The sequence below is a fragment of the Aethalodelphis obliquidens genome, unplaced genomic scaffold, assembly GCF_003676395.1.
Source record: "Aethalodelphis obliquidens isolate GAN/ISIS:26980383/991018 unplaced genomic scaffold, ASM367639v1 scaffold53, whole genome shotgun sequence".
NCBI lineage: Eukaryota > Metazoa > Chordata > Mammalia > Artiodactyla > Delphinidae > Aethalodelphis > Aethalodelphis obliquidens.
Window position 1 is genome coordinate 11,650,430 of NW_020837997.1, and position 68,810 is coordinate 11,719,239.

At 54.6% G+C, this 68,810-nt stretch overlaps 2 protein-coding genes across 4 annotated transcripts; both read left to right on the forward strand.

Annotated features, from left to right (window-relative positions):
• The first annotated feature begins 3,356 nt into the window (after positions 1-3,356).
• Positions 3,357-46,785, forward strand: ZFR2 (zinc finger RNA binding protein 2). The gene is made up of 19 exons (XM_027085513.1): positions 3,357-3,463; positions 22,807-23,038; positions 23,996-24,116; positions 24,585-24,788; positions 24,917-25,191; positions 27,943-28,125; positions 29,940-30,150; positions 31,303-31,463; positions 32,252-32,371; positions 33,700-33,839; positions 33,993-34,128; positions 34,611-34,801; positions 37,597-37,768; positions 40,868-41,006; positions 42,478-42,575; positions 42,983-43,078; positions 44,513-44,624; positions 45,392-45,489; positions 46,228-46,785. The coding sequence occupies exons 1-19, from the start codon at positions 3,411-3,413 to the stop codon at positions 46,438-46,440; spliced, it is 2,955 nt and encodes a 984-aa protein (XP_026941314.1). The 5' UTR covers positions 3,357-3,410; the 3' UTR covers positions 46,441-46,785.
• Positions 46,786-60,505: 13,720 nt separating this feature from the next.
• On the forward strand, positions 60,506-67,648 carry MATK (megakaryocyte-associated tyrosine kinase). Of its 3 annotated transcripts, XM_027085515.1 has the most exons (14): positions 60,649-60,754; positions 61,226-61,313; positions 61,975-62,034; positions 62,395-62,508; positions 62,595-62,710; positions 62,797-63,016; positions 63,496-63,589; positions 64,917-64,982; positions 65,892-65,991; positions 66,067-66,151; positions 66,237-66,310; positions 66,425-66,620; positions 67,000-67,086; positions 67,182-67,648. In XM_027085515.1, exons 2-14 carry the CDS (start codon positions 61,308-61,310, stop codon positions 67,419-67,421), a joined length of 1,458 nt encoding a protein of 485 aa, XP_026941316.1. In that variant the 5' UTR covers positions 60,649-60,754; positions 61,226-61,307; the 3' UTR covers positions 67,422-67,648. The 3 variants fall into 3 exon arrangements, with proteins under 3 accessions (XP_026941317.1, XP_026941316.1, XP_026941315.1); XM_027085516.1 differs by lacking the exon at positions 61,226-61,313 and having other exon boundaries at positions 60,506-60,754; XM_027085514.1 differs by lacking the exon at positions 60,649-60,754 and having other exon boundaries at positions 61,189-62,034.
• Positions 67,649-68,810: the final 1,162 nt, after the last annotated feature.

The window sequence follows — 68,810 nt, forward strand, 5'->3', positions numbered from 1 at the left end:
CTGGGAGCTGTCCGTGGTGCTGCAGCCCGCCACCGAGCCGCTGCGTGAACCAAGATTGGCTGTCGTCTGGTTTATCGTTAATGGTGGTTATATATATTAATATATATGCATAACATAAAGTTTGCCATTCTAATAATTTTTAAATGTAAAGTTCAGTGGCATTAATTCCATTCACAATGTGTAACCATCCCCACCATCCATCTCCAGAACTTTCTCATCTTCCCAAACCAAAGCTCTGTCCCCATGAAACACTAACTCCCCAGCCCCATTCCCCGAGAATGTAAGTTTCTTGAGATCAGAGATGTTTCATTTTGTCATTGCTATATCTTTAATCCCTAGACCAGTGGTTTTCACCTGTGGGCGATTTTACCCCCCCATGGGACATCTGGTTATGTCTGGGGACATTTTTGGTTATCATGACTTGGGGGATGGAGGTGATTCTGGCATCGAGTGGGTAAAGACCAGAGATGCTGCTCAACACTCTACAGTGCACAGGACAGCCCCTTCCCCAAGAGAATTATCTAGTCTGAAATATCAATGGTGCGGTCGTTGAGAAACCCTGCCCTAGAAGAATACCTGAAACGAAGTTAGTTCTCAGGGGAGTTTGTTGAGGCAATGAAATTACTAAACCTCCTTTTCCTGATTTGCAAAGGGGATTCATACAAATACATTTGATCCTCATTATTCACAGTATTTGTAAATTTGCCTACTGGCTGAAATTTATTTGTAACCCCCAAAATCAATACTCATGGTTCTTCCAGGGTCATTTGTAGACAACACAGAGAAGTGAAAAAATCTGAGTGCTGATTGTGCATGTGCTGTCAGCTGAGGTTGAACCAGATGATGTTTATTCCAGCCTAGGCTGTAAACAGCTGTCCTTTTTTGGGTCTATTTAGTGCCGTGCTTTTAACATTTTTGTGCTTTTATCTTTTTGGTGATTTGGCTATTTATAATGGCCCCCACACATGGTGCTGAAGTGCTGTCTAGTGTTTGTTAGCACAAGAAGGCTGTGCTGTGCCCTTATGGAGAAAATAAGCATGTTAGATAAGCTTCACTGATGTGTGAGTTATAGTGCTCTGGAATGTGAGTTCAATGTTAAGGAATCTACAATGTATATTAAATAAGAAGCCTTTAAACAAACAAACAAAAAAACACACAACACGAGGTTATGTATTGATCAGTTGATGAAAATGTTGTGACCAGAGGCTCGCAGGAACCTAACCCTGTATTTCCCCTAGGAGCAATGGGTCAGTATTTTGCTATTTCAGTGTTTGCAGCAACTTTATAGAACAGAACTGCTGCCAATAACGAGAATCAACTATACCTACTTCTGTGGGCTATTGTGAGGACTAGATAAGATTATGCATGTAAAGCATTTAGCACAATGCTTATAGCAAATAACAGGAAAGAAAAGATATTATGCAACCAGAGAAAACATCAAAACAGACCTGCTTTTGTAAAAGGCATGCAGCCTGGGTTATCTAGTTAGAGCTGCAGGAAATTGGAGGGAGGCCATGTGTAATTACCACGCTGGCCTTTAGCCAGGGCATGGCAGGAGAGCTGCGTTTGCCAGACGCACTAGATTGTTTCTTGTGGCCACACATGGTCATTAAGACACAAATGGAAGAATGCCATCCACTAAATCACCCATACGGCTTTCCTTGGCACCCTGGGCTTGCCATGGTTTCCATCCAAGAATTAACTAGCCCTGTGCCTGCTTAAAAGGGTGGCAAAAGAACACCACCCCACCATGGTTGGTAAATGTACTCTTTTTTTTTGCCTTTAAAAAATTAATATAAAAACTTGAAATAATTGTAGATTCACATGGGGTTGTAAAAAATCACACAGAGAGATCCCATGTACCCTTTTCCACCATGTTACCCAATGGTAACATCTTGCAAAATTATAGTATAATGCAGTAGCACTATTGCTTTTGATATAGTCAAGATACGGAACATTTCAATCACCACAGGATCTCTCATGTTGCCCTTTTATAGCTACCCCCAGTCCCCATTACCCCCTCCCCATGTCCTTAACCCCTAGAAATCACAAATATGTTCTCCATTTCTATGATTTTTGACCTTTCAAGAATTTTATGTAAATGGAACTTTTCCCACGCAGCATAATTCTCTAGAGCTTTATCCAAGTTGTGATGTGTATCAAGAGTTTATGCCTTTTTATTGCTGACTGATATTCCATTTATAGGAAATGTCCAGAACTGGCAAATCCATAGAGACAGAAAGCAAACTAATGGTGGCCAGGGACTGGGGTGGGGTTGGGGAAGTGATTGTTAAGAGTTCATGGTTTATTCTTGGGTGATGAAAATGTTCTGGAATTAGTCGTGATGGTTGCACAACTTTGTGAATATACTAAAAACCATTGAATTGCACACCTTAGTTGGGCGAATTGTATGGTACATGAATTATATCTCAATAAATCTGTTCTTAACCAAAGACTACCTTAATTGTAATAGTTTGGTTATGATCTGCTTCCCTGAATCTAAGTTCTTGAGGACTGGTGCCATGCAGCTTACTGTTGCACTCCCCCCCCCAAGATGGCCCTGCCTATAGTAAGTGGGTCAAGAAATAGCCCTCAAAATGAATTACCCTTAGAATAGGGTTTCTCCACCTTGGCACTGCTGATGTTGGTGCCAGGTCATTCTCTGTCGTGGGGGCCCTCCTGGGAACTGTGGGGCATTGAGCAGCATCCCTGGTCCCCATCCACTTGATGCCAGGAGCACCCCCAGTCGTGACAACCACAGATGTCCCCAGACACTGCTCACTCTCCTCTGGGGGCAAAACACTCCAGTTGAGAAGCACTAATTTAGAGCCACTGAATTTTAGGTACTGGAGCCTTAGAAGGCTCCACGAAAAGACTGGCACCCAGGGGGCTGCTGAAGGGACAAGCAGGACTTGGCCGTATCAGTAGGGCCACATTTACCCAGCCAGAAACGGTCAGCGGGGCAACCAAATCCACCCAAGGGCACAAAAAGGAAAATCACTTCCAGCCTAGAAACCCCCAAGCTGAGAGGTTAAAGGGAAGGAGGGGAATCCGATAAGGGGCGGGGCTTGCGGCGAGGGGCGGGGCTTGAACGGAAACAGAGAGGGCCGGATCTGGGGCTTGGCGGGAAGGAGGGGGTGGAGCCAAAGACCCCGGATACTGGGCGCTCACAGGGAAGGTGGGGGCTCCAAGCAAGGGGCGAGGCTTGCGGCGGGGCGGGCTCGAGGCAAAGACACGCCCCCAGGCGCAGACTAGGAAGAAGGCGCAAGCTTCGCGTGGGGGGCGGGGCCTGGGGCGCGTGGCGGGGCGCAAGCGGCACGAGGCCTGGGCGCGGGCCGGATGACGTCACGCGCCTGCGTCCCCGCCCCTTCGCGTCTCCGGGTCAGCGGGCGCACTGTGGAGAAGCCAAGATGGCGGCGAGTAATTATTACGGCTTCGCGCAGGGCGCCGGCTCGCAGTACAGGTAATGGCCCCGCGCCGCCCGCGCTGCCCCGGCCCCGGGGAGGCCGCGGCCCCGAGTTGTAACTGTCGGGGAGAGCAGAGGGGCTCCTGACGTGGTAGAGGGTTCTGGGCTTGTCGCGGGGATGGACCTGAGGGGGCGCCGAGATCTGACGAGGGGTGGGGCAGCCTGGGAGGGTACCTGGCCGGACTGGGGGAGGGGCAAGGGCCGAGGACGGAGGGCGGGGAGGTCAAGCTTCCTGACTTGGGGTGGGGGTGGGGAGAAGACAGAAATCTGGGAGTGCACCTGGCGGGGCAGAGGGTGGAGCAGAGACCTTGGCGAGGGAGAGCGGAGTGGAGGTGGGAGGGAAGACAGCCCTGGAGGGGTTCCTGGCCAGGCAGGGGGCTGTGGGGTTTGGAGGTAAGAACCCTGATGGGGGGAGGGGGTGTTAGAGAACACGGAGACCTGGGAGGGTGACGGGGGGAGAGGCAGAGGCATGGGGGAGGGGGATAGAGGCCTGACTGGAGGGGCGGGCAGAGACTTGATGGCATAGCGGTCTTGACCTGAGCGAAGTCCTGAGACCCTATAGGAGAGTGGGCACCTGGGGCTTCCTGGGGAGGGAGAACAGTAAGGAAGGGTAGAGGGACCTGGAAACTCAGTGGAGGAGGCGACTGGATGTTTTAAGATCTACTGGCAGACAGGGGCCGAGGGAAGAGCCAGGGATGGGGGTGGACAGGGATGGGAAGCAGCCTGGGGAAGGAGGGCTCTGTGGGTAGAGACACATGGGGTGTGTCTGTACCCCAAATGTACACACGCACATCATTCTCCAGGGCTTCTCCTTGGAGCCTGTCTGTGGTCTCAGTCCTTTAACCTGGCACACCAGACCAGGTCCCAGGCGGGGATGCAGGCAGAGCGGGCATCCCTGGGGGAAAGTGCTCCCCTACCCACTTTCCTTTGTTGCCCTGGTGTCACTTGCCAACTGGTAGCCTGGCAGAACCTCCTCCTGGGCCAGTTTCTCACAGACTGGATTCAAACTGCCCCTTAGATAACTGAGCGAGAGGTGCCTGCTGCACCACGGGCCTGTTAGGATTGTTTCATGCTCTCATTCAGCACGTTGAAAATAGGTAAGACTAGTGGAAAGTTAGTGTCCACCCCTCCCTCAACCCAGTTGTTGTGGTGCTGCTGTGTTCTTTCCTGTGGAATCAGGAGGAGTTCGGTCAGGCCTTGGAACCAGGGGTTGTGGAATTTGAGAGAGCTCTTCCTGCTTTCTGTATCCAGAGTGGTCTGAAAGGTGTAGTGTTGGCTGGTCAGGGAAAGAATGGCTACAGAGTGTTACATTTTTATGTTATCCTTCCCTGTTTCCGTCATCCTTGGTGGTAGAGCATTCTTATTGCCAGTGCTTAGTTACAGCAGCAGGACTAGGCTAGGCTGTCAGGGACCACACCCTTTTGGAAATGTTCTGCCCCTCTGCCTGCTTGCTGCCAATGCTTTCTTTCCTTTCTCTCTCCTTTCTCTTTCTCTTTTTTTCTCTCTTTCTCCAGTGCATTATTTAGTGAGATGTGGAGAATCACTTGAATGTTAGGTTTTCTATTAAGATTACCTTCCAGAGGAGAAGTTTGAGCACTTAACTCGTAAAACAGGTAATTGCGGGCCTTCAGCAGATGTTTTTGTCATTTACCTGAATTAAGGTATTTAAACACTTTGGCACAGCTCTTGTCTGGATTCTGATGACTTAGGTGATACAGTAAACAGACATGTGACTAAGGATGTTAAACTACCACGAACTGAATGTCAAATTAGTCAGTGTCTTTAGAATTGTCCCCAAGGGTGTGTGTTATTCCTTGAGAAAAGAGTAGATTTAACTAAATCAAAAACATAGGAATCGGGCTTCCCTGGTGGCGCAGTGGTTGAGAGTCCGTCTGCCGATGCAGGGGACACGGGTTCGTGCTCCGGTTCGGGAAGACCCCACATGCCGCGAAGCGGCTGGGCCCGTGAGCCATGGCCGCTGAGCCTGCGCGTCCGGAGCCTGTGCTCCGCAACGGGAGAGGCCACAGCAGTGAGAGGCCCACGTACCGCAAAAACAAAAACAAAAAAAATCCATAGGAATCATAGCAAAATCAATTTTAGTCTCAGAAAACCTTGAAACAAGATAATCTGCATTGTCTGAATAGTTTTAAGTTAACTAGACATTCTCTTTTGGGGGAAACAACTTTTGCTTGAAACCTTCAGCTGCTTTTAAAGTATATATTTCTTACATAATGTGCCATGGAAAAACTGATGAGGTAACAGATTTTGTGAGTACCAACTTTATGGACAAATACTGGACAATAGTATTTACAAAGCCCATTTCATGGATTGCCAAAGCAAAGACGACAGTTTATTTCTTAGAGGAATTTTGCATAGGTTTTTTTGGCTTTTAAAATTGGTAACCATAGCCCTGGATAGTAATATTCCTTACATTGTCATCCATAAATAGGGTTGGAATTGGAACTGTTCTTAAATTGTTGTTCAGTAAGAATCGGATGCACACTTACTCATGAAGTTATAAGAAAAGTTTGTAATTACTTGTAAATAATGATGATTTTCATTTATTTTACTTTAGGTGGTCTTTTAAATCTCATAAAGCTTTTTTAGACTTAGTGCTGCACGTGTTCAGAATTAAGGATTAATCCCATGTGGAAAATTGAATCTGACAGTGTGTTTAATTAGCACTGAATGCAGTTTTCAGGTGTGAGGCTGAGAGCTGCTCAAGAAATCCAGCAGAGTTCTGTGTGAGTTAAGTCGAGTTGGTAATGAAAGCATTGAGAGCTCAGAGCTGTACGGTAGATGTCCCCAGGGGTGGAATGTGACAGGCGGGCCAGATCTACTGTAATATTTCCCTTTTCTAGCAGTTTTGTCAAAATACCACCCATCTAGTGTAGCTGGCTACCTCTACCTTTGCATCCTTGTTAAACCTAAATAAGACAGCTACTGGGTTTTGGTGTAATACTTGATTTCCCATCAGGAGAAGTTCTATTTTAATAAGCTTTTGGCATAAATGTTAATAGCCGAATTCCTTCATCTGGAGAATATCAGGAAGTTGGAAGCCTGATTGGAACCCCATCGAACTCTGTTAGTGGTGGATAACAATATGAAGTGCTGGTTACTGATTCTCTGTATTGAATAAGTCCCAAGCACTTGATATCTCGTCCAGTCCTCACAGTAATCCCGTGAGCTAGGTATTAATGATACCCATTTTGCTGATAAGGAAACGAAGCTCGGGTGCAGTAACTGGTGTAGGATCCCCAGGGTGGTGAGTGGTGGTGTCTGGCTAGGAATGAGGGCTGCCTGGCTCCCAGGCCGTGCCTTTGCCCCATGGTAGGGCATGCCCGAGCCTGGGGAGGTGCTCATGGTGGCAGACCTAGCCTGATGCAGCCGCTCAGCAGTGGGGCCTGCTGGCGGAGACTGGGTTCCGCCATTCTTTACGCTGTCACCTGGATCCTGCCCCTTTCGTTTGGGTCCTAGTCAGATTGTGGTTTAGGGCCGCATTCTTCAGACCTTGCAAAATTACTTGCTCTGGAGTGGGGAGGCCGAGGAAGTATCTGGTCCAGTGTCATGGGGATGGTAATGATAACCCAACCCATGTCTCTCGATAATCTCTTCCAGAGGCAACAGATAGCTTGGGAAAGGCAACAGAGCCCACGTCAGCCATGGGGGGCAGCATAGGCAGCCCCAGTGCTGCCAGATGAAAAATCACCCATTAACACCACCCAGGTAGGAGACCGCTGCCCTGTCAGGTATGGCTATGACCAGATTCAGAATGGTCCTGGTCATACCCAGGCCAGCCTCTGTTGCCTGCACCCCATCTCTGACCCCCTGGTCTCCAGGCCCTTCCAGAGTGAACGTTACCCTCCAAGGCCTGTCTGTCCCCTGAGCTTAGGTCCCAGAAACACAAGCTGCCAAAGAGAATCTGGTGTCATTGCCTCAGGGACTGGGTGCACCTGCCACCACACCCAAAAGCAGGAGAGTGGGGCTCGTGGGAACCTGTAGTTGAGTTTGAAGCAGTCCTGACAATGATTGCACCTCGGCAGCACTTCCCGCGTACTCCCCGATGGGATTGACTGGAGGTGGACCCTGGGAAAGCAAGGCACAGGAGTTCTCCTTTTACAGTGTGCCTGCTGTTGTTTTCTTAAAGACCCATCTCAGGAAGGCTCTCAACTGCAGGCGAGACCTGATTTCAGCATATTTTAAGGAAAACCTTTCAAATGACAGAACTATACTATCTGTGTTCCAACCACACGTACATTAGGTACATTTAAAATTTTTGAAGTGTGGACTTTGAATTTTCATTTTATCCATTTTAGAGCTAAAAGTCAACTCACCAACATCAGAGCATAAGTTAATTCCGAATAGAGATTTTTTTCCTCAACATATTCTGTTTCTGAATTTTTAAAAGTTTTACTTTATATTTTGTCTTTTGTCTGGATCTACCAATGTGTGTATTTAGAATGATCAGAACAAATACATCAAATTTAAAAGCATTTTCAAATGATCCTTTAAAATTCTTTTTTCATGTGAGTGTAATTGGTGTTTTCTTATGTGGTTTTGGAGGTAAGGAGACAAAGACCATTGATCTGGATGAATAACTGAGCAGTCCTAAAAAGTAAGGGAAACGTGTAGAAAGGGTATTTATAAACCTCGTATTCATTCCTTATTTTATAGTCTATATTATATATTCATTATTTTATATTCATTCTTTATTCGTTCTTTATTAGTAGATCAAAAATTTGTGAACCTTCAGATCAGGAATTGCAGATGGTCTTGTAAGGAGCAGACACATACATGTGTGAATACCGTCTAAGATAGAGGATAGAGGGTCTGTCAGGGGAGGATCAAAACAGCCTGCGCACCCCACCCTCCCACCTGTCATTGACACGTGGCACTGAACCCAGAGTGGCAAGTCTTCCCAGTTTCCCAGAGAACCCACAATTCCCTGTCCTACGTGAAATCCCCCAAATTTTAAATACCAGAACCAAAGTCAGACTGTGAGCCAAATGACACCTGTTTCCACTTTATGACCTTGCTTTCTGTTCTTAAAAGTTTAATCACAGAAGGATAATGTAGAAGACATTATAGATACATTTGATAATTAAAAGTAATAGTATGTATTCCAGCTAGAAGGAGGAGCCCTCCTTTTTGACTGGTTTTAGTCGATTAAGAAGCTCGTGGGGTTTTGCGTGTATGTTAAGAAGATACTACCAGTTTTTGTCTTCATCACGGCTCTGAGCTGTTCAGATAGCTTATTCATCTAAGGTGAGAAACGCTGTCTAATTCAAAACAAAATTAGGAAGCTTTGACAAAACACAGGGATTTTTTGCTTGTTTCTTCTGTTTTTTTGTATGTCTGTGACACCTTAAATCTGAAGTGTGCTCTTTACTCATAGGGTATTCTAGAATCTTGGTAGGAAAAGCTTTTGGTACCACCCAAGGTCTAACTGGTGGGTAATTGTTCCCTTGTTCTGTCCCTTGTACTGTGATATCCGTACACCAGCTGGGAACTGACATTCTCTGCCTGTCCTTTTCTCTTATACTTGCGTTAGAGGGTAATTCTAAGCTTGCCAGACTTTTCTAGCTAGAAACTTCATTTGTTAATATTTGGGGGAACGGGACTTTTTTTTTTTGGTACATATTGTGCTTTGGGCAGGTTTTCTTTCCCCCCAGAGGTAAGTTGCATTTGCAGCACATCACTGTCCGCTTGCATATTTAAATTAACTGTTGACTAAGAATTGAGAATTACTTCACTTTGGTTCTGTAGCACTTTGTAGTTTGGAAACTCACTTTTGTTGACTGAGGTTAACTCCTTGTGAGTTTTGCTCTCTGGGAACAGAAAGAACTATAATGTCTAAGACTCTTGGAATGAATGTTTTTAAAATAGATTTTATTTATTTATTTATTGGCTGCGTTGTGTCTTCCATGGCTGTACGCGGGCTTTCTCTAGTTGCTGAGGGCTTCTCATTGCGGTGGCTTCTCTTGTTGGAGAGCACAGGCTCCAGGCACGCAGGCTTCAGTAGTTGTGTCACACGGGCTCAGTAGTTGTGGTGCACGGGCTTAATTGCTCCGCGGCATGTGGGATCTTCCCAGACCAGGGCTGGAACCCATGTCCCCTGCATTAGCAGGCGGATGCTTAACCACTGCGCCACCAGGGAAGCCCGGAATGAATGTTTTTTAAAAAGCCAGTGGCTTCTTTTAAATTTTGAATGTCATTGCTTGAATCAGGGTTGGTGGTTCGACGTCTGTTGTACTTGCTTATGAGAAACTCACACTGGCTGTCTAGTCCCACCTCCCTCTGTTGACACGAGAGGCCCATGCGCTAGACCAGCATAGATGTTGCTGTGGAGGTTTTTCTGCCCCTTAAAGCAGCAGGAGAGGGCTGGAACCACGGATGAGCCCTCTCTGTGCCCAGAACAGCATTTCACCTATTTGGTTCATGGCAGCAAAAAGGCACGGCCGTATTGATCCTGGTTGGGCGTCCTCTCACTTGCACTGCTCCTGGGGAGGGCGAGTGTACATAATGCTTTCTCTTTAGCTTAACCAGCATGTATCAACAAGATGGCATTCTTAAGCATCTGACCAGCGGGGCTAACTATGCAGCCACCTTCCATGTGAGCACCACGTTCCTTTTCAGAAGGACAGAAGAGAATTCTGGGAGTTCCACTGCCAAACAGAACATGGCTCACCCTCAACACTCAGGAAACTCCCATCACGAGTCTCTGGAATCCCTGCCTCGGGAACACCAAGCAGCCCAGTGGCTCTGTCTTGAGGAGCTAGGCTGGCCCTGACTGGGAGCTGGAGACTCCTGACTACATTTTAAAGAAGGCTGCAGATGGGCGTAAGAGAATGAAATTCTCCATCATCTTCCCAAGAGCCCAAGGATTTAGTTCACCAGATCCCTTTCCAGGATGTCTTCCGGGAGTACCTGGGTCTGAAATGGATATTTAACATGGAGAGTGCATATAAGACTTTCGTGGAAAAAAAAAACTTCTGTTAGAAAAATCAGAATTGTTATGGGAATGAATGTATGGTATGCTGTATGTTTTGAATATAAAACCCTTGTGGGGGGCTTCCCTGGTGGCTCAGTGGTTGAGAGTCCTCCTACCGATGCAGGGGACACGGGTTTGTGCCCCGGTCCGGGAAGATCCCACATGCCGCGGAGCGGCTAGGCCCGTGAGCCATAGCCGCTGAGCCTGCGCGTCCGGAGCCTGTGCTCCACAACGGGAGAGGCCACAACAGTGAGAGGCCCGTGTACCGCAAAAAATAAAAATAAAATAATAAAACCCTTGTGGGGCTTCCCTGGTGGCGCAGTGGTTGAGAGTCCGCCTGCCGATGCAGGGGACACGGGTTCGTGCCCCGGTCCGGGAAGATCCCACATGCTGCGGAGCGGCTGGGCCCGTGAGCCATGGCCGCTGAGCCTGCGCGTCCGGAGCCTGTGCTCCGCCAGCGGGAGAGGCCACAACAGTGAGAGGCCCGCGTGCCGCAAAAAAAAAAAAAAAAAACCCTTGTGAACTGAAGTGCCAAATGAAGTCATCTCTCTGGGTGTATATGTATGCGTGTACCCACAAAATAACAAATGTGATCTTACTGCCAATAAAACTGGTTTGAAAATATCCTCCCTGATGAATGTCTTGAGTGCGCATGTTAGCCTTGGGTATCACCCTTCACAGTGCACCGTCTAAGCTCCGAACGTTCCTCAACCCTGTGAGTAGTCACAGACGCACCTGGGAAACTGAGCTAGATCAGGATGCCGGAGCCGAGGTTTTCTCCCCATAGCACTGCAAAGTAGGTGATCGTTGAGGTTGCGATTTCCAAGTGCTAGGCACTCAGGTTTAACCCCTCCTTCTGGTTTAGTTTCTGCCATTGGGGTGGGGGTGGGGGTCCTTAGGAGGAGGGTTGATAGATAAGTGGGTGAAGAGCTATGCCCTGGAAGGAAGAGTCCATGATTTAAAAAGAAAGCACTATGTAAGGTTTCTCAGCACTGTGATTCCACAAAAATCTTTCTTGCACTTGATTTTTTTTTCTCATACTCTAAATGTTTTGATTGTGTTTGTGTGCTCACTGAATGATTCTTTGAAAGCAGTCTGCAACAGAGATCATTGTTACAGCAAACCCAGAATGACTTGTCTTTCCTCCTGACCATCCCTGTGACATTTCATCACCTGCCTGTAGATTCCTCAGATGCGCCCTTCTGAAGTGAGGTCTACACTCAAGGTGCAATGTGTCCTTACGATTGGCCTTTTAGGAGCAAGCAGAGCGTGTACCAGAGAGTTTCCTGGGTCGGGGAATGTGGCCTCCCCAGACGCGTCCCTTCCATCTCCGGGCCTCCGTGTCCCCATCAGTTAGGTGACTCACTGAACAAGCTCATATCCATGGGTCTTGCCAGCCTTGCATTCTCAAATCTTATCTAGACGATGCACCCAAAGAAGCCTGACTCTCCAAAACAAAATTCAGACCAAAAATCCTGCGACCCAAAGACAAGGATGGCAGCCAGGACTTGTGAATCTGCGTCACACAGATGTGCTTCAGTCCCACTCTTCCTGAGCCAACAGGTGCCGGTGCTTTCTCCCCAGCTTCCCGCCTCAGCTCTTCTCCCTGCCAGGCAGGCGGCACTCACCGGGCCCTTGTTGTCATGGGGACAGCGGCCCTGGGCCTTGTGGTGCAGCGGCACCCTCTCCCTGTGAGCAGCACGTGACTTCAGACAGCAACAGCACAAGCTTAGGCCCCTTGCTTGAGGGGAGGCTTCACTGAGAGTAAATGTGTGACTCTGTTCTTCAACAACTACTCCCAACTCCTTGCTCTTGGTTGGGGCTGAGAATTGGTAGCCTGCAGACCATGTTTGATTATCACACCAGCTCTCTTCGGCCCGTGCAGTGGGTTTTTTACTTGCTATATTTGAGTTAGGTGCCAGTATTTTAAAATTGGGAGACTTTCCAAAGATTTCTGGTATCGTTTAAAATGGGAAGATCTGGCCACTCTGGGCTGCGTTGTGAGCTCCTGTGCGAGGCACTGTGGCACATGAGTTCTTGTTTGTCACGACATCCCGAGAGGTAGGTGTTCCCATTTTACAGGTGAGTAAACTGAGACGAGGAAAGAAGAAGTGACTTGCTCAAGGCCCCGCGGTGAGCCAGAGCCAAGATTGGGAGCCAGGTGGTGTGGCTCCTGTTCCCATGCCAGCTGCTGGACTGTGGCTCTCCTCCCAGTTCCTAAGCTTGAAACCCCTGTGAGCTCTTCCTTGATCTTGATCTTGGTCCTCATGCAGAACCCTCGCGTCCTCAACATCTTCTCTTAACCTTGCTCTAAGGGAGTGTCTCATTTGTGCCTGCAGGATTTTCATGCATGGAGGTGACTGACGACAGGGGCCGTCTTGCCATTGAATGAGGATTTATTACATTTTCCGAGAGAAGGGAACACGCCACGCCACACAGGGGCACGTAAACTTTGCTTTAGTCTCAGCAAATGCTTTTTGCTCTCCCATTCAAGGAGAGATTCTTAAGCTGGGGCCTGTGAGGCCCCAGGTGATTACCGGCAAAGCCGTGCCATTTCCGGGGAGTCACAGAGGGCCGGAAGTCACAGCTTTCATCTCATTCGTAAAAGGACCCAGAAAAAGGCTATTAGAAATTGACCTCTTACCAAAGGGAACCGGAGAAGAGGTGTGGGGACTCTCCCTTCAGACTTGGGGCAGGGAGCCTGGGCGGGAGTGACAGCCTCTGCTGCTGACTCACCTTCCTGCCCCCTACCTTTAAATGTTAGGCTCTAATCCCTGATCCCCAACCCTGGGCACCCAGACCTTGCAGGTCTGAGTTTCTCAGATTGTTCTCTGTGAGGCCGTCCTGGGCGCTATGGGGTGTGGAGCAGCATCCCTGGCCCCCACCTACTCGATGCCAGGAGCCCCCCAAAGTGACAACCACAGATGTCCTCAATATCACCCCCTTTCCCCTGGGGGCAGGATCACCCCAGGTGAGAACCCCTGCTCTAGATTACCTAGGCTTTGACAACCATATGGGCCATGCCTGAGGAGTCGCTCCCATGAGCTATTTTTTGGCTAGCTCAGCTCCTAAAACCTCGATGTGGTAGATTGTTTGCCAAAACACCCCTGTCCTTTATGTTGTTCCTTCTTATATCCACGCCCTTTCCACTGTGACCATGCAGCTCTTCCCATCTAGAAATTATCAATACATCCATTTCCCTGGCCCTCAAGCCTGGGCTTCCTTGTGCTCCTCCTTGGCCCGTAGATTGCAGCGGAAGAGATACTGCCATAGACTGAAGGTTTATACACCCCCCACCCCCCATTCGTATGTTGAAACCTAACCCCCAAGTTGATGGCATTAGGAGGTGGGGCCTTTTGGAGGTGATTAGTTCATGAGGGTGGGTCCCTCGTGAATGGGATTAGTACCCTTTGAAAGGGACCTCAGAGAGCTCCCTTACCCCTTGTGCCATTTGAGGACACAGCGAGAAGATGGCTATCTATGAACCGGGACGCAGGCTCTCACCAGATACTGGTCTGCTGGTTCCTTCATCTTGGACTTCCCAGTCTCCAGAACTGAGAAATTTCTGTTGTTTATAAGCCACCCAATCTATGGTATTCTGGTGTAACATCTGTTCGAGCTGCCAATCCTGTTCATGCCTGTTCTAAGCGTAGACCTCCAGAGCCTTTGCACACGTCCTCTCCATCTTGGGGGACCCTGCCACATGAAGGGCCCCCAGCTGGACCACTGGAGGAGAAGATACTACAGGGAGGAGGGCTTCAGTGCCCGTTGGACAGCCAGCTGCCCTCCAGAAGTGGAGCTGCCTGCTGCTGACCTCAGATGCAGCCCAGCCCAGCCTACAGAGTTAGGAACAAAATAAACCATGGCTGTTTTAAGCTGGGGATCAGCAAGCCTTTTCCTAAAAGGTCAGAGAGTAAATATTTTCCATTCCAGGGGTGTCTTAGTTCAGGCTGCTGTGAGAAAGTACCACAGACTGGGTGGCTTGTAAGCAACAGGAGTTTATTCCTCTGGAGGTCTGCGATCAGGGTGCAGGCAGGGTTGGGTTCTGGTGAGAACCCTCTTTGGGTTGCAAATGGTGACTTCTCACTGTGTCCTCACCTGGAGGAGAGCGGAGTGGGGAGGCAAGCTCTCCTGTGACTTTTATAAGGGTACTCATCCCATCACGGGGGGCCCCACCCTCATGACCTCATCTAATCCTAGTTACCTCCCAAAGACCCCACCTCCTAACACCATCACATTGAGGGGTAGGGGTTCAACATAACAATTTTGGGGAGACACAAACATTCAGTCCACAACAGCGGGCTACACTGGGTCTGTTGCAGCTACAGAGCTCGGCCACTATAGGGCAAAAGTGGCTGAAAGCAATACATAAACAGGTGGGCATGGCTGTGTGCCATCAAAACTTTATATTTTGACACTGAAATGTGAGTTTTGTATAATTTTCACGTGTCATGAAATAGTACTCTCTTAACTTTCTCCAACCACTTAAAAATGCAAAATTCATTTTTTGCTCATGGGCTGTGCAAAAAACAGGCAGTGGGCAGATGTGGCCATACTTGGCCTAGCCTTCTTTTAAATCCCTTCCATTTCTCCCTTTATCCCTTCCGTCTGGGCTCCACTGTGCTGAGCCCTCTCCTGAGAAGGGCACGAGTCCCATGGCACGTGCACCCTCCCCAGCTTGAGGGCATCCATGCTCCACTTCCGCAGAGCTTGCTTAGCTAAATGAAAGCCAGGCAACACGTCATCCTCCCGGACCACAAACAGCTTTGTGCTGCCCTGAGCAGTTACTCAGGTGGGCCTACTGTTCCCTTTGGGGTCACAGCTACCACTTTGACCATAGTCATGAAACGTTTACTTGACTGCTTTGCAAGCCCCGTTTTGGGTGTCTGCAAAGCCCTCGACCACCGGGAGCTGACCTGGCTGAAATTTGCATAGGTGACCTGAAGTGGCCTCTGTGTGTCTCCTATCAGCTTTGCCCTCAGCTTCTCCCCTCTACAGCCATCACCACCTGTCTAGTCTGCTCGAGCTGCCATAACAAAACACCACAGACTGAGTGGCCTAAACAATGCACGTATTCGTCACAGTCTGGAAGCAGGTTCAAGATCCAGGTGCTGGCAGGGTTAGTTTCTCCTGAGGCCTCTCTCCTTGGCCTGCAGATGGCTGCCTTCTTCCTGTGTCCCTGTGTGGTCTTCCCTCTGTGTGGGCATCCCTGGTGTCTCTTCTCATAAGGATACGAGTCCTATAGGATTAGGACCCCACCCTTATGGCCTCATTTAATTCTTTAAAGGCTCTATCTCCAAACACAGTCTTATTGGGGTTAGGGCTTCATGTGAATTTGAGGGGGGGCGGGTACAACTCAGTCCACAGCACCACCTCAGCATCCTAAAACAGGACAGATCTTGTCCTGAGATACTGTGGTGACTCCGGATTGCTTACTGGATAAAACTCGGATTCTGCCTGGCATCCCAGAGTCCCGAGCCCACCATCCAGCCTCCTGTCACCCACCCCTCCTCTGTCCCTCAGCACACAGGGCCATTCCCCTGTCAGCCCCTGTGCTCTTCTCCCTTTCCCACGTGTGTGCCAGGCCCTTCTCTCAGCCCAGGGGGCTGCATCTGAGCCCTCTCTGGAATCCCAGTATTCTTCATAGGTGAGGCCTTTTCAGGCTCTGGGTTGGAGGGGGAGGCTCCTGCTGCCTGCTGGGCTGTCAGCACATCCATACTTCTTCCAGACGGTGTGTCTCTATCTCCCCCGCCCCTCCCCCAGCGTCTCAGCTGTTTGCACAGGAGAGGTGCTTCATCCTGTCATCTGAGTAGAAGGGGGCAGGGGTGACCTCCGGTTAGATCAAGGGCGTTTCAGCATCCCACATAAAACTCAAAGCTGATATCTACCCTGACCCTGTACGCTTCACAGCCAATCAGTCTGCTCACAGCTGTGACGTTTGCAGGCCCTCGTAATAAAACTGACAGGAGTCACCCTGCAGGGCACGGGAACACCTGAGATCTCCCACCACTGAGTTACATCAAGATCAAACGGCTTGGACGCCCAGCCATCTGTGAGCAGACTCTCCTTTTGTCCTTGACTTTGATCTAGCTCAGTGGTCTTCAAACCTCAGGGTGCATAAGCATCACTACTCAGGGTCGTATACAACCAAAACATGTCCTGAATTCTTAGTTTACGCCCGCAAACGTGCTGTCTCGAGCCTGATCCCGAGTCACAGGGTAGCCCGCAGTGTCCCGGTGATCCTTCTGGAGTAGGGTCTGGACCAGCTGTAAACCAACACATGACGTTGCCCATCTGCAGCTGGGGACTCAGAGCTGGTGCCCTGGGATTGGGCTTGTCCTAGACCAGTGGTTCTCACCCGGACAGTGTCTGGGGAAATCTGTGGTTGTTTGAACTGGGGACACCTCTGGCATTGGGCGAGTGGAGGCCACGGATGCTGTTCCACAGCCCAAAGTGCCCAGGATGGTCCCCTACAGAGAGTGATCGGGCTGCAATGTCAGCATTGCCAGGATCGAGAAACCCTGCCCTAGACAGAACAGGCTGTTTGATCTCCTGGCCTGGAACAAGGTCAACAACTGGCCGCCTCACTGGTTCCCTAGGTGGGCCCCCCACCAGATGGAGACACAACTTTTGACCTGAGCTGGGTCACTGCGGGAGCAGGTGAAGAAAGCCCCAAGCTTATCTCTACTCCCTCAGGCCCTCAGCTAAAGGACAAGACTTGCCCTCCACCGCAGGAGACACTTTGCCTCAGCACCCTCAGTTGGCACCACTTGGTGCGCTGGGTCTTCAGGACTGGGGGCAGATACCCTTCTGGAGGTGGAGGCCATTGGCACGCTGGGAAGCCAGGCAAGAAGGAAAGCATCACTGCAGTGCTGATGGCCTCTTACCCAGCAGAGGCAGCAGGGCTCAGTCCAGAGAGTTCCAGGTCTGCGCTCACACTTGGACTCCAGCACTCCCGCCCTTGCAGCTTGGGCAGCTCAGACCCCTTTGTCGAGCCTTCTGAGTGGCTTCAATGGCATGGCTTTTTATCGTCCTCCCAAAGCCCATCCTATCCGTTTTCCTTGCCAGTTTGGGTTGGTCCACACCTCTCCCATGTGACTCAGGAGAAGGTGGCCCCAGCTCTAGGTTAAATCCTTATGGATCTGAGGCAGCCATCCTCACCCCATTCTCCTCAGCTGTGCCCTGTTTGGAGCAGGTCGTGTGGGACCCAGGCTGGACAAGAAGCCATGAGGGGAAGCTGGCACAAGAAAGCATATACAGAACATACGTAGAACATGTGTAACAGTAGAAAATGGGGAATAGCATGTGGTGGTTTAAAAATATTGCCATAAATTCTCATATTCAGTATTCATTAAGAGAATTCATATTCCATATTCCCATAAATAAATTCACTCCTCCCTTCAAAAGATGGTGCTTAATCCTCTCCCCTTGAGGGTGGGGTGTATTTAGTGGTTCACTTCTAAGGCAGAATGTGGCAGAAGTTATGCCATGTGATGTCTGAGGCTCATAACAAGGATAGCTTCCACCTGGTCCTTCCTCTCTCTCTCTCTCTGGCATCTCTCATTCTGGGGGAAGCTGGTCGCCATGTTGTAAGAACACTCAAGCAGCATTGGGAAAGCACCAACCATGTTAAGGAGCCATCCTGGAAGCAGATCTCACTACCCTCACTACGCCAGTCGAGCCTTCAGATGATGCTGTCCTAGCCAACTACTTCTTCTTTTTTTTTTTTTTGCCGTGCCGTGCAGCATGGGGAACCTTAGTTCCCTGACCAGGGACTGAATTCGTGCCCTGCATTGGGGGCATGGAGTCTTAACCACTGGACTGCCAGGGAATTCCCCTAGTCGACTTCTTATTGGCAACGTCTTAAAGACTCTGAGTCAGAGCCCATCCACGCCACTCTCAAATTCTGACCGACAGAATCTGTGAAGATGGTAAATATTTATTATTGTTTGCAGCCACATCGTTGGGGGTAATTTTTTAAATTGAAGTATAATCACTTACAACATTCTGTTAATTTCAGGTATGTAACATAGTGATTTGATATTTTTATACATTACAAAATGATCACCATGATAAGTCCAGTTATCATCTGCTACCATGCAAATTTATTGCAATATTATTGACTATATTCCCCGTGCTGTATATTACATTCCTCAGACTTACTTACTTAAGGACTGGAAGTTTGTACCTCTTAATATCCCTCACCTATTTAACTCATCCTCCCAACCCCCTCCCTTCTGGCTACCACCAGTTTATTCTCTGTATCTATGAGTCTGTTTCTGTTTTGTTATGTTTACTCATTTGTTTTATTTTTTAGATTCTTCACATAAGTGGGATCATGTGGTATTTGTCTTTCTCTGTCTGACCTATTTCACTCGGCATAATACTCTGTAGATCTATCCATGTCACAAATGGCAAGATATCATTCTTTTTTTTTTACAGCTGAGTAATATTCTATCGTGCACGAGTACACGTGCATGCACACATATGTGTGTGTGTGTGTGTGTGTGTACCTAAGTATCCGTCGTTAGACAAATGGATATATATCTCCTTTATCCATCTTCTTTATCCATTCATCTATCAATGGACACTAAGGTTGATTCCATATCTTGGCTTTTGTAAATAATGCTGCAGTGAACATAGGGGTGCATAATCTTTTTGAATTAGTGTTTTTGTTTTCTTCAGAAAAATCCCCAGAAGTGGAATTGCTGGATCATATGCTAGTTCTATTTTTAATTTTTTGAGGAAGCTTCATATTGTTTTCCATAGTGGCTGTACCAATTGACATTTATTGGACCCCCTGCTGTGCGGCTCAGTTCCTAACAGCCCCCAGACCAGTACTGGGCTGTGGCCCGGGGGTTGGGGACCCCTGCCCTACAGGGTTTGCGGGAACTTCCTTCTTTTAAAAATTGAAGTAGAGTTGATATACAATATTGTATTAGTTTCAGGTGTACAGCAAAGTGATTCAGTATTTTCTTTAAAGATCTTTTCCGTTATAGGTTATTATAAGATACTAAATATGGTTCCCTGTGCTCTACAGTAGGCCCTTGTTTATCTGTTTTCCATATAGTAGTGTGTACCTGTTAATCCCATATTCCTAATTTATTCCTCCCTCCCCTCCCCTTTGGTAACCATAAGTAATTTTTAACTCTGCAATAGAAACTGATATATAATATAACTACTTACCAATAGTAAAATAGGCAAATGAAATACAGCCAAACAAATGAATAACCTTCACAGTTTGAGAGGCCCAGGGCAAAAGTACAAATGGAAGCCAGCATGCCATGTCTAAATATTTCAACATTATAGACCAAACTGGCAAAAGTTAAATACAGTATGTTCTGTCCCACCTACCTTAACAAATATACCTTTCTAATGACCAAGAAGAAAAAAAAGAGTGATGCTAGGTTTGCAGTTGTCAGAACATCAAAGGTTATCATTACTGTGCGTGTCTGGGCATTCTGGTGATGGGCTGATGATGTTTGGGTGTCTTAAATAAAATAAAAACATACTAATTCATAAATGATTATGTATTCTGTAAAATGTATTCTAGGTGCTTTCAGTTCAGCATGAATGATGTTTGTGTAATCAAGATTTTCATGTCATTTGAGTTTTGTTACAATAATGACCCTGTCATGGGCTGACTTGTGTCCTCCTAAAATTCATATTTGGGTGTTAGGTATTGGGGATTAGGGCTTCATTGCTAACTAAAGAATGTGACTGTAGGAGATGGGGTCTTTAAAGAGATAATTAAGGTAAAATGAGGTATTAGGGCGGCCCTGATTCAATATGACAGGTGTCCTTATAAGAAGAAGAGATTAGGACATAGACACACATAGAGGGAGACCATGTGAAGATGCGAGGAGAAGATCCCTGGGACCCCGGCGGGCCAGGACCCCACCTGTGATTGGGCTGCTCCCACCCACCATTTCCCAAATGCCTGACTGTAGGCCATACTAATATTTCCTGAGCACCTGCTATGTGCCAGGTGCCGCTGTCGTGCCGGCAAATAGCTTGGGACCCACCTCAGTTCCTGTGGCTTCGTGTTGGTGGAAGGATTGCGTCAGGCGGTGCTGGGAGGGAAAATCAAGCAGATTGAGGGGCAGGATGACGGGTTACAGGGCCCTGCTGCTCTCCAACAGGGGCTCAGGAAGGGCTGCAGAAGGAGGTGAGGAAGGGAGCGAGCAGGTGTGGGAGGGGATGGAGGCGGAGGGCCTTGGGAGGGTTCTGAGCAGGAGGCAGAGGTGGTCAGGTCTGTGCTTTGAGCAGACCCCTCTGGCTGCCAGGAGGACGAAGAGATGCTGGCTAGGAGATGGGCAGGGCCGATGCAGCGGGCTCTGCTTGACCCTCAGCAGTACGCTTCTGTCTCCCTGGCGGGTCCCTCAGCCCCCAGGATGGCCTGGATAACACCCCCCCCAAGTTGTCCCCATTTCTCCATGGCCCTCCCCACTGGGCAGTGAGCCACTTTGGGGGGCAGGAATGACACTGCAAGCATCACATGTGAGTCTAGCATCGGCCCAGAATGTGTGCGAAGGTGCCAGTGGACAAGTGCTGCCAGCCGTCGTCCCTCTATACTCAGGTCTGCCTGCCTCTGAGCTGCGCACATGCCTTGCCTCATCCCCTGCGGCGGTGGTCCCCAACCTTTTTTGGCACCAGGGATCGGTTTCGTGGAAGACAGATTTCCCATGGCCAGAGTGGAGGGGATGGTTCAGGCAATAATGCAAGTGACGGGGAGTAGCAGATGAAGCTTCACTCGCTCTCCTGCCCGCTGTGCACCCCCTGCTGTGCGGCTCAGTTCCTAACAGCCCGCAGACCAGTACTGGGCTGTGGCCCGGGGGTTGGGGACCCCTGCCCTACAGGGTTTGCGGGAACTTCCTTCTTTTAAAAATTGAAGTAGAGTTGATATACAATATTGTATTAGTTTCAGGTGTACAGCAAAGTGATTCAGTATTTTCTTTAAAGATCTTTTCCGTTATAGGTTATTATAAGATACTAAATGTGGTTCCCTGTGCTCTACAGTAGGCCCTTGTTTATCTGTTTTCCATATAGTAGTGTGTACCTGTTAATCCCATATTCCTAATTTATTCCTCCCTCCCCTCCCCTTTGGTAACCATAAGATTGTTTACTATGTCTGTGTGTCTCTTTCTGTTTTGTAAATAAGTTCATTTGTATTATTTTCAGATTTGACATATAAGTGATATAATATTTGTCTTTAACTCACTTCACTTAGTATGAGAATCTCTAGGTCCATCCACGTTGCTGCAAGTGGCAATATTTCATTCTATTTTATGGCTGAGTAATATTCCATTGTATATATGTACCACATCTTCTTTATCCATTCCTCTGTCGATGGGTGCTTAGGTTGCTTCCATGTCTTGGTTATTGTAAATAGTGCTGCAGTGAACATTGGGGTGCATACATCTTTCTGAATTAGAGTTTTCATCTTTTCTGGATATGTATCCAGGATTGGGATTGCTGGATCGTACGGTTGCTCTATTTTATTTATTTATTTTAATTTTTGAAGTTTTTGGCCGTTCCATGCAGCTTGTGGGATCTTAGTTCCCCGACCAAGGGTTGAACCCTGGCCCTCGGCAGTGAAAGTGCTGAGTCCTAACCACTTGACCACCAGGGAATTCCCACCTATTTTTATTTTTTAAGGAACTTCCATACTGTTTTCCATAGTGGCTACACCAATGTACATTCCCAACAACAGCGTAGGAGGGTTGTAGGAACTTTCTTATATGATTCTTACTGGTACTGGGCTAAACTCTTTGCCGATACCCTTCCGCGACAGACGGGCTTTTACATTTGAGGACTGTCTACTGGGTGACTGATATTTAGCGGAGTGAGGAGTGCGGGGATCAGAAAGATCTGGGTCTGAATCCGGCACTTGTCACTTGTCCTCAGAGTTTCATCCTCCAGACAGTGGGGACAGACCAACAGATGGACATACAGGCAGCTGGCAGTGCCTTCTCTAAGGGCAGGAAGGTAGGGATGACGTGAGGCAGACAAAAGGCCTCAGCTCTGGGCTTCCTGCAGAACGAACCACAAGCAAGAGCTGGTTCTTATAGGTAAAGAGTTCTTAGTTTAGCGTTAATCGACCTTCCATGATTTTTCTCAACTGTGAAAATGAAGACCAGGCTGGCTCCGAGCACTCAGGGTTGCTGTGAGATTGTGTTAATTCATGAAAAGCGCTTCCAATGGCGCCTGCGCTCACAGAAGAAAGGTCTTGGACTGGAGGCATCCAAGTGGCTGATGTCTAGTGTCAGATGGCATTTTTGTGCTCAGTGCAGGTTCTCGAATGCCAGGGTCTAACGCTGCTGGGTTGTCTGTTTATCTGTGGTTCTAGCGCCCAGCCTCCGATGACTTTTCCCGTCCCAGCTGCTGGAACCAGCTTGGCCGTGCAGCCTGCTCCTGGACTGGGCCCTGCCTTGATCCCGTTTCCCGAGGCCGCCCAGCCACCCAGGCCCATCACTCCAGCGAGGTACGGCGGGTACCAGCCCCACCCCGGCCAGGACCTCGGTTACGGTGGCCAGCCACAGGAGCCTGTGCCGGCGGCCACCACGGCTCCCTCCTACCAGGTATCAGCCCGACTTTTCTCTGCCCAGCACCAGTCCTTCCTTGAAAACGCAATCCAGACGGGCCATCACCCTCCTGATGCTCCCATCCCTGCCCTTAGAGGGGATGGAACTTTCCCCTCTTTCCCAGGCCTTTCCGGTGCTGACGATGCCCCCTTCCTGACCCCAAGCTCTAGGACCGCAGATCTGGCAGCTGTGTTTCCACGTGGAATCGCCAAGGCGTCCCACGCTCCATGTGGCCCAACCCCCTGAGCCTCTGTCACCCACAGTTTGTTCCTGATTTGCTCGGCCAAGCCATACCCACTTGGCTCCGTCCCCTCCCTCCTTTACTCCCCTTTGCTTCCCCAGGACCTCTGGGACTTCTCCCAACCTCCCATCCTGAGTTCCTGTCCTGCTCCCAGGGCCTCCTCCTGGCCTCTTGGTTCCGTCCTCACCTCCATGCAGTTAGTCCCTGGTCCACGTAACAGCTCATATCTCCCTGTGAACCAGAATCCAGCCGTGCTCCCTGTTGCCCCAGCCCCTCCCGGCGCCCCCGGCCCCGCCTGCCCCCGCAACCCCTTCCCTGGTGCTCGCAGTCCTCTGCTCCAAACAGCTTCCGGGCCTCCTGCGAGCCCACCCGTTGACCCCCACCAGGGCCTCTGCTCCCTGCCAACCTGGCCAGGAGCCTTGTCCCCAGTCTCCACATGCTTGCCTCCTCCTCCGAGCCATCCCTGGCAGCCCTTGTCCCGTTGCATGTTCCTCAGAGCACTTTTTCTCTCAGACATTAGCATCAGTTTTGAGGGAGCAGGCCACATCCCTCTCCCTGGTCGCTGCGTCCCCAGGTCCCAAAACAGAGGCTGGTACAGAGCAGGAGCTCGGGAACCACATGGATGCAGGCCTTGCAGGGGGCAAGGAGGGGGCTTTGCCCCACCCTGAGCACCTTTCTCCTGCTCTGTGTTCCCCATGGAAACCCTCTTGCAGGACAGTTACAGCTATGGACCATCTACAGCCGCTGGTGGCTACGAGAACAAACGGGACCCGCCACCTGCTGCTGGCCAGCCTCAGCTCCCAGCCATGGCCACGGCCACGCTCTGCCCACCAGGTGGGTGGGTCTCTGCAGGGTCTGGGCGGGGGCAAACGGGCCTCGCTTACATGGGAGGGACCCCAGGAAAGTCAGGTTTCAAGCACGTCAGGTTCACAGGAGGTGCAGCGGTAGCGTGGGTCTCAGGGCTGTCCCCTCAGATACGCCCCGAAGTCTCCACTAGTCAATGGGCCTGTGTGTGCGAGAGAGAGGGGCGGGGAGACCCAGACAGAGAGATGGGGGAGAGATGAAGGTGGGGCTGGAAGTGTTTTCCAAGGAGGTGGGTTCTGCTGAAGACTTGGAGTTTAGAGATTGGGAGAGCCCGGGGCTCCGGCCTCCAGCGCGGCTCAGACACCCGGGCTTCACAGCCAGTTGCGCCCAGGCCGTGCCAGCTCCTGGCAGCTGGGCCATCGTGTTGGTCACACTTTCTCTGCTCCCTGGGCCCGGTGTCACAGGAGTGGCTCTGCAGAGGCTGTGCTTGCTCTCCAGGGCCCCAAGGAGCCTACGGTGGCATTGGGTACAACCAAGCTCAGCCCCTGCCGCAGGTGCCCACCGCCGAGGCGGGGAAGCTGGCCAGCACTTCGCCCTCCACCTCCACCTACCCCCCTGCGAGCAGCACCCTGCCCGCGGCCTCCTCCCTCTCCACGCTGCCTTCCTCATCCTCGTTCGGCCCGGCCTCCGCCCCGTACACTGGTAAGATGGTGGTTTCCCCCGCAGGCGTGCAAGTGCAGGCTGTTCCTTTTATTTGCAGCCGAAATAAATGTGGTCCTTTCCTCAAAACCAACCCATCTCCCCCTCTCATTTTTCTCTCCGCTTCTTAGGACCAAGCTGCCCAGGCTATGACACATCCCCGTACTCAGCAGTCAGTCCTTACTACCCCCCGCTGCTCCTCCCACAGATGCGGCCGCCCCCGCTCCCAAAGCCCGTGGACTCGTCCCTGTGGGGCGGCTCGGGAAGCAGTCCCAGTGCCCATTGCACCGACAGCTTTGCCAAGAAGCTACCAGTTGCCACCAAGCTGCCGAAACCCAGGGGTGGCCCCAAGCAGCTCCCGCTTCACTATTGTGACATCTGCAAGATCAGCTGTGCTGGTCCCCAGGTCAGCCGCCCCCGCCCCACGCTGGGCAGGCCCCAGACCTTCCTGCCCCAACAGGTGGGAGAGCCCTCCCTTGCCCCCTATGACCGGCCAGAGGTCAGGGTTGTTGCCTGCTCAAAAGAGATCTGTTATTAATTTGCAATGCCAAGTGCGCATCAGCATAACCTTAAAACTGCCTGGTGTTCTTGTGAAAGACACGAGAGCGGGCCCAGCGCTGGTTGTTGGCCGCAGAAGCGTGGCCTTGCACCCTGAGGCCATCTGCAGCAGGGAGGCCCTCAGCGCACCCTCCTGGACACGAGGGCCGGTAGGCGCGGCTGGTCACAGTGCACCTTTGCTGCAGGGCCGTGTAGGCAGAGCCGTGCAGGCAGGGCCGTGTAGGCAGAGCCGTGCAGACAGGACCGTGCAGGCAGAGCCGTGCAGACAGGGCCGTGCAGGCAGGGCCATGCAGACAGGGCCGTGTAGGCAGGGCCGTGCAGACAGGGCCGTGTAGGCAGGGCCGCAGGCGGGTAAAAGCAGCATGTTCGTGTGCGTGTGCGGGCGAGTGGACTGCTGTCTAAGCAAAGGACCTCCCCAACGACGCTCGCAAGTGACCCACCTCGCTCCCTGCAAAGATCATCAGACGCTAGGGCTGGTCCTCACAAAACACCCCGTGTGGACTTTGTCTTGTTCTTAGTACTCTGAGAGAAAGCTGGCACCGTGGAGGCATGCAGAAACTCCAAATCGCAGGCTATAGAGGTGTGGGAGGAGCCCAGAACCCTCATTCAGCCCAGACTTCCCTGGCAGAGGGACAAGGGCCGGGCGGCCCGCACTCAGGGCTGCATCGTGAGGATTCTTGGTTCCTCTCACTAGTCCAATACAAGGTCTGCTCCTGTGATTCTAGACTCTTCGTGGCATCACGTTGAGCAAGGGTGTGATGCTCCCCATGGCCGTGGGGTGTGACGGAGCGTGGGCACGTGAGCATCACCCGAGTGGGTGTCGAGGCCTCTCTGAGCCTCGTCTCCCTGTGGGACTGGGTTTCCCCAAGCGTGTCACCACTCGGCATAGCATCTGGCACGCAGACATGTCAGCTCCAGTTGTTCCCAGCTTTTTGTAATGTTAACAGCGCTTGTTCGTTGGACTTTTCATTGAGGTAGTGGTGGTTTCACAGGTGGTTGTAAGAAACACCGCGGAGAGGCCCACGTGCCCTCACCCAGCACCCCGAGTGCTGACGTTTTGCCAAACTACAGTCACTATCACAGCTGGCATGTTGGCCTTGAACCCGTCCACTGAGTCAGAGGTCCCAGGTTTTACTGGTCTCACTTGCACCTGTGTATGCCTGTGTGCACGTATGTGTGCATGCGTGTGGTCTGCTCCGTGCGAGCTCATCACCTGCCCAGGCTCGCACATCCGCCTCCACCACCGAGATGCCAGGTGCTTCTGCGGAGTCCCCGTGCTGCCCTTTCCTGCTCACCCCTCCCGCGCCCACCCAGCGCCACTTGAGACACGGTTAACGTGGAAGCAGCCACACACGGCCTCCATCTGCATCGGAAGGACTTGGTTGGTGTGGCCTCCTCGCAGCGGGGGCAGCACTTCTGCCTCTTTTCCGGGCACCTGTCTTTGAGTCCAGGACGGCACAGTTGGCGGTGCGGTCTCCGTCCCGGCCAAGCGAGGGGCCGCCAGGGCAGCTGTGGGCTTCAGGAGCCGCGGGGCGCCCAGCAGGCCTCCTTCTAATGCTCCTCTGGGTTTTTTCTCATTCCACATCCGGTCCGTGTCTGTGATGGAGAGTCAGGCATTGGGATGGCATAAACTGCGAACATTTGTTCTTTCTACGGGCTCAGACTCTGCGAAGTGTGTTCTGAAGTAGTTTACTGTTGGCACCTTGGTGTATATCCTTCCAGGCTTGTCTCCGGCCCACAGGCTTTTACGTCATGTCCGTGCGTGCGTGCGTGTGTGTGTGTGTGTTCTGTGGCTTAGGTAAAAACACAGATTCCTGGGACTTCCCTGGCGGTCCAGTGGTTAAGACTCTGCGCTGCCACTGCAGGGGGCATGGGTTCAATCCCTGGTCAGGGAACTAAGATCCCACATGCCACGAGGCACAGCCAAAAAAAAAAACCCCACAGATTTCTACATTCCGAGAGCACCCTTCCCACTCCTGTCCCTGCCCCCAGAGCCAGCCAACGTCACCAGTGCCTTTGGTATTTTCCAGAGGCATTTCTATTGCGCGGAATGTTGACTTTTGGCATGGTTAGAGGGCATTGGGTTAGCAGCCCCACTTTGCCTCATCTTAAGGCTTCCCAGAGACAAGTCAGGGCTGCCCCGTGAGAGCTCAGTCGTGTGCCAGACGCTGTCAGACATCTCGGGCACGCGGTGCGGGAAGCGTGGGTCTGTGCCTCGTGGCCACCTCCCCCAGGTGGACCCCGCGGTTTGGGAGCAGTGCTCTAACAGTGAAGTGTGTCCCCCATCGTTCCGGTAGCACGCATCCTTGCTTGGCTTCTGAGGTCAGATTCTAAAAAGCAGCCCCTGAAACTAAATGTGTGCTCCTTTGAGGATGCTTGCTGAAGAAACTCATTGATTTTTAGAAAAAACAAAAGAGAAGGCAACCTTATGTCTTTCAGTCCAAGCTTCTGAGTCTTCTCTCTGTTGACTGGGCTTTAAAAGGAGGCCGTGAACAGAGGGGTGGGGACATCAGGCCTCCCGTGAACTGCGGCGACGGGGAAGGCGCGGTGCCAGGTGGGCACACACCCCCCTCAGGCCGCCCTCGCTCTCTGCCGGCAGACCTACCGCGAGCACCTGGAAGGGCAGAAGCACAAAAAGAAAGAGGCGGCTCAGAATATGGGCATCCAGCCCAGCAGCAGCCCACGAGGGGTGCAGGCGCAGCTGCACTGCGACCTGTGTGCCGTGTCCTGCACCGGGGCGGAGGCCTATGCTGCCCACATCCGGGGGTCCAAGCACCAGAAGGTAGGAGCCCCTCACAGGCCCCGGCCCACTCGGGACCCAGAGGGGCATCCCATGACATGGGGGGTGGGCAGCCACCCACGAGAAGCGGCTTTCCCTGCAGGCCCACGCGTCCTCCTTCCTCCAAAGCCAAACGCCTTCTCCCAGTTATAAAAGTCACATCTGCCCCTGGACAGAAGCATGGAGCAGGGCAGCTCGTACCCAGACCCTAGAAGAAACTGTTCTTGGCCTTGGGTGTGTCTGCACGTATATATGAACCAGAGTTTGTATGTTGATGAGATCAAATTGTATATTCCATTTGGGGTCCTTATTTGTTAAAAATCAAATTAAAGTAGTAAGGTTTAATATTTTAATATCAAAGTTTTCATTGACACTAAATTATTTAATATCAGCATTTGTCATATTTATTACTATTTTAATATCAACGATTTCCTGTGGGCTTAAAAATGCCTGTAGTATGTCATATTATGAGGAAATGAATGGGCTCCTCCACCCGAGAGAAGGTAGGGCCCCTCTCCCTATGCCCTCTTTCTATGGTCCAGAGGTGCTTTTTGGAAATCAGCAAACCTTCCCGAAATGGCATCATGAACCTGCAAGGTGATGCTCACCTTTCAGGTATGCGCTGAGGACAGGAGGAGGGGGAATTCCTGGCTGGACGCCTGCTTTGAGCTGCACCACGAGGTTTAGAGTGAGAGGGTTAGGAAGGCCCCTGTCCCGTGGCTGCCTCTCTCTGCCCCGTCCACAGAACCCCCTCCAGCTGCCCCAGCTCACCGGCCATGCTCCCTCCTGCCCCCAGGCCTTTGCTCACACCCTGCCTTCGGCAGCCCCCTTCCAGCCCCCGCTGCAGGCTGGGCCTCCCCGAGCGCCTGCCTGAGGATCTGTCTTCTCCCCCTGCTCATCAAGGGCCTCGTTCCCCAGCCCAGGTGGGACAGGCTCTCGAATGCCTGCGTGAACCCACAAAACCCACCAAGGAAGGAGCAGTGAGGCGTGGAAAAGGGGACGTGCCGGCCTGGTGGTAGCAGGGGTGCAGGCGGGAGAGCTGGGCCCAGGCGGGGTGGGCTGCGGGTGTCACAGCTCGCAGGCTGGGACTCGTTCTGGGGTCAGGAGGCCCTGCAGCCAGCCCCGGGGTGGGGGGCAGGTTTGAGCCGTGAGTGTCAGAGACTTAGAGCCAGAGAAGGTGTCTGAGACGGTCATCAGTGCAGACTCTGGGGGTGGTGGAACAGTCCTTTCCAATGGGAACTTTTGCAATTAAGTGCCTTTGTTGGCGGCGGGGCATGCCGAGGACAGGGCAGGTGACTGTATCCTAGGTGGATCTGTGTCCCTGGACGTGTATGTGAGTTCCTGCAGAATGTGGAGGTGTGTCTATGGACGTGTACACCCACGTATACCGAGCATGGATCTGTGTCGTGGACATGTACATGTGTCCACCTTAGCAGGCGCTCTACACACATTGTGTCTGTACCTGGGGCTGGCACTGGGCTGGTGCTTGGCAAGCAGAAAACAGCCGTGCTTCTCAGCGCAGGCGGTGGAGTTTGGAGGAAGGGGGTCTGTGTAAGCCAGCAGGGGTGTCAAAGTCATAGGTCCCCCATATGCAGGAGTAGTGGGGGCCTAGAAGCAGGAGACAGCTCAGGAAGGCCCTTCCCAAGGCATTTAAGTGGGAGTAGGGGGAAGGGGCAGGGTCCCCGGGGACAGGGTGGACCACCGCCCTCACTTCCACAGTCTGCCAGCTCCCCCATGCCCGGTGAGGTGCTCTTCCTACCCCTGAGGAAGGTTGGCCAGGCCTGAGCAGCCCTTACAGGGGGCTGGGTCTGTTCCAGGTCTTCAAGCTGCACACCAAATTGGGGAAGCCCATTCCCAGCATGGACCCGGCGCCAGCGAATTTGGCCCAGGCCACCAGCACCAGCCAGCCGGCCTCCACCCCCCTCACTGCAGAGAGCCCCCCTGCGGCCCCTGCCAGCCCCAGCATGTGTGCCCCAAGCAGGCCAGCGCCAGCCAGGAGACCGGCCGCTTCGAAGGCCTCGCACATGGGTACGTGTCTCTGCGCTTCACAGCCCCTGCCCTGCCTCAACAAGCTCGAGCCTCAGAGACAGGATGGTCCGGTCAACGGTGTGCGTGCGGCCATCACTTCTGGGGAGGCAGGACCTATGAAGGGGGTGGTTCTCTCCCAGATCCCCGCAGGCGGGGTGCCTTCTGCCGCCTTTGGCCCACCCTGGGGAAGCGTGGGCAGAACCAGTGCAGCTTCCATTTCTTCCCGTGGAGCTTGGGACTGAGCCACGTGCTGGCCACACTCGCGAAGCCGGCCCTAGGCCTGGAGAATCCCCTGGGCTGCCGCCTTCCACGTGCTGGAAGCAGCCCCCTTCACACCGGGCACTCTGATAAGTGAGGTGGGCCCCGGGAAATCCAGGCAGGTTCCTCGCAGCCCCACCTCCAACCCTGCCTTCCCTCGAGCGTGTGTCACCCGCACCTGCTATGACCCCTGGGCAGTCACGGCTGCCGAGGGACATGCATTTCAAGGGTAAATAGGCTTACATGTCAGGCACTCACTCCACGTGCCTGATTCACCCTCCACGGCTCTAGGTTTGTCATTAGTCCCACTTTACAGATGGAAGAACCGAGGGGAGGGGAGGAAAAACGCTTGGCTCTGGACCACCCAGTGAGTGGTGGAGGTGGGATTCCAACCCAGTCTCTGCTCTCCACCACCACGCTTTGTGTGGGAGGCAGGGCCTATTTTATTTTGAGCCTCAGCAGGCCTGAGATTTGAACCATCACGTGATGTTGAAGATCAAAATGTAAAGCGGTTTTGGTGACAAAGAAATGTCTCCCTTCTGAGGCTCAGTAAACCCTCGTCTGCTTGATGTTCCACTGTCGGTTAACTAAGGGCTGCAGACTTGTGCAGCAGTGGCGGTTGTCCTCAGAGAGGGGCCTACGACCTGCGCCTCCCTGTGGACCCGTCCACCTTGGCACCAAACACCGTGAGGGCCTCGCTCTCCCAGTCGTGACCCAGGCTGGTGGGAAGGGGTCTCGTGGGACTCTGGATCCCATTGGCTGACGTCACGGAAGGGGGAGGGGGGCAGTGGGAGACCCGGTGGCATCGAGTTGTACCCTTCATGCTGGCGGACCAGAAGCCGACCCTGGTTGCTGGCTGGAGCAGATTATAAGTCACGCGGTTCTTCCTTCCAGGGCCTCCTGCACTGCCGGTGGCAGACAGCAGATCCCCCCAGGCGAAACCGGCACACCCCAGATCAGAGCGGCCCGGAGAACCGCCCGCCCAAGGAGGCTCTGTGGAAGCTTCTGGAACGTGCTGTGATGCACAGCCGGTGGGCCCAGGCTATGTGGAGGAGGTAAGTGCTGGGCGTCCGGCCATTGGCTCACCCTGCTCCACCCGGGGCTCCTGTGGAGAAGGACCTTGCGGAGCCGGGCCTCGAGGCCTCGTCCCAGTTCTCTCCCTGAGACTTGCACACCCGCCCTGGGAAGACCTCAGTGAGCCAGCATCCCTTGGATCTCACTGGAAGGCCCGGGTGCTGGGCTTCAGATCTTAGAAGGAAGGCCCGAGACAGGCAGAGGTGTTTCCTGCCACCGGGCAGCCCCTCTTCCTGCGGCAAGGAAGGTGGCAGGAGGGATCTGTGTCCTGGAAACCCACGGGCACGTGATCCTCGGGCACAGGAGCCAGTGTGCGCCCCACACAGCACCACCTGCACGCCCGGGGCTTTGTGGAGCTCAGGTTCTGAGCCCCTCCCTACGAGCCCACAGTCCCAGCCTCCCGGGTGCCTCCTGGGCCGTGCATGTGGGCATTTCTTCCGTGCTCGTGTTCGTGCTTTTGTTCACCCAACTCAGCACCTTCTGTTTTGTCCCCTGCAAAATAGCCACACCAGGCAGGCTTCCTGCCAGTCTGGTGGCAGCCCTGGGATGGGGGGACAGGGGAAGGGAGGACAGGACGGTGGTGGCAGAGGGGAGCCGGGCCTGGGAGGGCGCGCTGGTGAAGAGCCACTCCTTTGAAAGCGTAAACCGCTGGGCAGGCAGGAAACCAGCACCCAGCCTGGATGGCCCTGGGGGAAGGAGGTGCCCTGCTGGAGCCCAGACCCGACGCGTGGGGGCCGTGGGCAGCGCTCAGCCGTGCCTTGTGTCTCAGGTGTGCAACGAGGAGGGCAGAGTGATCCGATTCCACTGCAAGCTGTGCGAGTGCAGCTTCAATGACCCCAATGCCCGGGACATGCACGTGAGGGGGCGGCGGCACCGGCTGCAGTATAAGGTGTGCCTGCAGGGGGCGTCTGGTGGGCCTGGCTGGGGGTGAGCGTCTGTGCTCTTGACATCTTGGCTCACGTCTCAAAACACACATTTTGCCCCCATGAGTCGGAGCCCCTGGGCCCTTCATCACCCCGGGCTCAGCCAGAGGGACCCTTGGCTGCTTTCACGATGCCTTCTTGTCACAGGTTTGCCGGGGCACGCATGCACACGTGTGTTTAGACACACTTGACTGTCGGGCCCCATGTACACTTGTGCACAGCACACACTGTGACTCTCCTCGTGACAAACAATGGCTTCTGGATATTTCCTCTCTTTTCAGCAGCCTTGTTGAGATATCATTCACACACCACACAGCTCGCCCATGTAAAGTGGCTTTTACTACATTCACAGAGTGTGCAACCAGCAGCTCCATCTAGTTCCAGAACAGTCCGTCAGGAGCCCCATTCCCATTGGCAGCACCCCCAGCCCCTACCCCAGGCCCTGACAACCAGGAGCCCACTCTCTGTGTCTATGGATCTGCCTGTTTTGGACGTTTCCCATCAGTGGAATCACACACTGGGTGTCCTGTGTCTGGCTTCTCTCACTGAGCATCGTGTTCTCAGGGTCCGTCCACGGTGTAGCGAGTGTCAGTGCTTCACCCCTTTTCCTGGCTGAGAGATGCTCCCGTGTGTGGAGGGACACGTTGTGTGTGTTTCACCCGCTGAAGCACACTTGTGTTGTTTCCACCAGTGACCAATCCTTAGACAACACTACACTCTTTGAGTGATAGAATTAAGTACTAAGGAGAAAGCCCAGTGAGCGAATTGGCAATGCTATTTAGAATATATAGATCTGGATCCCACACAAACGGAGTTTCCCTGGGTTACTCTGATCGGGATGAGCATTTCCGTTCAGTCGTCCGTCGGCATGCGTGACCACTGACCGCGGGTGCTCCTCTGTGTTGCGGTGCCTTCTCCCTCGGCTCCTCTGTCAGATGCGTGGACGGTTGGCTTGCGCAGTGGCAGACGTCACGTCTGCCGCTTTGCAAGTCGGTCGTAGTTTTGTTCCCCGCGGTGGTTCCCTTTCCTGCCATGGCCTTTGGGGACGAGGAGTGTTGACACTTTGGGGATTGAAACTCACTGTTGTCTAAACCTGGCAGGAGGGACTTCCCTGGCGGTCCAGCAGGTAAGACTGCGCTTCCACTGCAGGGGGTGCGGGTTTGATCCCTGGTTGGGGAACTAAGATCCCGCGTGCCGTGGGGCATGGCCAAACAATAAAAAAATAAAAAATAAACCTGGCAGGAGGTGGCACCCCCAGCATTCTCATCTGAACGAAGGTCCCCCATTTTCCCAGAAAAAAGTGAACCCCGATTTTCCGATTGCGGACAAGCCCAGCACGAGAGTTCGGAAGCTGCTGGAGGAGAGGCTGAGGAAGCAGCGGCAGCTGAGCAAGCAGCGTCTGGGGGAGCTGCGGCGCCAGCATGAGGAGATGAGGTGCGGGGGCTCAGGGCCCTCCCCCGCCAGCCGCGCTCAGCCTGGGCCAGACCAGGCGGCACGCGGAGCCGCTTCTGGGGCTCCCCACGCTCTCCCGCGTGACCAGCCCAGGGTCCCACCGCTGCTCACGGCTCCTTGTCCCTGCCACCCCAGCAGGCGCTACGGCTTGTGCAAGAGGTGGCTGGAAGAGGAGCCACAGGCGCAGGAGGCACGCTCGGGACGCTCACTGCCCGACCAGCATTTACCTCCCCTCAGGAGCAGGCCCGGGTTGTCCACAGCCAAGCCTCTGGTGGGTGGTGGTCTCATCTTGATATCCGAATGCCTCAGGGGCTGGGGACTGGAGGGGGCTGAGGGCCTTACCTCCAGCCACAGCGATTCCTTAAAGCTTCCTGAGGCCCCAGTGGTCACATCCCTCTGGAGCCTTTGGGTGTCTGTCCATCTGAGGGGGCGGGCCGGGTCGGATGGGAACTGTGGATTGCACCCCGCTGACGGAGGGGGTCACCAGCTGCCTCGGGGCCTCTGGCTCGGAAATTCGACAATGTTGTCCAGGGAGCCCACTGGACCCCCCAGTCGGCCCAAGTTCCCCACAGCCGTCGGGGCCCTGGGGTCCTCACTGGTCCACCTCCCCTGTGGACTCTCTCATTCCTCTGCCTGGCTCTCCGGCCACCGCTTGCCTGTCAAAGCCAGCCTGACTCCGGGCTCCCCGCATCCCCCTGGCCACCGGGGCCTCTCAACCCGCCCATGACGTGACACGTGTGCCTTTCCCCGAAGCCCATGAGGCGGCCGGAGTCCAGCGATGACCGGCACGTCATGTGCAAGCACACCGCCATCTACCCCACAGAGGAGGAGCTCCTGGCCATCCAGAAGGCCGTCTCCCACTCAGAGCGTGCCCTCAAGCTGGTGTCCGACACAATGGCCGAGGAGGATTCCGCACGCCCAGAGCCAGAGGGCGGGGAGTGCAGGTAATGGGCATCACCCTCCTGTTCGGGGGGGCCCGGGGTGACAGAGGTGGCTCCACTGCCAGGTGGCTTCGAGCCCTTGGACACCCAGGGCTTTCCAGAAAACTCCCCAAGAGAGGCTCAGAGCCGGAGCCCCGAGGCTCATAGGGAATTGTAGTCCGAACTGGAGAGAGCCGTTGTTCTAACACCAGAAGTTACTTTTCCTGTCGAAGGCGTGCATAGAAATGTAGTTCGCAGGGGATTAGCCCCTCTGTTTCCTCACCCATAATGCGGACATAAGTGTGATTCTCCTGGAGCAGGAGGTGCCGCCGAGCGTCCGCATGAATCATCTTTCCAGCTGCCGGGAGTGTTGCAAGGTGGAAAGTCCCGATGCCTTGTATCCATTTACTTTTCTGGCCGCGCCACACAGCTTGTGGGATCTTAGTTCCCCGACCAGGGATTGAACCCGGGTCCTCAGCAGTGAGAGCGCGGAGTCCTAACCACTGGACCGCCAGGGAATGCCATCATTTACTTTTTTAAGGTTTTTTGTGGGGTTTTTTGGTGGTAAAATACTCATAACACAAAATTTGCCATTGTGACCATTTTTACGTGTACACTACGGCAGCACTAAGTACATTCACAAGGTTGTGCAACCATCACCGCTGTCCATTTCCAGAACTTTTTCATGATCCAAAACAGAAATCCGTCCCGTGAAATTCCCCAGGCCACCCACTGCCCCTGCCCCTGGCACCCACCTTTCCACTCCCTGTCTCCACGGCTTGGCCTGTTCTGGACGTTTCACGCCAGTGGAATCATGCAGCATCTGTCCTTTTGTGTCTGGCTGATTCGAACCAGTAGCTTCTTCCTGCCACAGTGTTTGCTCCCCGACAAGAACATGCGAGCCACTCGTGGGTCACCAGGTGTCATAACGAAATGCACTCACCCCTCAGCGTGAACGCAGCTGCCTCCCGGGGACGGGGCCTTCCTCACCGCCTGGAAGGGGAAGCAGGCACGGCCCCTCGGGCAGAAAGGGGGGCCCTCCCTTAACCTCCACCCCGATGTATTCTGAAGGAAAAGGCCCCTCACAGTGCTTTGCAGTTTTGCTCCCGTTTTCTCCCTGTACTCGTGTTTTGGGTTTGTTGTTGTTTGTTTGTTTGAAAATATTTTATTTATTTATTTATTTATTTATGGCTGCTTTGGGTCTTAGTTGCAGCATGCGGGGTCTTGGTTGCAGTATGTGGGATCTTTCGTTGCGGCGTGTGGGCTCTTTGTTGCCGTGCGCGGGCTTCTCTGTAGTCGTGGTGTGCAGGCTCATTAGTTGCGGCGCGAGGACTCTCTAGTTGTGGTGCATGGGTTCCGTAGCCCTGTGGCATGTGGGATCTTAGTTCCCTGACCAGAGATTGAACTGGTTCTCCCTGCAGTGGAAGCGCAAAGTCTTAACTGGACCGCCAGGGAAGTCGTGGATGTTCCATTATTTACTTAACTATCGCAAAGAGTGTGTTAGTATTTGGGTTTTTTTTTTTCCTATTTTATTATGGAAATTCTCTAACACACACAAAAGGTGACGAGGCCCAAGTGACCATCCCTAAACCAGGGAAGACTCACTTGCTCTCTACCCACCCCACTCCTGGACAGACCGCTGCGGTTAAAGACGATACCAGGCATCAGCCTGAGGGTGGAGTATGTGTCTCTAAACAAGACTCTTTTTCATTTAACAAAACCAGAACACCATTATCATACTTGAAAAAAATGAACAATAATTCTTCAACCCCATCAAATATCCAGTCAGTGCTGAAATTTCCAGTTTTTTGTTTAGGGTTTTTTTTTGTTTTGCAGTTGGTGTTGAATCAGGGTCCAAATTGATTGACAACCTGTCAGTCTCTTTATCTGCAGGTTCCCCGCCTCTCTGCTTTGTCTTCCCCTGAAGGGTCTGGTCCTGGTCCCGTAGAGTCCCAGGTGTGGCCAGGTCCCCTCGGACCATCCCAGGCTCTAGCACTTGCAGTCCCAAGACAGACCACAGAGAAATACACAAATGCATTACAGAATTAGGTTATCTCGTATCCTGAGAAGTGTCACAAAGAAAACAGCAAAGTGGGGATCAGGGAGTGGCAGGATCAGGTGGCAGCTTCGAGAGCCAAGGGGCGGACATTTGTGTTGTGACAGCCGTGGGGAGGGCCACCACGTGAGGGCACCCCAGGCAGTGGTCCAGGTGGGATGAGCCTCCTGGGGAGGGAGTGGAAGGAGAGGGCGGTGACGAGGCGGCCCAGGGGTCAGGCTGGGGACCTCGGACCCCAGGAGGAAGCTCGGTGTCCCCAGCCTGCAGAGGGGCAGCACTGGGAGGGTGGCTGCTGGGCGGACGCGGTGGTGGCAGTCACCTGCAGAAAGTGACCAGGCCGGTGCAGTGCAGGTGGGGACACGACTCGGGGAGAGGCAGGGAGCGTCTGGCCGGCGGCCTTGGGGGAGTCCAGCTGGGGGCGAAGCAGCCGCAGAGGCGGCTCAGCAGCACGAAGCCAAAAGGACCGACGAGGGGGCCCTGCTGGCTGAGGACCAGGGCGCCGCTGGGGGTGGCCACGGGTGGCCTTTTCCAGAATGCAGTTTATTAGGAAGCGGTGACGGCCACCAGCCCTGCTGAGCAACACAACTTCCTAGCGGCGGTTCCAAGCACTTCTCCCAGATCTGTCTCCTTGTGGCTCTTTGATCAGATGCCCCTGGGGAGGGCCGTGCTCCCGTTTTACAGATGAGGAAGCAGCCCCGCGTGCAGGAGCAAGGACCCTTCCTCCCCACTCTCTGCCCACGCGTTTGCGGGTTTGTCTCGGCAGCCGCCCAGGCCCCTCTGCTCGGATCCTGAAAGGCGTGATGCGGGTCGGCCTGCTGGCGAAGGGCCTCCTCCTGCGGGGAGACAGGGCCGTGCAGCTGATCCTGCTCTGCTCCCAGAAGCCCAGCCGCGCGCTGCTGCGCAGAGTCACGGAGCAGCTGCCCCTCCAGCTCCCGGTGAGGCGCCCGGCCGTGCATCGCGTGGCTTCTACGCGGCTTGGACACAAACCGGTTTGTTTTTAGAAACTGGCGCAAGGAGAGAGTGGTGGAACTTGAGGGTTCCTTTACAGAGGGGTTGAGGGTAGAGCCTGGAAACGCTCTAAACGTCCGGTCACTGAGGACGGTTACTTCCGTCACATCCACAGCAGAGCCCAGCCAGCCGGGACGGAGCACAAACAGGACGAAATCCACAGGACAGGCACTCAGGCTCATGAGACTAGAGAGGCACAGGGCTGGGGGTCGGCCGGACTTTCTCCTCTAGAGCAGTTCCTGTTGTTGTCATAGAGCCTTTTTTTTTTTTTTTAAAATAAATCTATTTATTTATTTTTGGCTGAGTTGGGCCTTCGTTGCTGCGCGCGGCTTTCTCCAGTTGCGGAGAGCGGGGGCTACCGTTTGTTGTGGTGTGTGGGTGTCTCATTGTGGTGGCTTCTCTTATTGCGGAGCACAGGCTCTAGGCGCGCGGGCTTCAGTAGTTGTGGCTCACGGGCTCAATAGTTGTGGCTCACGGGCTCTAGAGCGCAGGCTCAGTAGTTGTGGCACACAGGCTTAGTTGCTCCGTGGCATGTGGGATCTTCCCGGACCGGGGCTTGAACCCGTGTCCCCTGAACTGGCAGGCAGATTCTTAACCACTGTGCCACCAGGGAAGTCCCTGTCATAAAGCTTTTCTCAAGCGAGATGGTAACCGGGAGAAGAGTGAAATCATGTCATGATTTAAATTGATCATCTTCCATTAAAATACTCAATTCCCAGGGCGGTTTCTTCTTCCTGATGTGTCTGCTGCCCTTCCCGAGAGAATTCAGCATCGTTCCTCCGACTCATGTAGTGAGCACTGGGGGCTCGCCTCTGGGACTCCCAGTCTGGTCAGGAAATGCAATAAACAAACATAGAGCAAGCTAACTTCCAGTTTATCTTCTGTAGAGAAATTAAAACCTGATGTCAAGTAGCGAGCACCTGGGGAGAGTGGGGGCCACTTCAGACAGGACCATGGGAGGTGTGTGTCCTGACAGAAGATGGAGCAGGTGAGGTGAGAGCTGAGAGATGAGGAGAGGCCTTGAAAGATGTGGGGGTGGGCAGTGTTCCACATAGAAGGACCTGCACCTGCAGAGGCCAAGAGGCAGGAGGCCCAGGGAGATGCGTGCCCGAATGGACAAAGGCCTAGATCAAGCTGGGCCTGAAGGCCATGTGGGGAGGTAAGTTTGCCTCCTCGGGGAAATGGGGAGATTAGAGGGTTTTAAGCAGGGGAGTGACATGCTCCGACTTCACCAATTTAATCACTCGTTTCCTGAACACCCACGACATGACAGTTTTCTGCTCAATACCGTAGGGGTTGCAAAGATGGCTCAGATGCAAGCCCTGTTGTCCGGAACCTTGCAGCCCAGTGGCTAAGACAAAGCCCTAAGCCCCATGAAGATGGATGAGGCCATGGGGAAGATGGCTAAGGCCACGGGAGAGCTGGCAGTGCCCCCCACTCCCAGCTGTGTAGACAGACCCTCCTAGCCATACCTGGCTGAGTGTCTCGGGGGACCCCAAAGCAAGATGAGGGACACAGTAAAGCTTTTCTATGCAGGCACCGGGTCACTGCACCAAACCCGCCTTCGTTGTGCAGTCTCCCCGGGAGGCTGGTAATCGGGGACGGCAGTCGGAGTTCTGATGACTGTGCGCAACGGGTCCCTTCTTCCTGAGCCCCTGAGAGTGACAAGCCAGAGAGGGTGTAAATGGAGGGGAGAGAGATCTGCCGAGAGGGCGGGGCTTGTCTGGAGGCTCTGCTTGCAGCGGGGCTGACCCTCAGGGTATCCCCCAGTGATGCAGCCCGCGCAGGCTGGGTCCTAAGGATGTGTGTGCTGGGGCAGGACTGAACCCTGGGCAACCATGGGGTGGGTACCGGGACCGAGGGGCCTCAGATCTTGCCTGGAGGCAGCCCCTGTCCAGTGTCCTGAGAAACCATCGTTCTGCCCTCATTACCCAAACAGTAGCCTGCTGGACCAACTGAAGGATTTTGCATTTTTCACTCAATAGCATCTCTTGGGTCACATTCCATGTTCTTACTTAGGGAGCTTCATTCTTTTTTGTGGCCAAAGAGTATTCTGTTGCCACTTGTCCATAACTAGCTGGGTCCTTCCATGTAATTGGACATTTAGGTTGTGTCCAGTGTTCTGTGTTACCAGTGAGGCTGCAGCAGATGAAGAACCTTGTACACACACTGCTCCACACACGTGGGAGCACGTCCCGGGGCAGAGTCACGGGGTCTGAGGCATGAGCCTGGAGGCTTCTGCTGAGTGTGGCCAGGTCAGCCTCCACCAGCAGTTTAGAGACGCATGGATTTGCCAGCCCAGCGCCTCCTCAGACTCTTGAGTTTTGTCCTTCCTACAGCTGACCATGGTACCCCATTCTAGTTTTAACGTGATCCTCCCTTGCCATGGGAGGGGTTTTTTTGTCATTATGTAGAAAGGGTCACTTTGGTTTCTCTTTCTGCAAACTATCTATCACTTGCCAGTTTTTTTTTTTTTAAGATTTATTATTTAATTTTTGTGGCTGTGTCGGGTCTTAGTTATGGCACACGGGATCTTCACTGAGGCATGCGGGATCTCTGTTGCTGCACGCGGGCTTCTCTCTAGTTGTGGCATGTGGGTTTTCTCTTCACTAGTTGTGGCAGGCAGGCTCCAGGGCACGTGGGCTCTCCAGTTGAGGGGCGCAAGCTCAGTAGTTGTGGCACGCGGCATGTGAGATCTTAGCTCCCCGACCAGAGATTGAACCCGAGTCCCCTTTACTGGAAGGCAGATTCTTTACCACTGGACCACCAGGGAAGTCCCCACTTGCTGATTTTGCCGTTGGGTTGCTGATCTTGTTGTTATTGAGCTTTGGGTGTTTTTACATATGAAGGCACCTTGATGCTGGGTCTGCTGTCTGTATGCATTTCTACGTGTGCACTTCTGGAGGCTGGGGCTGTGTCTGTGTCCCTAGGAGGTTCCAGAACACCTGGCATGGGGCCTGGTACCCAACCGCGTCCTGCCTCTCAGCTGGAGTAATGAGGCCTCGTGTTGTATTTGCACCTCGTAGATGGTGACAGAGGACAAGTACGAGGTCTCCTCCGACCCTGAAGCCAACATCATCATCTCTTCCTGCGAGGAGCCCAGGATACAGGTCACTGTGTCCATCACCTCGCCTCTGATGCGGGAGGACCCCTCTGCAGACCGAGGTGCGTCAGGGCCCTTCCGTCCAGCCCTCCTCTCCACACACCCGGTGGCCTAGGGCAGCATCCGCCTCTGCTCTGGGCAGGAGGTGGGGGGGTTGCCACAGCCAGTTTCCGGCACTTTCGTCAGCCCGGATGCCCTGGTGAGATAAGAGCTGGGCCTTGGGGCTGCAGAGGAAGGGAGGTAGAGAGCTGGGGCAGAGTGTCAAGTGGCTCAGTACTCAGCTGTGGGGCATGTGCACGGGGAGCACTTCCTCCCATCCCTCCTGGCTGCCCCGCCCAGAGGAGACCAGCTGTGCCCCATCCCCCAGCAAGACAGGGACCCGGGGACCTGAGACAGATGTGCGTTGCCTGAGGCAGTGGGAGGGGGTGGGGGTGAGGCCAGAGGGCAGCCAACAGGGAGGGTGCAGGCCAAGCCAATGGGGATGCACCCGAGTCTCATCCAGCCGTGGAACCTCCTGGAACAGCCCTGGAGACTGTTTCCCAAACTCCAGTCTTTCTTGGACCCCCTTCATGATTGTTGTCAGATCTGAGGGCCACGAACCACTGATGCTTTCCTCTGAATCAATTCCTTTTTGACTCTTAAATTTTTAAAGAGGAGAGCCTTTGAACCGTAAGTGGAAAGCCGTTACCAGTTGTCATAAAGAGAGTGTCATCTGAAAATAAATACAGTGGGAAGAAAAAGTGATGCCCTTCAGTTCCAGGTGGAGGCCCTGCTCCGGCTTGCTCCGAGGCGGGGATTGGGAATGTCGGAAAGGGTTCAAGGTCCAAGGCCACGGAAAGAGGTGGACTGGAGGGGGCTAGAGAACCGGAAACCCCTCCGAGGGAGCCCCGGGCCCCCAAGAGCTGCGATGTCCCCACCCTGCTGGTTGCTGCTGGGAGGGGAGCTTTCAGCTTCCTCTGTTGCTTGCTCTCAGCCCCAGAGGAGCAGACCCAGGCCTGGGGGTTGGGGGGTTTATGGGTGAAAGAGAAACCTCTGCTCCCTCCTGTGACCTAAAACACCAGGACCTCGCAGAATAAGGGGAGAAGAATTTTCCTGAAGCAAGAAGAAGAAGGAATCAAAAACAGGCCAGAATTTCCCCCAGACACGGGGCCCTGGTCACCCGTGATGGCGTGTGCTCAAACCTGACCCGCTGTCTCCCTCTTAATTATGCATGCGGAAGTTTCTGGAAATCCAGCTTCATTCATAGTTTTCCATCTGAACCGTGATTTGCTAACCAAGGGAGTCAGCGCTGATGGCACCGGGTGACAAGCGTGGAGCTCTCTCCTCCTGAGAGCGCAGAACCCGGAGGAGATGGGATCTTCATGGAGAGGATGTCCGTGGTCCTTGCAGCATCCCGGAGAAAGGGCCAGCGAGCGGAACCATGTGTCTTCTGGATAAATGCAAAGAGACCTAGGGACCTGAGGGCCTGGCCAAGTGGCCCGGGCAGCGGGAGCAGGGAGAGGGGCGCCTGGCCCATGTGCCTTTCTCTTCTAGAAGGAACAGCGGCGCCTCCGCCTGACCCGGGAGATGTCCTGAGCTCAGAGAAGTGCCTCCAGTCGCTGGCTGCCCTCCGCCATGCCAAGTGGTTCCAGGTCAGGGGTCGGGCCCAGAGCGGGCTCCCAGTACAAATGAGGGACAGACGTGGGTGGGGCGGTTCCTTGGCCGGCTGCTCGACCCACGTGTCCACGCCCAGCGCTAACCTGATGGAGGTTGCATCCTGGCTGATTGGGTCGGGAACCTGAAAGGAGGGACCACCACTCTGGGGGTGGGGGGCCGCAACGGCCGGCACTAGGGCTCAGCCGTGGGCCGTTTGGGAATGGAGTCTGCTTCCAGTCGCCAGCTGTGAGGCCGGCCGGCCCATGCCTCCCGGAGTCCCTCACTGCCTCCACCCCCGGCTGGGCTCGCTGCCGCTGGATCAGCCCTTGTTCCCTCGGCCCTGTGCACATCCCCCCCTTGGCCACGGCTCCCTGGAGCTAACCATGTGCTTCTTTCCCCGAAGGCGAGAGCCAGCGGCCTGCAGCCCTGTGTGATCGTCATCAGGGTCCTTCGGGACCTCTGCCAGCGTGTGCCCACCTGGGGGGCCCTGCCGGACTGGGTAAGGCAGTGCCAGGGGGCTGGCCCTGCTTTAGGAAGCCCCCAACCCCTGATAGGCCACAGCCCTGGGAGGCCGAGCCTCATTTCCTGGTTCAGCGCTCAGCTTTCCAACAAAGAGCTGGTGTCCGTCTGAGCGCCGGGAGAGGTGGATCGCGGTGGGGCATATCGGGGTCCCTTGGCCCCAGGGTGAGGCTTGCTACAGACACAGTCTCATTTGACTGCATTATCTGGAACCCACAAACTTGCGGGCAGAATCAGGAAGCATGCAAATACAAGGGCGCCCCAGCAAGAGGTGGAGTGTTTGCCTAGACCTGCAGGTGTCAGTGCAGAGGCCCCCGTGAGGGCAGGCAGCCTGGTGCAGACCCACCTCCTCTGAAGGGGTGGTCCCCTGCGGCCCTGACACCCCCGGTCAGCAGGCCCCGAGCCCTTCTGCGGGGAGAGGATGCGAAGGCCCCCTGTCCCCCAAATCCCCAAGCTGCTGTGTTGTGAGACCCCCAGCTCCTGCCCTCCGTGGGCACCCCTGCCCCGTCTTTCAGGATCTCATCTCATCTGTGCGCCCCTCGGCAGGCCTGTCTCTGAGTGTCCCTCTCCCGTCACACACCCACTGATCCCCCAGCGAGCGCAGATGTGTAGGTTTTTAAGCCTTTCACCTTCGACATTATCCTTGGGAAGGAGGCCGAGTGCCCTGAACTTGGAGGTATGCGTGCATCTCATGTGCAGCCTTCTGCTGCCAGTTCATCGGCTCCCACACCCAAAGCCAGGTTCTTGGACCCTTCCCACCTGAGCCCAAGCTACCCTTGGCCTTGCTCATGAGGGCTCTGGTGCCCACCCGGACCTCGGCTTCCTGCCTATGGACCGGGGAGATATCCACTCTCAGCACCACCCCTGGTGGATGGCACAGTGGGTGGCTCTGTGCTGAGTGACAAGAGGGGTTCACTCAGACGCTGGGAGGACCCTGCATTCCCCGGAGCCCATTTCCCTGTAAGTATAGATGCAACCCCCATGACGGTCACAGCTCCGGCCCTGCCCTGGGACCCGGGCAGGTGGCTCCTTGGAGGTGGGGACAAGCCTGCGCGAGTCCCCAAGTCCTTGTGACCCTCATGGCCCTCACTGTCTGAACCTCGGGTCATGGAGAATGAGTTTCTTTTAACCCTCTTGACACTGGTTTGCAATGTTACCATCTATGGGATTTTGCTGATGTCAAAACTAGGCGAGAGAGTTCCCTAGAGAACTGAGAGAAACCCGCCCAAGGCCACACCAGGGTGGCAAGGCCCCGTTGACCCCCTCCTTGTAGAAGTTCAGGGGTGGGTGGGTGTGAGAGGAAGAGCTGGGAGGAGGGCCTCACATCCCCGGTCCCCTGGAGACCTGGCCGAGGCCGCACAGCCGCGCCGTCCTCAAAGGCCCGGGTCTCCTTCTCTGTCTCCACCCGGCCCAGGCCATGGAGCTGCTGGTGGAGAGGGCTCTGAGCAGCACGAAGGGGCCCCTGAGCCCCGGGAACGCCGTGAGACGGGTCCTGGAGTGCGTGGCCTCGGGGACGCTCCTGACAGGTCAGTCCCTGTCGGCTGGGAGCCCAGACCCTGGAGCACGTGGCAGAGACCAAGGGCCATGGCGGGGGCGGGGGGACGGGGGAGCGCGGAGGAGCCTCTTAGGAACACTCAAGAACCACGTCCAGCACAGGCAGGACAGCAGACACAGACGTGCACACACATGTCACCACTCAAGGGAGCCGCGCGGAGGTGTGGACCAGCCGGAAGGAGAGGCGGGGTGGAGGCTGGAGGGGAGGGGTCCGTGCCTTCTCTCAAGCTCCTCTGATGGCACACCCACCCTCTCTGGGGAGCCAGGGACAGCCCGGGGGACATTTCCGAAGGAAACAACAGGAATTCCATGATGGGCTTTGTACAAAGATGTTCACCACAATGTCCTTCACGGTAGCAGAAGGAGGAGAGCACGCATGTGGCCCGCGTGACATGTTAGATGCAAAACGGTGTTTTCCAGTCATTTCAGTGACATGGGACGATAGCATTTTAAGTGGAAGAAGAGGATGATACACTGGCCCGTGGTGTGAGCCTTTTCTGTAACTACATGCTCGCCCACGTGTGCACACACACACACACACACACACACACACACGCAGGCGGTGAGGAGGTCTGCTGAACGCGTGTGGGGCTGGAGGGAGGACTGGCAGGGGAGAGGCCCGGTGTGGCCCGTGGGCGCGAGGCGGCCAGGTGCAGACCCCCCAGCACTGCAGAGCCGCAGTGGCGCCTTCGTAAGGGTGCACTCTCCTTCTCTGCCACTCCCACCTCCCCTCTCAAAGATGGGCCAGGGCTCCAGGATCCTTGCGAGAGAGACCAGATGGACGCCCTCGGGTCCATGACCCTCCAGGAGCGGGAGGACATCACGGCCAGTGCCCAGGTAGGAGGCCAGCCCACGGGGCTCCCCGACTCAGGCCAGCTCGACCTGGCTGTGGACGGCCCAGGTCCCAGCCCCCATTCGCATCTGTGGTGCATCCCAGGAAATGGTCTGGGACTCCCCTTCCCACCCTCTCCCTTACAGAGACAGTTGGCTTGTGGGTGACAGGACTGCTTCCGGGGGCAGGGCCAGCCTGGCCCAGAAACAAAGTTACTCCCGTGATGAGGCGCAGACTTGGGGCCTCCTTGGCCGGTACTGTCCTCCCCAGCCCTGCCCTGTGGTCTGCAAATACCCAGCCAAGGCCTCCTGCTGGGCCTAAACAGCTTCAGGCCCCAAAGCAGAGACCCTATCTGTGGCTTCCCTTTTGTTTGCAAATTTTTACTTATAAGCAAGTCTCCCAGCAGTACAGAAATCGCACTGGGCCTGACATTTATGAATGGCCTTCAGTGGAAAGAGTCAAATTGCTCTTGATCAGAGCCGAACCTGGAGAGGCAGGATCTAAGGTCCCTGTAGCGAGGAGAGAAAGAGCTGAAATTCCAAGGGGCTTCCTGGCACAGTACTTGCCACCAGCTGGCGCAAGCAACTCCCAGTACAGTTCTTCACGCCCAAGGGTGACGTGAGCTCTGCAGTTGCTAGAAGGGTGTCGAGGATGCCCAGCAAGCCCCCAAGTCCTCACGGGGCCCTGAGAGTCGGGCCAGGAGGCCGCGGGCAGAAGGGTCCTGACGGGTCGTTTGCCCCCAGCACGCCCTGCGCATGTTGGCGTTCCGGCAGATCCACAAGATCCTGGGCATCGACCCTCTGCCGCCCCCCAAAAGCAGGCCTGGGGCGCGCTTCCGGAAGAGGCCACGGGAGGCAAGCGAGGCCGAGGCCGAGGAGGGCGCCGGCCAAAGGAAGCGGGCTGGCGGGGCAGAGAGGGGCCCGTGTGAGCAGCCTCGCCTCCCCAACGGGACCTGATGCCCCACCGAATGGCTGCTTCACCCCTGACGCTGGGCAGTCCTGTTTTCCTTTGCAGTAATGTTCCATAGATTTCTTTAAAGACACTTGTGCTTAATCATTAGCAAAATCTCTTCATCTGGCGATTTCAGCTGCAGGATTTGGGGCACAGCGCCCCAAGGCCTGCCTTCACCCGGGCGAGAAGGTGCAGCACAATTTTAAACCCTGGCATTTCTTGCTAGCTTTAAACTCACCCTGTGGCCTACTAAGGGTGTGGGTTTTTAAATGGCTTTGTGAGGACACACCAGCCGTGCGTGGATTTGAAATCTCACGGGCAAGCCCCCTGGGGGTCCCACATCAGGAAGCCTGTCCCTGGAAGGTAGGTTGGGAGGATCTGGGGTGGTGGCCAAGCCTGAGAGTGTGCCCAGGCCGGGGTCCTCAGTCCCCAAGCCCAGTCTCCAAACACGCTGCCCCCTCCAGCTCCCCAGCCTGGAGACGGCCCCGCGGCCAGAGGTCTGCAGGGCCTGAGCTGGGCTCGTCCCCCAGCCCGCCGTGGGAGGGCCACAGAGCCGAAGGGTGGTGAGCATGCAGGCTGGGCACGCCCCTGACCCCCGGAGCATCTGTGGCCCCCATGGCACTGCACCCCGTGCCACTTCGGGCCTTCTGCACTACGAGGAACAGCTGTGTATGCCTCATTCGAGCTGGGTTTGCCATGTCTTTCTCCCGTCCTCCTTGCATAGGTGCAGCCAATGTGGCCCGCCCCTTGAAAGTGGAGTCTGGGGGCTCTGCCTGGTGCGGGGCACAGAATCAGGCGCCTCCTGGCACTGGTGGACATGAAGGCACCCTTGCCCAGCCCCCACCCCGATCTGTCCAAACTTCCCTCTTTGCGACAACTTCTCTTGTCCGGCTGCCCTGTGGCACTGAAGGAGATAAGTCCATCTTTGGGCTGACACGATCTTTTCTGGTCACTTGATTGTTTCAAGCTCATTTCTGTGTTTAAGGGACAGCCTGTGTGTGGCTTCACATCTAATGTCTTCGTAGAACTACCTGGAAGTTTGGGGGGTGGGGAATAAACGAGATATGCCTGTCTCTTGGTGTAGACTGCGCAGTCCTTCCTCAGGGTGCAGTGACCCTGCTGGGCCCCTGCCTGGGGCCCTGACCAGCCAGAACTTCTCCCCGAGGCTCTGAGGCTGGGAGTGTGGATGGGGAGGAGGTCCAAGGGGCTGGTGCCAGGTGTGGTGCCAGGTGTGGGCCTCTCAGGCCATCTCCACACTGAGGTCCCCTGGGAATGCAGAGGAGCCAGGCTCTGCAGACCCCACCCCCAATCCCGGGGATCTAGCCCAGGAAGCACTCATCTCACACACATCCCACAGCCACTCAAGGAACCCACCCTGGCCTGGTCCAGGAGATACACAGCGGGACCATCAGCGGGAGGGTTGGGGACCCGGAAGGCTTCCTGGAGGAGGGGGCAGCCAAGCTGAGTTGGGAGGGGTGGCTCTCCGCCTGCAGGCCCTCTACCAAGAGTTCCCCCGCAGTTTCCCCAAATTCTCATTGCAAACCTCAGGGGGTGGCGGTCCAGACAGGGAGAGGGCAGGTTGGAGGGCAGAGAGGGGAGGAGGCGGGCGAGGTTGCAGTGGCCCGTAGCGGAAGTGGCACATGCCCGTGGGCACAGACCAGGGCAGGGAGATAGCCAGGACCCCCTTCTCAGAGCTGGGCCAAGGGAGTGTCGGCCCCCCATGCAGGCAAAGCTTAGCCTGGTTCTACCAGACACATTATCTACCGGAAACAAGAAGCAGCCAGCTGGTGCGTGACCACTCCGACCTCCCCGGAAGGGCAGGCCGCTCTCCTCTGCCTCTGGGCCCTTCCTGAGGGAGCAGCACCCCAACAGCACGAGTGAAGGCAGAACAGCCCCTTGGCTACAGCTGTACACCGGGCACGGGGGACATTCTCCACCTCATGTGGGGGAGGCTTCACCCACACACACCCTCTCCCTCTGCATCTCTGTCGACAGCTCTGCTATTCATCCAGCTGCCCAGGATGACCACCACCACCACTGAGGAGTCCTTCTGGGTTCCTTTGTGCTCGGGGCTGAGCCATCTGGAAGTCCTATTGGTCCCACTTCTGTTGCTCTCCATTCACAGCCTCTAGCACTCTGCAGCTTCAACCCTCCAGCAACTGGGGCCTCAGGATAAAACTCAGGATTACACTCAAGATAAAACCCCAAATCCCGACAAAGCCCCCCCAGAGAACCCAACTGCCACCCTCTGCCTCAGTAACTCCACTTCAGACCTCCTAGTTTCTGCTGGTCCTCAGTGAACCAGCCAAACTTCTTCCTGCCCCAGGGCCTTTGCACATGCTTTTCCCACTGCCTGTTAAGCTCTTCCCCTGGCCTGTATGGCCAGCTGCTCCTCTCCTCCTTTGTGTCTCAGAGAGGCCTCCTTTAACACCTCAACCTGTCACATAACCCTATTCATTTCCTTTATGCCACACGCCACTGATTAAAATCCTTTGTTATCTGCCTTGCTCCCACGCTGTGAACTGTCTGCGGGCAGCAAGTATATCTGCCTTACCACGGCACCCCAGGTCTAGAATAGACCAAGTTTAGTAAATATGTTAATGCTTGCAACCATGCTCTGACCCTCAAGGATGGGTGTCTGTGTTGGAGGAATTCACCTCCTAGCAGATAAGAAGACACCGTTTGTTTCGGTGTCATCCCAGGAGATTACTGTACCGATCAGGATGACAGCCTTTGGCTAAGGCGGTGGCAAGAGGATGAAAGGAAGGGAGAACGGGTTGGCATTCAGGGGTGGCCATCACCGCTGCACTTTTGTGGAAAGCCCCTGTCCTGCTACCATGAGCCTTCCTCACATCCTGGCAGTAGCAGCTCAGGGAAGTCTCACGACCCACTGCTCACCATCCCATCCCTGCCTCCTAGGGAAAATGGATGTGATCTTCTCCAGGTGGTGTAAAACCAATCCAGTTGACAGAGCGTTAAATCTGCCCCCCGCCTCAGCAACTCCAGAACACCGAGTTTAGGCAATGCAGCCACAAAATAGACAGCTGGTTAGCGATGTACTCGGTCCAGATGGATGGGACACCTGGGCTATGGTGCTCGCTGCAGGCCTGAAGAGCGGTTGCTTCTCATCTTTCCTCTCCAGCCCTCTCCCCACCAGGCAGAGGACCCCAGAGCAGGCTGGCAGCTGGCGGGGTGACATGGGACCAGGCACTTGAGAATTCGGACCGCTGAACGGGGACAAGCAGCCCAAGACAGCGACGCAGGACCTCAGGCTTCGGGATACTGGTGGGCCAGCCTGGTTGCTAGGAGATGGTGGTGAGTGTAGGAGGGATGACGCGGGGCCGTGTGGGCAGGGCTGGAGCCAGACCTGGCAGGCAGTCCAGGAGAGACAGACATGAAAGTGCAGATCTGCCAACTCCACCTGCAAAGTCACCAATAACACAGAAAGAGAGCCACGAAAACGCACTGCGTCTCCTGGTCCAAATAAGTTGCACTCGGTGGTAGAGGGAGCATCTCCAAGGCTCAGCCAGTCCGAGGCTTCTCTGGGGAAATGTTGGCTCCATCTTCTCCCTGGTCACCCGTTAGTTTGGCTTCCGGAATGAGAAGATGTTTCAGGTAAGCGGATTAAGGCTCTGCTGAGTGGACAAGCCAGAGGACCCATGTTTCTCCTTAAGATGCAGAGGGCTGCCCGGGGTGAGGGGTGTGTGTGTGGGGGTATCACCCTGTTTATATCTGCCAAAGTTCTGAAAAATAAGTGTACTGGGAAACAGATACTTGCACACCCATGTTCACCGCAGCATGATTCACAGCAGCCAAAATGTGGGAAAAAGCCAAAAGCCAAGTATCCATTAACAGATGATAAACAAATGTGGTCCATCCATACAGTGGAATATTACTCAGCCTCAAAAAGGAAAGAAATTCTGACACCTGCTACAAATAACGTAGATGAACCTTGAGGACATGATGCTCAGTGAGAGAAACCAGACACAAAAGGACAAATACTGTCCGATTCCACTCATAGCAGGTCCCTAGAGGAGTCAAATCCACAGAGACAGGAAGTAGATGGTGGGGGGCAGGGGCTGGGGGAGGGGGAGGGGGAGTCAGTGTTTCATGGGGACAGAGTTTCAGTTTGGGCAGATGGAAAAGTTCTGGAGATGATGGTGGGGATGGTTGCCCAACAATGTGAAGATACTTAATGCCACTGAACTGTGCACTTAAAAATAGTTACAATGGTGAATTTTATGTCTATTTTAACACAATAAAAAATTTTTTTAATGTATTGGGTTTTCCAATTACAAAAATCTTGGAAGTTTCAGAAGAGTGGAAGAAGGGAAACAAAGTCAACCACTGTTAATACTCTGTGTTTCCTTCCAGTTTTCTCATTTTCTGCACTCTTGGTTACAGATGGGCTGTTTATACCACTTTGATTCCTCCTTTTCTTCAGTTGACATTATAACAACTTTGATTTCTCAACTGTGTTTTCGAGGTGCTTAGATATACTTTTCTAATTTAATTCTTCTGGAGACCTTTGGAGACACATCTGTTTCATTATTATTATGGTGCTAATATACACATAATATAAAATTCACCCCTCTATTTCAAAGTGTATGACTAAGTGGTTTTTGGTATTTTCACAGCGTTGTGTAACCATCACCAATATTTAATTCCAGAACATTCCATCATCCCCCAAAGAAGCCCCGTCCCCATTAGCAGTCACTCCCCATCCCCCTCCCCAGCCCCTGGCAATCATGAATCCACTTTCTGTCTCTGTGGATTTGCCTGTTCTGGATATTTTACACAAGTGGAATCACACCCTGTGTGTCCTTCTGTGTCTGGCTTCTCTCACTGAGCATCATGCTCCCAAAGTCCATCCATGTTGCCGTGTATGTCAGTGTTTCACTCTTTTTTTATGGATGATAATATTCCAGTGTGTGGGTGGACCACATTTTACCCATTCACCAGTTGATGGACATGTGGGTCATTTCTACTTTTTGGCTACTATGAAGAGATGTAATTTTTAATAGCTGCATAACATTCCACCAAATGAACATACCCTAATTTGCTTAACTGTTCCCCTACTGTTGGACATTTAGATTGTTTTCAAATTGTAAATTATACCTCTGCAAACACGTTCCTGAACATTTGGGATTCTCTCCCTTCCACAGATGCCCAAGATTGAAAGGCATGAACATTTTAAGGCATTTGAAACTTCCATGTAGAAGACCGCATTCCACCAGAGGTTTGCGAGTTCTCCCGCACACCTCCCCCCCCACTGCAGACAAAGGAGCCTCATTCACGGTCCCCAAGTCAGGACTGTGCCCTCTTATTTTCCAAAATTCTTTCCTGCACATACGTTTAACAGTTAGGTTTCATTCTGCCACATCTTGTATCCTCATTATGCTGTTCTTTCATTATCTCATTCATTCAACACATGTTGATTGAACACCTATTATGTGCCATGGGCCATCACTCATAGGGCTTCCCTGTGTCTCCCATTGAGAATGTTGAAATTTATTCAATTTCAATCAGCAAACACCACTTTCTTGGGAGAACCCAAAGATGAACCAGAGTTGTCACTTCCTGCAGTGAGGGTGACTCCGTGGCCCTTTATCATATTAGCCATGGGGTGTCAGGTGCTCACTTCACCTCCTAAGCCTCTTATAAAATTGGATTAAAACTCATAGCAGCAAACTTGTAGAGCTGTGGGGAGAACTCAGTAATAAAATGCATTTTTTTAAACACTTGCTGCCCAGAAAGGTATAGCCTCAGGGACACGGGCATGATGGAGGGCACGGGTGAGAGTGAAAACCAGTGATTAAAAGGGAAGTCACGCATGTTCCATGTGTGAGAAAAGCCCTGTAGGTGCTGCTGATGTTTGGGGACTCCCCAACAGTGGCCAGTCCCCCCACAATTACCCCCAGAGTGAAGCCACTCCCATGGCGAGGGGCTTCCTGTCAGCTCTGTAGCCCTCCCCTCATAAACGTTAGCCAGCGAAGAGGCCAAAACCCAAAGAGAGGGGGGAAAAGTAACTTGGAGGAAAGAGAGAATGAGAACAGAAGAAAGCAATTCTAGAAAAAAACCTTATGCATATATATTATCCTCAGAGAGCGAATAGAAAGTTCACTAGCCAGGAAACAAGTTTAAATTTGCCTTTTGAAAAAGAACATTCAAAGAACCAGAAGAAGCTCTTGGAAATGAAAAACCTGAGGATCAAAATTCAAATGGCAACAGAAGCGTTGGAAGAAAAAAAAAAACAGAATGAGAAGATAAAAAGAAAAAAAATGTAGACAAGAAAATTAGATCGATCCAGGAAGCCCAATATACGACAAAGAAGAGTTCCACAGAGAGAGGCCAGAGAAATTAAAAGTGGAAAAATCACCAGTGACATCATCCAAGAAAGTTTGCCAGGAATGGAAGATATGATAGAGCCCACTGAATGTACAGCACCACAGGTGAAAAATAGACCCATACCACACCCACACTGTGAAAATGCAAGATGTGGAGAATAAAGAGAAGATGGAGCAGATTCTACAAGCTTCCAGAGAGAAAGGGAGTGACAAGCAGAAAATGAGGAAGCAGAATGGTTCAGATTGTTCAACTGCCCAAGACTGGAAGCTGGAAGACCTAAGGCAAGGGAATATATCCACTACTCAGAACACTTGTCCTCAGCCAAACCACCAATCACACAGGAGAGCTGAAGGAAAACACTTTCTCTGGAAATGCCCAGGGAGTATACCTTCCCAAAACAAGGGCACAAACCAAGAAACAGGAGACCTTACCCCAAGAAACTGGAGCTACATCCCAGGAATCCCAGGAGCTGAAGAAGAGGAGCCAGAATCACAACCGGGCAAAAACTGCCCCTGTGTGGAGAAGTTAGTTCCACCTGAGGGGCCTGGGGAGAGAGAGAGTCACAGACACACAAAAAAACAAAGGCAATCACTAACTCCAGGAAAATCAAAAAACAAGTCCTAGAAAATAAAAGTGTTCCTTAGTGCACACTGTTGCACTGTGAACAATATTTTCATATAATAACATAAGCACTGAATATTCATTTAAACAAAAGTTGTGATATAAATTTTGGGAGAGCAATATGCCTAATAGAGCTAAATCTATACTTTCAGGAGTAGGAAATCAATGGACAATGTTCAACTGGTAAATCCAGAGATGTGTAAACCATTATTTGGGAAGATGGAAGCAAATGGCAGAGAAACAGCCAATAGAAACAGCAGTGGCAGCCCTTGGGGAGTGAGACACACAGTGCTTTGTTTAAAACAGTTTTTTTTTAAGCTTCGCACAGTCTTCAGCACACAGCCAAACACTCTACAAGTATTGCTACTATTAATTTTGACAAGAAGAAAACATCCATACTTTCGAGGGGCTCATCGCTGAGTCGGGGAGCTTTAGGTAGTTTGGAGAACACTTGAGAGCTTACTACGTGCCATGAATAGCGACACATTTAATTTAATAGATGAGAAGTGCACTTACAGGATCAAATAGATTAGAAAATGTGCCTACTTATAAGAAAATAAAGACAGAGAGAGACCAGAGGTCAGCAAACTACAGCCCACTTACCCACCATCTAGCGCACACCATTTGATTTTGTGCATCCAGTGAGCTAAAAATGGTTCTTTACATTTTTAAAAAAATATTTTTAAAATTAATTAATTAATTTTTCGCTCTGTTGGGTCTTCGTTTCTGCACGCGGGCTTTCTGTAGCTGCGGTGAGCGGGGGCTACTCTTTGTTGAGGTGCGCAGGCTTCTCATTGCGGTGGCTTCTCTCGTCGCGGAGCATGGGCTCTAGGCCCGTGGGCTTCAGTAGTTGTGGCACTCGGGCTCAGTAGTTGTGGCTCGAGGGCTCTAGAGCACAGGCGTAGTAGTTGTGGCACATGGGGTTAGTTGCTCCGCAGCATGTCGGATCTTCCCGGACCAGGGCTCAAACCCGTGTCCCCTGCATTGGCAGGCAGATTCTTAACCACTGCGCCACCAGGGAAGCCCGGTTCTTTTAAATGGCGGGGAAAAAAGAGTCACAATATTGCATGACATGTGAATAGTACATGAAGTTGAAATTTCAGCATCCATAAGTAATGTTTTATTGGAATGCAGCCGTACCTCTTCTCTTTCCCTTGTGTTCTCTCTGGTGGCTTTCGAGCTACAACAGCAGAGCTGAGTAGTCAAGACATGTGGCCCTTGACAGAGAGTTTGCTGACTCCTACGTTAGAGGATGAGGGTGTGGGGGACAGGATGGGGAGGATCAAGGTGGGATCCTGGAGCAGGGGCACAGGGGCAAGTCTTCCGGTACCTTGTGGATCGCCCGCTGTCCCTCTGACTTTACCCTCTCACACAAGTCTGCGTTCATTTGTTCTGGGAGGGCCTACCGCGTGCCAGGCTCCAGAGATAAATGCTTGCCCAGGCCAGAGCCAGTCCCTGCCCTCGCTCACGGAGCCTACACTCTGTCAAGGGGAGCAAGGTGAGTCAAAGGCAATCAACAGGAGCGAGTAAGACAGGGTAACCGGCAGTGATTCGGGCTTTGATGGTGGGTGGCCCCTCTGAGTGGTCAGGCACCGTCTCTTGGAGGAGTTGGAAATGATAAGAAGGAGGCTGCCTTGCGAAGAGCTGAGAGGAGCACACGCTAGGAGGCCAAAAACAGCACGTGCAAAGGCCCTGAGGCTGGACGGTGCCTGGAGCATTTGAGGAATAGGAGAGAGCTGGGAGCAGAGAGGTGACAGCGGCCTGCTAAGCCACAGCGGGGAGCTGGGTTTCGCGAGCACAGCAGGCACCAGGGGAAGGTTCCAAGCCAGGAGGTGACACAGACCCAGGTTACATATATTGAACCCTTGAGCATGCCTGGGAAGTGAGGTGCCCAGCTCCACCTTTGGTACAAGGAAGACGGGACCAAGGGACATGGGGGAAGAGCAGGCACCCTCTCCCATCAAAGGCAGATCCGCCTGAAGCTCACCCTTGGCACCCAAAGTGGGTCGTCCAAGAGGCCCTTCCTTGGACAAGTCAAGAATGGCCCAGCAGACCGCACTCTGGTTGCAAAGCATTTTTCCTCGAAAGAGGGGAGTATTCCTGCGCTGAATCCCCTGCGTCCCCTGGCAGGGAGAGAAAGCTAAATTTAAAGGTGTGTTAACTGGGGCAGTCTGATCCAGCCGAGTCTGATCCGGCGTGCTTCAGCCGAAGATCCACTGGGGCCCCGCAGCTCAGCTGTCCCCACACCTGGCAGCAGCTGCCCTGCCTCACCTGTCCCTCCACATCCAGAAAGCTGTTACTGGCACATTCTCTTTGGGAGGTCGACCGGGTGCCCCACACCTTGCCGGGCAGCCGGTATGTGGGCCCTGGAGCCAGACGGGCCTGAGCTTAAAGCCCAGCCCACCACTCCCCATGTCCTGGAGCATGGCACCCTCTGAGCCTCAGCTTTCTCATCTGCAAAATGGGTCCAATGAGAGCGCTCACCTCACAAGTGACAGGCACTGCTCATTACCTCTTCTCTCCCCAACATTCACTGGCTTAAAACGTATGTTCTGAGCACGTGCTGTGTGCCAGGTACTGAGGCCACAGCAGTGAATGACACCGTCCAAAATCCCTGCCTTCAGGGAGCTGATATTCTAGAGAAGACGCAGCTAGTAAACAAGATAAAGTAAAATATATGTTTGGTCTGAACGTGGTAGTTCTACAGAGCTTCAAAGGAAGGGGGTGTGAAGTGTCAGCGGGTTGAAATATTCTGTGGGGTTTCTGGAATGTTGGGTATGTCTGGGGAAGTGTCCCAGGCAGGAGGAACAGGAATGCAAAGGCCCTGAGGTGGGAGTGAACCTGGGAGCTTTGAAGAAGAGGAGGCCAATGCTCCTGCCTCCCCCTCTTCCTTGGCCCCTAGTGTAAAGTCCATATTTCCCAGCTTCCCCTGCTCCTGGGTTTGGCCTTGTAGCTAAATTCTACCCAATGGGAAGAAGGGAAGATCTCATGTGCATCTTGCAGGAAAAGTCCTTAAAGGGAAGAGGTACACCATTGTTCTCTGAAACTTCCTGCTTCCTATTGGCTGGAATGCAGATGGGATAGATGGAGCTTGAGCAGTCATCTTGTATCAAGAGGTGGAAATTCAAGTGCTGAGAAAGGCAGAGCCAGAAGACGCAGGAGCCTGGGTCCCCGTCACAGCCCTGGATTGCCTCCCTCAGAGAGGATTAATTCCTATCTAATTCAAACCTCTAGCACTGGGGGTCTTCCACCCCATGTAGCCAGTCCTAATTCCAACTGATGCATTATGTAAAGTGCCTGTCACATCATGCCCTTTGTTCATGCCTACTACGATTTTCCTCTGTATTAGTAAAGGAGAATAAGAAATGTGCCCCGCCCTTGAGAAGTTTAGAACCCCAGTGGGGGAGTCCGGGGGCCTGACTCTCAGCCCCAGCCAGCTGTGTGATCAAGGGCAAGCAGCCTCGCCTCTCTGTCACAGCTGCTCCAATTCCAAAGAGAGAGGATTGGCCCCAATAATCTCCAGGAGTTTGGAGAAGGGAGGGTTGGGCAAACTGCAACAGTGAAAACAGGAGAAAGATGAGAAAGGTGATGAACAGTGAGATTTGGACGAGCAAAAGAAAGGTCTTTGGGAGGGGGATGGGGTAGGTCCATCAGGACTCCTCTGTTGCCAGCGCCACCTGACCCGGTGGGTGGACGGCGGATTTATCAGCTTGTGGAAGGGGACACCCAGGAGTTCCCTCTTCCTAGCTGGGTTTAGGGCAACCTAATCTGACTCACCAGTTCCACATCATAGAGTCCGTTCATTTCTTTTCTTTTTTTCTTTTGGCCACTCGGAATGTGGGATCTTAGTTCCCCTACCAGGAATCGAACCCACACCTCCTGCATTGGAATCGCGGAGTCTTAACCACTGGACTGCCAGGGAAGCCCCGATTCCGTTCATTTCAACACCCAACTCCTGGTCCCATTTTCAGTATTAAGCATCCCTTTGGTTGCAAGTGGTAGAAACCCCCTCCCGAAGCCACCAAAAAGCAAAGACCAGCTTCCAACACTAGGCAGAGCATGAACTCCAGGCATGGCTGGATCCAAGCATTTGAATTCTCCCCAAGGGGTTCAGTCTCTCTGCTTCCCTTGGGCTGGTTCCTTCTCAGGCAGGCTGATGGGCTTAATCACTAAGGCCAGGTCCACGCCCCTCACACAGCAAGATGAGAGGGCTACTGTTTTGTCCTTTCAGGGCATAGAAGTGGGGTCTTACTCTGAGAAGGGTGGGGAAGGCTTCAGAAAGATGGCGAGAGCTGGGGATGCCCTCTGGACAAGGGGGTAGGAGACATCCCAGGCAGAGGGGACAGCCAGGCAAACTCCTGGAGTTCAGCACTGCCAGACTGGGAGATACTTGGTAGGAGCAGGAGACGAGGCCCGGGGGGTCAGCTGGAGGCTGAACACGAAGAGCCCTGAGTGCCGGACTGAGCATCTGAGGCTCTGTCCTCGGGCAGTGGGGAGCTATGCAAGGGTATAGAGTGTGGAGTGGGGGGGGGGGGCACAACCACGTTTTCATCCCGTGTTGGTGCAGTGGAAGGTGTATGATAGCAAGGCGGAAAACTGGAGGCAACCAGGAGAGCAGGGAGGGGGCTTCTGTGTCACCAGCCTGCACCACATGGCTTGCCTGGGGCGGGGTGGGGTCAGAGAATTTCTGGAATCAAGTCAACAGGACTGAAATGTGGAGGGTGAGGAACCTGGCACTGGGGAAGTCTGGGAGACTGATCCATGATGTGGCTACCAACTGGCTTCAGGCTGGTAGAAGGCAAGAGACAGGAGAAACTGGTATTGCCACCTGCAGGGACTGGAAGAGCCATCGCGTCTTTGTGATTCAAAGTGGCTGGTTCTTGGATGCCTCCAGAGATGGGGAGCTCACCCCTTATGACCCAAATAAACCATGGACTCAAATCTATCCCCCTAGGGTCAGGCACAGCTCCATGCCCCATGCCCACACCATGGGGGCCTCCCTCACCCAGGCCAGCCCTTGTTGCTTTGGGCACCTGACACTGTCTCCTTTTAAGACTGTCGTCCAGAGCTTCCCTGGTGGCACAGTGGTTAAGAATCCGCCTGCCAATGCAGGGGACATGGGTTTGAGCCCTGGTCCGGGAAGATCCCACATGCCACGGAGCAACTAAGTCCATGTGCCACAATTACTGAGCCTGCGCTCTAGAGCCTGCAAGCCACTACTACTGAGCCCACGTGCCACAACTACTGAAGCCCGCACGCCTAGAGCCTGTGCTCCGCAACAAGAGAAGCCACTGCAGTGAGAAGTCCACGTGCCACAATGAAGAGTAGCCCCTGCTCGCTGCAACTAAAGAAAGCCCGCGTGCAGCAACGAAGACCCAACACAGCCAAAAATTAATTAATCAATTAAATTTTTTTAAAAAGACTGTCCTCCAGTCTCAACACCTCTGGTTTCTCTGGTTATTCATTCCAGGGAAGAGCCTCCCAGAGTGTGGGACAAGGACCGCTGGGGGTCCTGGGGAGGATGTCGATGTTTCTCAGACACCAAGTATCATGGTTTTGCAGGGAGAGAAAGCAGACCCCTTCGACCTCCTCCCATCTCTCTGGCTGCATCAAGGAGAAAGTCTCCATGGGGTGCCAGGGTGTTGGGGTGTCTTAAGCACAGGCTCATGGCCTTGCTGAGCAGAGCAGGCAGACTTCCATCGTGGGCCTGGGGCCGCTGAAGTGGCTGGTGTGACTCTAATAGTGCTGCTGGGTTTCCGCTGTGGCTACTTTGACGTTGCATTTCTATTTTGGGCAAGTGTTGATGGTTTGCCATATATGGTTGGCCTCCAGTGACCCCGCTAAATGCCGGCTGCAGGGTCCCCAGCCCCTTGGTCCAAAGCAGTTCCCGTGGCTGGGAAGGGGGGGCTGGGGCACACCCTGGGATGATCCCACAGCCAGATCCATGGAGCACAGGGAGACTGACGAGCAGGAAACCTCCCTGCAAATGCTGCCAGCATTAGTAAATTACACCACCACAGAGAAAGACGTCCTCCCCCTTGCTCGCCTCCTACCTGCTTCCTTCACTGAGAATAACCCTTTGCTGGTTGGAGGGTCCCCTTCTGGAATGTCCCCCTTGGACTTACTGTCTCCTGTGTAATGTGAATGGGATCGTGCATTTTGTTTTGTATCACATTCTGGTAGGTGGTGGTTGTTTTTGACAATCAGAGATTTTAGCATTTTCATACACATAGTTTCCTAGTTTTTGTTGCATAATATTGCATGATATTGAATATCTATAATTCTTGTAACTGGGCCTCTATTGCCAGAAGTCACATGACACCTTAGAGGCAGAGACAGCCTTTTGGAGTACCAGAAAATTAAATTCTGGGCATCTTGCTTCATCACCCTGCTGAGATCAGCTTCATCCTTGTCCAAGCGGAGTCCTCCACTCATAGAAAGAATTGTAAGGGAGATCGCAGAGCGACAGCTGGAAGCCAGGCCCCCAGGCCATCAAATGCTCATCAGGTTGTCCTCTGAGCTGGAAGCTGGTGCTGCCTGGCCCTACAGAGGAGGAAACTGAGGCTGGGAGGAGGCAGCACCTGCCTCTGGCACAGCTGCGTTGGCGCTGTGGAGGCCCCACTCTTACTGTCCAAGGACGGCTGCTCTGCCAGGAGGCCTCCAGTTCCAGATGATTTTTTTCCTGTGGCCCCAATTTTCCCTTAATGTCGTTGATGATGATAAGGATATTCATAGTGGTTGACATTTTGAGGGCTTTCTTTGCTCCAGGCACCAGCAGCCCTCTCCAGGGGCCAGGTACTGAAATGAGATCCTTGTTGTTAGAGGAGTTGACTGAGGGCGTTGGAATCCCAGTCAGAAGGGTCCACCGTGTTGTCTGCGCTCTGTGGCTTGCTTACCTCCCCGGACGGGAAGCTCACTCTCCTTCCCCTCCCTGTGCTCGCTTGGCACTAGCTCCACGCTCCAAGGTGTGGGTTCCCGGAATGGGCAGGGGTGCGCGCCTCGCAGCGCCGGGCCGGGGAGCGGCGTGGAGCCCGAGAACGCCGCTGGCCCCCGCCCGGGCCTCGCGGGAGGCGCCTGGGGCCTCGGAGGCGGGGCGGGGAGGGGCCGCCGCCGGCGGCGGCGCGCTAAGCAGACCGCAGTACGGCCGGCGCTAGGACCCGCGGGGGCCTCCCAGGCCGCCGCGCCTCCCGCTCCCCACCTCCTCAATCCCAGCCTTCCCCCCCAAAATGAGGAAGCGGAGCAACTTGCTCCAAGTTGTGCAGCCGGGGCCGCCTCGGGGTGCGCAGCCGGCGCGCGGGGGCCCTCCTGGGGGCGGGCGCGGGGTGCGGCCCAGGGGCGACCCCTGAACAGGTGAGCGCGCCGGTGGGGATGGTGGGGAGAGACGGTGGGACAGTGGGGGGACCCCAAGGGCTCGCGGGTGGAGGTATGCCGGGCGAGCGCGGGAGGGGCCGGTGTGCGAGCGCGAGCGTGCGCGTCCGGGGCGCGCGTCCGGTACGCGGCTGGGGCGGGGGTGGTTAGATGCGACCAGGAGCGGGGTGGGGTGGGGTGGTATTTTTGTGGGTGCGGGTGTGCGCGTCTGCAAGCCCCTGGGTGTGTGTATCCGCGGGTCCACGTGGAGGGATGTGCGCGTGTCTCCGAGCTGCGTGTGCGCGGCCCTGCGTGTAGCTCTGCGTGCCCGAGTGGCCCAGCGTCTGGCGCCCAGGTGTTCAAGTGTGGGTTTGTGTGTGATGGGGGGGGTGGGGCCGGTACACACGTTTCCGAATGTCCGAGAGTCTGTGCGTGTGTTCACACGTGTAGACGTGTGTGCACAACTGTCTCTAGGAGAACCTGCTTTTGCTTGCATACCCGCGTGCCTGTGGGTACCTGTGTCCACCTGTGTGTTTCTGTGTGTACATGGATCAGTATGCGTGTGAGTACACGTAGGGCTGGGGATTTCTGGGGGCACATATTCGAGGAGCAGAGACTCACCCCTCCCAACCTGTCCCACTGCCCAGCCACCTGGTGGGGTCCATGGGGGAAGCAGGGGGCAGAAATGCCCCAGCCCCAGCAGCAGCGAGGGACTTTGTGTGTCCGTCCTGGGTTGGCGTGGGGTGGGAGAGGGGAGAGGCTCAGCTGGCGGCCACAGGAGCCCAGCAGGGCTGCACTGCTCCGGCCCCCACCCCCTTCAGGGTCAGAGATTCTTAGGAATGACCTTGAATCATCCTGTTTCCTTGTCCTGTCCCTGCCTACTTACCAGAAAAGAGGAAGAACCAGGCTCCATTAGGTGGCTGCAAGCTCCCCACGCACTGTGTGGGCTGCTGGGGCCTGAGTCAGCCCCTGGCCACTTGCTCTGTGCCTGCCTTGTGCCTCAGTTTCCCTTTGGGGATGATGGCGGGGTCAGGCTCCATGCTAAGGAACTCTTCCAGGGAAAGACCACCTCCCCAGAGGGGCTTGGGGAGCCCCTACAAGCCTGGGGAGGCCGGCTGGCTGTCACCTCCACCTGGCCTGAGCTGGAAGTGGTAGTCATGGCCCCTGGGGCCCCAGCCTCGCTTGAATCTGGGCTCTCCAGCTGGTCTCTGCCCCCTCCCCAGGGGAGCCCTCGCTTCCTCCACGCCTGGCACCCCTCACCCATCTCAGCCAGGATGCCAACGGTGAGTACCCCCAACTTGGGTGCCTGTGCCCCGGCCCTTCCTCTGCTCAGTCCACAGGAGCTCCACTCCATGGGGAGCAGGTTTACTGTCTGACCCGTGGCCCCTTGGCGGTGTGTGCCAGTCTTCCTCTATCACTTGCTCTTGCTCTTCTTTCACCCTTTCCTCCTGCCCTGGGCCCCCGCTCTGTGACTCTGATATGTCCACTGCTCGCTCCCTCGCCCTCTCTCCTCTCCTCTCTCCCTGTGTGCTGTTTGTGGTCTCTGCCTCAATCCAGTCTTTCTCTCTCCTCTGGGCCTCTCTCTCCCCTCACCCCGCATCTCTCTCATGACCCCTTTCCCCCTCTCGGCACCCCCCCGCTAGAGGCGCTGGGCCCCAGGCACCCAATGCATCACCAAGTGTGAGCACACGCGCCCCAAGCCCGGGGAGCTGGCCTTCCGCAAGGGTGACGTGGTCACCATCCTGGAGGCCTGCGAGGTGAGTGGGGAGGGGGCGTATGCCTGGGGAGAGGGGACTCCGCCAGGAAACCATCCCACCGACCCCACCTGGCTCCCTTCCCGCAGAACAAGAGCTGGTACCGCGCCAAGCACCACGCCAGCGGGCAGGAGGGCCTGCTGGCGGCGGGCGCACTGAGGGAGCGCGAGGCCCTCTCTGCGGACCCCAAGCTCAGCCTCATGCCGTGAGTCGTGGGGAAGAGACCGGGACCAGGGCGGGGTCAGCGGGGCCCGGCCAGCCATGCCCAGCGCGCCTTCCCGCCGGCCGCAGGTGGTTCCACGGGAAGATCTCCGGCCAGGAGGCTGTGCAGCAGCTGCAGCCGCCCGAGGACGGGCTGTTCCTGGTGCGAGAGTCCGCGCGGCACCCGGGCGACTACGTGCTGTGTGTGAGCTTCGGCCGTGACGTCATCCACTACCGTGTGCTGCACCGCGATGGCCACCTCACCATCGACGAGGCGGTCTGCTTCTGCAACCTCATGGATATGGTGGAGGTGCGGCTGGCCACAAGCCCGGGACCCCAGAGCCCATGCCCCCCCATTGCGGAGATGGAGGGATGCCAGGCTCCGCCCTATCCCGACGGCTGGCTGGACATGGGACCCAAGAGGTGTCTGCTCCCCAATGGGGGGAAGGAGGGGCTGGTCTCCATGGGCCACCAAACCCTACAGTTGGTCTGAGTCCTCGAGGTCCCACCTCCAGAGACTGGGGTGACTCCTCTGGGGACACCTAGGAACCTCCAATTTGACACCAATGCCAAGACACTCCCCATCCTCCTGTTTCCTGCTAGTCTGCATCCTTTCCTGTTCCCATGGAAACCAGCCTAAAGAGTCCTGTGGGAACGAACCCCCTCTCCTCTTCCCCAGCTCCCACCCACCCCATCCAGAGGTTCCCCCCTAGGAAGGGGATGGGATGCAGGGGTTCCCTCACCCACGGGGTGGGCTCATGGCTGCCTCTGCCCTGCCCCACCCTGCAGCATTACAGCAAGGACAAGGGGGCCATCTGCACGAAGCTGGTGAAACCCAAGAGAAAGCAGGGCACCAAGTCAGCAGAGGAGGAGCTGGCCAAGGGTAGGGGGCCCCGCCCTTCTGCTCAGTGTTAGCCTGGATTGGAGAGGCAGGGCCCTGGGGCCTGGGCACAGGGCCAAGGCCACATCACCTGAGCAGGTCGCTGTGCCTGCCTCTGCAGGCAGAAGACCCGGGCTGCCCTTGGGCCGGGCGGGGCACAATATTGATCTGGTTCTCACACCTGCTGCTTCCCCCCACCCCGACCCCTGCCTCTGTTCCCATCATCCCTGAGCCAGAAACCCTGGGCAGATCCTCGACGTCCCCCACCCTCCCACACCCCCTCCATGGCCAAGTTCTAACACCTGTTAAACCTGGCCCCTCCCCAGGACTTCCAGTGGTTAGGACTCCGCGCTTCCACTGCAGGGCGTGGCAAGGGTTCACTCCCTGGTCGGGGAACTAAGATCCCACAGCCACCTGGCGCCGCCAAAAAAAAAAAAAAAAAAAAAAATCCGGCCCCTCCCTGCCTGGCTGCCCCTGCCCTAGCCCAGCCTCAGACAGTCCAGTCGGACCACCTCTCCCCTGAGGGAGTGTCCTCCTTCTTCCCAAACCCTCCCCTGTGGCCGAGCTATCTTTCCTGCTTCATCTACAAAGCCCTTCCTCTATTCCACAAGCCCCTGGGGTTGTGTGACTCCTTGTTTCCTCTCATGCATCTGTACTGTTGTGTCTTCTATTCCCCTCACGTGAAATGCTTTTCCAGCCCTTGAGGAGTGAAATCCTCCATGCTCAGAGCCAATGTGCCCTACCGTGGCCACCCCTTTTGAACCTGGTGATCGTGGCTGTCTCCTTGGAAGTGTCTCGGGGATGGCATCTGGGTGGAGGCTGGTGTCACCGTGCCTGATTGTACTCAGGGGCTCGTGATTTGGAGAGGGGCTTTGGGGAGGTGGAGGAGGAGACCTACAGAACCTGCTGGGGGCGGGGGGGAAGAACACAGGGGTGCTTGAGAGAAAGATCAGGGAAGCTGGAACACAGATGATGACTTAGAGCGCTGGAAGATTCTGGAAGGTTCCAGAACCTTTACCAGAAGGTTCCGGAAGCTTTACCAATCTCTGTTGTATTTTTTGGCCCGTGTGTGTGTCCCTGGGTGGTCAGGGATAAAGGATCGTAAAAGGAAGAGCCTACAGGGTCCTTGGAAGGACAGTCTCCAGATGGAACAGAGAAGGGCTCTGTTGCTTTTGGCCGCCTGATAACTGGTACCAGGAGTGCGGAGCCTCAGACACGCCCTTGGGCCACTGTGGGGACGCATGCCACACGGCCTGGTCTCCCGCCAGGTGGAGCTGCCGTGGGAGGGGCTGGCACCTGGCAGCCCTCTGACCGGGTCTCCCCCCGACAGCCGGCTGGTTACTGAACCTGCAGCATTTGACGTTGGGAGCGCAGATCGGAGAAGGAGAGTTTGGAGGTGAGCGGGGGGCCTGGCAGGGGCTGAAGGAGGGTGGGTGGGGTCCCAGAGATGAATTCACATCCACATTTGATACCTACTTGCTGTGCGGCTGAGAACCCAAGGGCTCCTCTCTGTGAAAGGAGGTTCACGACAGCCGGTGCCAGGAGAAAGGTAGTTCAGGCAGGCGCCTAGCGGGTGTGAGCCCTTCACAACCCCGGGCTCTGGCGCACACTGGTCCCTCTGGTCCCTCTTTTGTTTTGTTGTTGTTGTTTTTCCCGGCTGCACTGCATGGCATGCAGGATCTTAGTCTCCGACCGGGATGGAACCCCCGCCGCCTGCAGTGGAACACTTATTCTTAACCACCAGATTGCCGGGGAAGTCCCTGTTCCCTCTCTTTTGATGCCGTTGCCTGAAGTTATTATCCTGGAAGACCCCAGGGCCTAGATCAGGGCTCACAGACCTTCTCTGGAAAGGGCTGGGGTGTGTGTATTTTCCATCTGTCACATCTGCTCAGCTCTGTCCTTGTAGCAGGAAAGCAGCCACAGGCCGCAGGGAGATGAACAGGCATGGCCGTGTGCCAATAAAACTTTATTTATGGACACTGAAATTGAATTCCGTGCAATTTTCATGTCATAAAATATTCTTCTCTTCATCTTTTTTCAACCATTTAAAAATGTAAAATCCCATTCTGAGCTTGCGAGCCTTGCAGAAACCCACGTTGGGACTGGATTGGGCCCGAGGGCTGGAGTTTGCAGACTGGTTTAGGTGATTCTCTTTGCTCAGGGGTCCGGAGCTTGTAGGGGAGCGGTTTCCAGGCCTGGGGACCCACCGCTGCATTGGCATCCTTGGGGGTCAGTGTGAGTGGGTATGTCCCCGTGTCTGTCCAGTCTCTGTGGGGTCCTGATCTCCTCCCCCACCGGCCCCCAGCCGTCCTGCAGGGTGAGTACCTGGGACAGAAGGTGGCCGTGAAGAACATCAAGTGCGACGTGACAGCCCAGGCCTTCCTGGACGAGACGGCGGTCATGACGTGAGTCCTGGTGAGGGGAGGGCATGCTGGGGTGGGGGTCCAAGCCACCTTCACCGCACACCCGCCTGCCCCCAGGAAGATGCAGCATAAGAACCTGGTGCGTCTGCTGGGTGTGATCCTGCACCAGGGCCTCTACATCGTCATGGAGCACGTGAGCAAGGTGGGGGCAGGGCCCGAGGGTCGGGCGGGGTGCGGCGGCCGAACAGCCTCCAGCAGCCCTCACCCCACCCGTGTCTCCCACACAGGGTAACCTGGTGAATTTTCTACGAACGCGGGGCCGGGCCCTTGTGAACACCCCCCAGCTCCTGCAGTTTTCCCTGTGAGTGGGGCTCCCGGGGGCAGGGAGACCAAGGCACGGAGCAGGGAGGAGCCTGGCCTTGGGAGTCTGTGGTCCAGGCACCCGAGCCCCGTGCCCGCCACCCCTCCACTCCAGGCACGTGGCCGAGGGCATGGAATACCTGGAGAGCAAGAAGCTGGTGCACCGAGACCTGGCCGCCCGGAACATCCTCGTGTCCGAGGACCTGGTGGCCAAGGTCAGCGACTTTGGCCTGGCCAAAGCCGAGCGGAAGGGGCTGGACTCCAGCCGGCTTCCAGTCAAGTGGACGGCACCCGAGGCTCTCAAACACGGGGTGAGCCCCCCTTACCCCCCAGGGCCCTTGGAACCCTAGCTCCACTGTGCGACCCTGGGCCTGTCTCTTGCCTCTCTGAACCTCCAAGGGACTGGCTCCGCCTCCCTGGTAAGCCCTTGGCCCATAATTGTTCCTTTTAGCCCCAGTCTGGGCCTTGGTCTCCTCATTTCTGAAACAGTCTTGGGCTCAGCAAGTGAGAGCAAGAATAACCTCGTTCTTGCACTGAGTCTGGGTTGGGGGGTGGGGCGGATTCAGAGGCAGGAGCCTATTGGGAGGAGACCTAGGACTAAAGGTCAACCCAGGGGGACTTCCTGGAGGAAGCAGGGGCTGGGGCAGAAGCCCTGAGGGGTCCCTCTCCCCCTGATCTCCGGCCCCACAGAAGTTCTCCAGCAAGTCGGACGTCTGGAGTTTCGGGGTGCTGCTGTGGGAGGTCTTCTCATACGGCCGGGCTCCATACCCCAAGATGGTGAGCAGGGGCGGGGGGGCGGCACTGGGTCCCCCGCAGGTCTAGGGGTCGTGATCCTGACCCCCAGCCCGCACCGGCATGCCCTCTGCCCATAGTCGCTGAAGGAGGTGTCAGAGGCCGTGGAGAAGGGGTACCGCATGGAGCCCCCCGAGGGCTGCCCGGGTCCCATCCACGCCCTCATGGGCAGCTGCTGGGAGGCTGAGCCCGCTCGCCGGCCGCCCTTCCGCAAACTGGCTGAGAAGCTGGCCCGGGAGCTGCGCAGCGTGGGCGCCTCGGCCCCCAACGGGGGGCAGGATGCAGACGGTCCCACCTTGCCCCGCAGCCAGGAGCCCTGACCCTGCCTGCGGGGCCTCGGGCCCCAGAGAACTGAGACAGTGGGGGGCACAGGGTGGGGACTCGGGCCAGGCCTGAGGAGCGGCAGGGCCAGCAAGCTGCCCGCCCGGCTCACATCACAGGGGCAGGCTGCGTCGGGGTTGGGGGGGGTGCTCTGGGCAGCCCGTGGGCACCACGGCCCCAGGGAAGTGAAGGATTAGCGCCTGGATAAAGACTGGTTCCAAGGACTGGGTGTCTGAGTCTCTCTCTGCTACCACTCTGGGGACCCCATCACTTACTGGGGGTGATCTGCCTGCCCAGTTGTCTGCCCACTGAAGGGTTCACCAGGCTAGGACCTTGCAGCCCAGAGGGGCATATATTTCCCCTGGGATGGGGCCAGGAGACCCCCAGGCCAGGGATCACAGCCACCCGTAGAGCCACTTGCCATCACCCACGGGTCCGCCACCTCCTTTGGTGGCAAAGACCCCACCGTAGCCCTCAGGGTCCCAGGTGCAAAGGACAGTGGGAGAGTGCCAGCGGCTGCGGACATCGAGTCCCCTGTCCTGGCATCCTCTTTTCCTCAGCCTTGCCCCTCGTCCCCTCCTGGGATGCTCCAGTGTGGCTACATCCTCCACCTGTCACGACCTAACAGCCTCACCCGGTGACTCCAGGGAACACTCGCTGAAAAAAAGCCAGCCACACGGCCTGTCCCAAGACCCTGCCCCTCCCGTCCACTCTCGGGCGGGGGCTGGGGCTCCGGGCTTGCACCCCCAGTTTCAAATCCTGACTCGACCCGTAGCTGTGTGGCCCGGGCTTGCCGTGAGCCACTGCGTCAAACTGAGGGCATGTCTGGGATGGGGGGTGTTAGTGCTAAACTCGGGGTGTCCTGGGCAAACTAGAGGGGTGGCCCTCCTCCATGGGCCCCCAAAGCCTCCTCTATGATCAGGCGTCTCTTCCGGGGGAGACATGAGGACCCTGAGGGCTCACACCAGTGAAGGACTGAGAGCACACAGCTAGTGCTCAGCTATTACCTGTGACTGTCAGCCACCCTCTCTCTGATGACGCTCCCAGACAGCCAGTCTCTAGGTTGCCTGGAGAGGGGGTTTCTGGCCAGCTCGGTGTGGGCCCCTCCCCAGGACCCCCTGAGCTGGTGAGGGGACACCAGGCCACAGCACGGCCTCCCACCTTGACTGCCCCACCCCTGCCTGAGCGGAGCCTGAGAAATGTCTCAAGGTCACGCTGACCTCCTGCAGTTCCCCCCTGAGCCCCGCCTACCCTCTGGCCTCAGTTTCCCCACCAGCACCTGAAGGGGTTTAGCGATTCTTCCTGGGGGAGAAATGAAGGGTGGGAGGCTGGAGGGGCTGAGAGTGGCCTGGCCCCCGCCTAATCCAGATGGAAGGTGGCCCCGCACT

Coding starts and splice junctions, on each gene's coding strand:
- MATK (XM_027085514.1), top strand. CDS start 61,591: ATGACCTTGAATCATCCTGTTTCCTTGTCCTGTCCCTGCCTACTTACC. Junction 62,035..62,394: donor TCTCAGCCAGGATGCCAACG/GTGAGTACCCCC, acceptor CCCCCCCGCTAG/AGGCGCTGGGCCCCAGGCAC. Junction 67,087..67,181: donor GGGCTCCATACCCCAAGATG/GTGAGCAGGGGC, acceptor CTCTGCCCATAG/TCGCTGAAGGAGGTGTCAGA.
- ZFR2 (XM_027085513.1), top strand. CDS start 3,411: ATGGCGGCGAGTAATTATTACGGCTTCGCGCAGGGCGCCGGCTCGCAG. Junction 31,464..32,251: donor GCCCAGGCTATGTGGAGGAG/GTAAGTGCTGGG, acceptor CTTGTGTCTCAG/GTGTGCAACGAGGAGGGCAG. Junction 32,372..33,699: donor GGCACCGGCTGCAGTATAAG/GTGTGCCTGCAG, acceptor CCATTTTCCCAG/AAAAAAGTGAACCCCGATTT.